The sequence below is a fragment of the Oncorhynchus gorbuscha genome, linkage group LG06, assembly GCF_021184085.1.
Source record: "Oncorhynchus gorbuscha isolate QuinsamMale2020 ecotype Even-year linkage group LG06, OgorEven_v1.0, whole genome shotgun sequence".
Classification (NCBI taxonomy): Eukaryota; Metazoa; Chordata; class Actinopteri; order Salmoniformes; family Salmonidae; genus Oncorhynchus; species Oncorhynchus gorbuscha.
In genome coordinates, this window is record NC_060178.1 from 53,428,064 (window position 1) to 53,500,152 (window position 72,089).

The following is a 72,089-nucleotide window of genomic DNA, read 5'->3' on the forward strand; positions in this document are numbered from 1 at the left end:
TTTTTTTGGATTAAAATGTATTTGATGGCTCCTCGCCGTTCAATCCCTATAGGTCCTGTTTATGTTTGGAACTGGACCCATTCCCTGGCTGTGGTCAGGCCTATCGCACACCAGAAACAAGGCTGCATTCAGGAGGGTACAACATTGTGGAACGTGCAAATAGATATGGGAGCATCTCAGTTCTTATTCATGGAATCAATATAGTACGTTTCACACTCTTGAACGCCACTCAGGTTTCGTGGTGTTTTCCACAAAGGCCAGTTATGTAAATGTTAGCCTTTTGATCTGGACAAGGTCTTACTACAGACCCACAGTAATGTACACACTGGAAATGGTCGGTCAATGTCAACCTTCAACTTCTGCAAATAAAGGGTTGAATTTGATTTTGTTTGAATTGTTTTTATTCTCAACGCATACTTCTTGTAAGGACATTCGTTTATAATGACAAATGCTCAGAGGCTTTCATTAGTCTGGTCAGTTTGAGTCTCTACAAAAGTCTGTACCTGATATCGCTATGATAAACAAGGCCTGTTTCTTAAATCAGAAACAAGTCAGCAAAATGTTCTGTAGTGTGGTGAAACCGTGGCGTGGTAAAAGTAGTCTATTTCAGAAGAGTATTCAAGTACGGGAATAGAGATACATCATCTCTCAGACCAGAATATTTAGAACACCTGAGAGGTTTTTTTTTAACAGTACAGTGTTAGCTCAGTAAGTATCACATTTAACCATTTAGAGGTTCATCTTTAAAGAGATCAATAACAGTCTTGTACACACAAAGGTGGTTTCTCAGACAAAGATTAAGGCAGGGATTCAAACCTATCATCAGGCGATCCGTGTTATAATGCGCTTGACGTTTAAAGGTAATTTCCAATTTAGCCAACATATGTAGCATTTACCATGAATGCTGTCTCCACAAATGCAGGAAAATGACCTTTAAGAGGTGTATAGCCTACAAAGCGCAATAGTACTGAACCCTGGCGTAAACCTAATCCTGAAATAAACTCAATGGGCCATCTCCATTGAAAGTGCTTCATAGTCCAGGACTAGGCTAAATCTGTTTCTGTGAAACTGGCCCACAGTTACCAAGAATGACGATGCATACAGAGTAATAGACAGCAGTAGACTTCAGATAAGAAAAACATAAAACCCCTTCTGTATCACAACAGTCTTGAGCAACCTCTGAATGAATACTCTAGGGTCCGGTTTCATGGACACATATTAAGCCTAGTTCATTAATACACAGGCGGAGAGACACTTGTGTTCATTAAAGCACACAGTAGCAAAACATTTAGCAATTGAACACAAAATATAGCAAAACACAAAATATAGAAATATAGCATTTCTTGTTGAACAAGCTCAGATAGTACTTTCCTGTTTAATTCAAGACTTTCATTATTTTTCTTACATTTTTTCTGAGTGTAGCAGAATTACCTGTGTTAGCTCCCATAGTGAATGCCTAGGCTTTAGCTCAATGGGCTGACACTGTCAGCTCAGGTCTAGCTGGTTTGTGTGCCAGTGGTCAGGTCTCCCAGAACTTTTTCTCTTTCTGCAGAAGAACATTCAAAGTCTCTGCATCATGCCTTGCACGTTTAGAGTTCCCCAGTCGGATCTCCAGCATGCGGAACCTCTTCTTCTCCTGGTTAAGATCCTCTTCTAAACGACCAGACTGGAGACGAAGACCTGAACATGACTCCTCCAATCTGGGAAGAAAGAGAGCAGAGAGAGAGGGTTAGAGAGTACAGCAGACACACATGGATGTGTACACACACATAAGTCCTCTGTAGTTCAGTTGGTAGAGCATCGCTAGTGGGTTTGTGGGTTTGATTCATGGGACCACCTAAATGTAAAATGTTTGCATGCATGACTAAGTCGCTTTGGATAAAAGTGTCTGCTAAATGACATATATTATATTATGTGCACACATAACACAACATACTGTACCATTACCATTGCATTAAGAAGGTAGTTTTTACTTGCGTATTTGTGTCTCATAGCTGAACCTCTGTCGCCTCAGCTCCTCCTTCAGATCTGTCACCAGGCTAAACAGACCCTCATTGACCCCTGGCCTCAGACCTGTGATGTCATCTCCAGGGTCACCCTTGCTGCAGCCAGCGCTGCTCACACACAGCTCCAGAGCAGAGTTACTGGACCCTGCCACCGAGGACCCCGCCACAGCCTTGCCAGACCCTAACCCAGAGTTCAGTGTGGTGCGATCAGTTTCTGTAGATTCAGCCAATGAGATCTCATAAGAGGCCCAGGGGGAGGGGCTTCCACCGGGCAAGCTCAGACTGCAGGAATTGATGGTAACGTTGTCATAGGTCGAGAGCCTGTTGGAATGGGAGGAGTTTTTGACAGAGATGGAGGTCTTTATATTGGGAAAGGAGGAGTCTATACTAGAACTGGAAGAGTCTATATGTAAAGGAGATGAGTCTTTTAGCACGCTTGTTTGGGAGTGTGAAGAGTATTTTATCGACAAAGAGGACCCAGTATAGGACTCTGGCAGAGAGTCTTTGTGTGTCTCTGTCAGGGAAAGCGAGGACTCTTTGAGTCGTTTGCCGGTCAAAGTGGTCCGTCGGTGACTGTGGAAGGGTGACAAGCCGTTCATCCGCCAGTTGCCCCCGGTGACAGTCGACATGTCACCCGCTGACCCTCCTATCTTCCCCCTCACCCCTATTGACCCCGACCCGCCCTTCAAGATGGACCTCCATGAAGACAGGCTTTTGGACTGTTTACTGGGACCGAGGGCTGCACCACTACCACCCGAGAGCGTTCTTTCATTCTTTCCTTCACTTTTTCTCTTCATCTTTCCTTCTGTTCTTCCGTCACTCTTTCCCTCAGAATACCCCTCTTTTCTTCCCTGGGTGGTTGATCCAGGGTGGTCAGTATTGAGAGAGGAGCCACTGGAGGTTGGGATGGGTTGAAGTGGTTCCTGACTTGGGGTGTTAGGGGTCTGTCCCAGGGAGGGATAGGGCTGGGTGGGGTTGGTGGGGCTCTGCTGTGAGAGCCACTCCACCATGCATTGGTGAATTGGGGGGGCCTGGGGATAGGGAGTTGGAGCAGGGGCAAATTGGTCCTCCCTGGGAGTCTCTGCCTCTCCCTCGTACAGACGAGAGTGTTCACTGATCAGTATGGTCATCAGGTGCTGCACCTGGGAACTGCCTGCAGGGTAGAAGAAAAGAAAATCGCTATTGATAGGATTTATACATAGCGTTTTTCCAGACTCTGAAAATGCTTTCTCCAGCCCAATGCTTCACATTATCAACAACAAAAAATGACAGGGTTGCCGATTAGCTGAGAAATAAATTACATATACTGGCTTTAACCTCTTAAGACTAGGCCTCAATACTGCCCCCTTTGGAGGAAGTGCGTGCCCATAGTAAACTGAAAATATTTTTTCCCAAAATTGCTAATATATGCATATAATAATTATTATTGAATAGAAAACACTCTAAAGTTTCTAAAACCGTTTAAACTATGTCTGTATGTAAAGCAGAACTCTCAGGGCAGCCTTTCTCCCAAACTCTCTCTTGTCAAGAGAAAAGTTGGGTCAACTTTGACGTCATCGCCCCCACCCTTCCCAGGCAACTACCGATCTGGGAACAGTATGTATGTGTTCAGCTCGATGCCTGCTTTCAAATGGCGCGTTCATTGTGAGAATCTCGCGAGCCCTCGTCGTTTGGCGGGCAAAAATGTTCGGGTCACTTTCAAATACATGCACTCTATTGCGCGCGGCCGATTTGGGGAACCTTCTTTTCCAAGAAACACCAATTGAAGGCGGTTTGTCTGTTCGCGCTGATCATTGTTTTACATGTTAAAAACATCATAAAGCTAGATTCTGCACTTAGTTTGACCAGTTCAGTCGACATATAATATGTAAATTTGAAGTTTTGATGCGCAAGAGTGCGGGACCAGAAGTCATTTTGGGTGCATTTCAGCTGAAGCTGTTAGCATATGCTAATACAGAGACACACAATGTGAAACCAAACTATGTATTGGGTAAGTATGACTCCTTCTACATCTTCTGATCGAAGAACATCAAAGGTAAGGGAATATTTATGTGGTTATTTTGGGTTTCTGTGGACTCCAAACGTAGAGGAGACATACTGCTAATATCTGAGCGCCGTCTCATTGTATAGCCAGTGAACGAATTCTGTAACGTTAAAAATAAATGTTATACAGCGGTTGCATTAAGAAGAAGTGTATCTTTGTAACTATATGTAGAACATGTATATTTAGTCATGTTTATTGCTTGTTATCTGACGTTATCTGTCGGAGCTATCATCATTTCTCCGGACTTTTGAGTAGCATTTTTTGAAATGTCGTCATTGTAAACAGAGATTTATGGATATAAATGGCATATTATTGAAAAAAAATGTATTGTGTAACATGTACTATTACTGTAATCTGATGAAGATTTTCAAAAGGTTAGTGAATGATTTATTTTTTAATCCTGCTTTTATAATTTTATATTTTCTGGGACAAAATGTCTGTCTCTCGTCTTTTGTTTCGGTGGTGGTCTAATATAAATATGTGCTATGTTTTCGCCGTAAAACATTTTAGAAATCTGACTTGCTGAGTAGATGAACAAGGTGTTTATCTTTCATTTGAGCTATTGGACTTGTTAATGTGTGGAGGTTAAATATTTCTAAGAATATTGTTTTGCATTTTGCGTTATGGTAATGAGCTTGAGCCGTAGTCACGATCCCGGATCCGGGATGGGTCGCCGCAAGAACTCTGGTTAAACAATTCCTCCTTTTCATTGACATTGTAAAAGAAAAGATAGAACTTAAATTTAGCTTCCTTTTATCATTTTACAAATCCCCACATGAAATGTTATGGTTAGTTTGCTCTGGTTAGGGATTATTGTCTTATTTCACTGTAGCGCCTCTATCCCTGCTCATTATACCTTATCCAACCCTTTCGTTCCACCTCCCACACATGCGATGACATCACCTGGTTTAAATTATGTTTCTAGAGACAATATCTCTCTCATCATCACGCAATGCCTAGGTTGACCTCCAATGTATCCACATCCTACCATACCTTTGTCTGTACATTATGCCTTGAATCTATTCTATCGCGCCCAGAAACCTGCTCATTTTACTCTCTGTTCTGGACATACTAGATGACCAGTTCTTATAGCCTTTAGCCGTACCCTTATCCTACTCCTCCTCTGTTCTTCTGGTGATGTAGAGGTTAATCCAGACCCTGCAATGCCTAGCTCCACTACTATTCCCCAGGTGCTCTCATTTGTTGACTTCTGTAACTGTAAAAGCCTTGGTTTCATGCATGTTAACATTAGAAGCTTCCTCCCTACGTTTGTTTTATTCACTGCTTTAGCACACTCTGCCAACCCGGATGTCCTAGCCATGTCTGAATCATGGCTTAGTAAGACTACCAAAAACCTTGAAATTTCCATCCCTAACTATAACATTTTCCGACAAGATAGAACTTCCAAAGGGGGCGGTGTTGCAATTTACTGCAGAGAAAGCCTGCAGAATTCTGTCTTACTATCCAGGTCTGTACCCAAACAATTCGAGCTTCTACTTTTAAAAATCCACCTTTCCAGAAACAAGTCTCTCACCGTTGCCGCTTGCTATAGACCACCCTCTGCCCCCAGCTGTGCTCTGGACACCATATGTGAATCATCTATCTTTGCCACCCATCTAGCTCGTGCTGCTAGGTGACCTAAACTGGGACATGCTCAATCTCACATAAATTATCAATGAACCTACCAGGTACAACCCCAAAGCTGTAAACACGGGCACCCTCATAGAAATCATCCTAACCAACTTGCCCTCCAAATTACAACTCTGCTGTTTTCAACCAAGATCTCTGCGATCACTGCCTCATTGCCTGCCTCTGAAATTTGCATCCTGCTGCACAAACTCAAAAAGGTTCTGGGACACTGTAAATCCATGGAGAATAAGAGCACCTCCTCCCAGCTGTCCACTGCACTGAGGCTAGGAAACACTGTCACCACCAATAAATCCACTATAATTGAGAATTTCAATAAGCATTTTTCTACAGCTGGCCATGCTTTCCACCTGGCTACCGCTACCCCGGTCAACAGCCCTGTACTCCCCACAGCAACTTGCCCAAGCCTCCCCATTTCTCCTTCACCCAAATCCAGATAGCTGATGTTCTGAAAGAGCTGCAAAATCTGGACCCCTACAAATCAGCCGGGCTAGGCAATCTGGACCCTCTCTATCTCAAATTATCTGCTGACATTGTTGTAACCCCTATTACTAGCCTGTTCAACCTCCTTTCGTATGTCTGAGATTTCCAAAGTTTGGAAAGCAGAAACCTCTTTAAAGGGGGAGACACTCTAGACCCAAACTGCTACAGAGCTATATCTATCCTACCCTGCCTTTCTAAGCTCTTCGAACGCCAAGTTAACAAACAGATTACCAACCATTTCGAATCCCACCGTACCTTCTCCACTATGCAATCTGGTTTCAGAGCTGGTCATGGGTGCACCTCAGCGACGATCAAGGTCCTAAACGATATCATAACCGCCATCAATTAGAGACAATACTGTTCAGCCGTATTCATCGACCTGGCCAAGGCTTTCGACTCAACACATTCTTATCAGCAGACTCAACAGCCTTGGTTTCTCAAATGATTGTCTTGCCTGGTTCACAAACTACTTCTCTGATAGAGTTCAGGCTGTCAAATCGGAGGGCCTGTTGTCTGGACCTCTGGCAGTCTCTATGGGGGTGCCACAGGGTTCAATTCTCGGGCAGACTCTTTTCTCTGTATACATCAATGATGTCCCTCTTGCTGCTGGTGATTCTCTGATCCACCTCTACGCAGACAACATCATTCTATATACTTCTGGACCTTCTTTGGACACTGTGTAACCTCCAGATGAGCTTCAATGCCATACAACTCTCCTTCCGTGGCCTCCAACTGCTCTTAAATGCAAGTAAAACTTTAACCGATCTCTGCCCGCACCTTCCTACCGATCCTCGACTTCGGCGATGTCATTTACAAAATAGCCTCCAACACTCTACTCAACAAACAAGTCTATCACAGTGCCACCTTTGGTTTTGTCACCAAAGCCCCATATACTACCCACCACTGTGACCTGTATGCTCTCGTTGGCTGGCACTCGCTTCATACTCGTCACCAAAACCACTGGCTCCAGGTCATCAACAAGTCTTTGCTAGGTAAAGCCCCGCCTTATCTTACTGGTCACCATAGCAGCACCCACCCATTGCACACGCTCCAGCAGGTATATCTCACTGGTCAACCCCAAAGCCAATTCCTTCTTTGGCCGCCTTTCCTTCCAGTTCTCTGCTGCCAATGACTGGAACGAACTGCAACAATCATTGAAGCTGGGGACACATACCTCCCTCACTAGCTTTAAGCACCAGCTGTCAGAGCAGCTCACAGATCACTGCACCTGTACATAGCCTATCTGTAAATAGCCCATCCATTGCTCCTTTGCACCCCAGTATCTCTACTTGCACAATCATCTTCTGCACATCTACTTTTCCAATTGCTATATTGGAATTACTTCGCCACCATGGCCTATTTATTGCCTTTACCTCCCTTATCTTACCTCATTTACACACAATTTATGTCGATTTTTTTCGACTGTATTATTGACTGTATGTTAGTTTATTCCATGTGTAACTTGGTCTTGTTGTATGTGTTAAACTGCTTTGCTTTATCTTGGCCAGGTCGCAGTTGTAAATGAGAACTTTTTCTCAACTACCTGGTTAAATAAAGGTGAAATCCCAAAAATCTAAAATTAAAATAGCGCGTGTGTCATTCGAGTGGAAAATTCATTGGTATCTACCCTCCATCATGGTTTGTGCATCCTCCATCTTGGGTCGGAGGATGTTGGATCCGAACACAGTGGCTAGGTTCTGAACACTCATCTTGTTCTGACTGGAGTGAGACTGGACCTCATCTAGGAATCTATAGTGCAAATACACACACACACACACACACACACACACACACACACACACACACACACACACACACACACACACACACACACACACACACACACACACACACACACACACACACACACACACACACACACACACACACACACACACACTGCGTTTGTGTGTGCGCTTGGCATCTGGGTGCCATTGCACTAGGTATCTTCGGGCAGCATCTAGAAGAGACAATGCAGTGTGAGAGTGGGTGTGGCAGCAGCAGCAAGACTGTGGTGCCTCTGCTGGTGCACCAGTGTGTGTGTTTTATACACCAGCACGGCCTTACAGAGGAGGGGCTGTTTAGAATTCCTGGACAGACCAATCATGTACAAGAGCTGCAGGATGCCTTCGACTGCGGGGAGAAACCACTCGAAACCACTCACAAACTCGAAACGAGCGAAAAACAACGCCCAACGAGCTTGACAAGCATTAAGTCGTTTGGCAGAACGGATGTACTCAAGGTTCTTATGGTCTGTCCAAACGACAAAAGGAACGGTCGCCCCCTCCAACCACTGTCGCCATTCGCCTAGGGCTAAGCGGATGGCGAGCAGTTCGCGGTTACCCACATCATAGTTGCGTTCAGATGGCGACAGGCGATGAGAAAAATAAGCGCAAGGATGAACCTTATCGTCAGACTGGAAGTGCTGGGATAGAATGGCTCCCACGCCTACCTCTGAAGCGTCAACCTCGACAATGAATTGTCTAGTGACGTCAGGAGTAACGAGGATAGGAGCGGACGTAAAACGTTCTTTTAGAAGATCAAAAGCTCCCTGGGCGGAACCGGACCACTTAAAACACGTCTTGACAGAAGTAAGAGCTGTGAGAGGGGCAGCAACTTGACCGACATTACGAATGAAACGCCGATAGAAATTAGCGAAACCTAGAAAGCGCTGCAACTCGACACGTGACCTTGGAACGGGCCAATCACTGACAGCTTGGACCTTAGCGGAATCCATCTGAATGCCTTCAGCGGAAATAACGGAACCGAGAAAAGTAACGGAGGAGACATGAAAAGAGCACTTCTCAGCCTTCACGTAGAGACAATTCTCTAAAAGGCGCTGTAGAACACGTCGAACGTGCTGAACATGAATCTCGAGTGACGGTGAAAAAATCAGGATATCGTCAAGATAGACAAAAACAAAGATGTTCAGCATGTCTCTCAGAACATCATTAACTAATGCCTGAAAAACAGCTGGTGCATTGGCGAGACCAAACGGCAGAACCCGGTACTCAAAATGCCCTAACGGAGTGTTAAACGCCGTTTTCCACTCGTCCCCCTCTCTGATGCGCACGAGATGGTAAGCGTTACGAAGGTCCAACTTAGTAAAGCACCTGGCTCCCTGCAGAATCTCAAAGGCTGATGACATAAGGGGAAGCGGATAACGATTCTTAACCGTTATGTCATTCAGCCCTCGATAATCCACGCAGGGCGCAGAGTACCGTCCTTCTTCTTAACAAAAAGAACCCCGCCCCGGCCGGAGAGGAAGAAGGCACTATGGTACTGGCGTCAAGAGACACAGATAAATAATCCTCGAGAGCCTTACGTTCGGGAGCCGACAGAGAGTATAGTCTACCCCGAGGAGCGGAGTGGTCCCCGGAAGGAGATCAATACTACAATCATACGACCGGTGAGGAGGAAGGGAGTTGGCTCGGGACCGACTGAAGAGCGTGCGCAGATCATGATATTCCTCCGGCACTCCTGTCAAATCGCCAGGTTCCTCCTGAGAAGTGGGGACAGAAGAAACGGGAGGGATGGCAGACATTAAACACTTCACATGACAAGAAACGTTCCAGGATAGGATAGAATTACTAGACCAATTAATAGAAGGATTATGACATACTAGCCAGGGATGACCCAAAACAACAGGTGTAAAAGGTGAACGAAAAATCAAAAAAGAAATAGTCTCACTGTGGTTACCAGATACTGTGAGGGTTAAAGGTAGTGTCTCAAATCTGATACTGGGAAGATGACTACCATCTAAGGCGAACATGGGCGTAGGCTTGTCTAACTCTCTGAAAGGAATGTCATGTTTCCGAGCCCATGCTTCGTCCATGAAACAACCCTCAGCCCCAGAGTCTATCAAGGCACTGCATGTAGCACCCGAACCGGTCCAGCGTAGATGGACCGACAAAGTAGTACAGGATCTAGATGGAGAGACCTGAGTAGTAGCGCTCACCAGTAGCCCTCCGCTTACTGATGAGCTCTGGCTTTTACTGGACATGAATTAACAAAATGTCCAGCAAGTCCGCAATAGAGGCACAGGCGGTTGGTGATCCTCCGTTCCCTCTCCTTAGTCGAGATGCGAATACCTCCCAGCTGCATGGGCTCAGTCTCTGAGCCAGAGGAGGGAGATGGTTGCGATGCGGAGCAGGGAAACACCGTTGACGCGAGCTCTCTACCACGAGCCTGGTGACGAAGATCTACCCGTCGTTCTATGCGGATGGCGAGAGCAATCAAAGAGTCCACACTTGAAGGAACCTCCCGGGAGAGAATCTCATCTTTAACCACTGCGTGGAGTCCCTCCAGAAAACGAGCGAGCAGCGCCGGCTCGTTCCACTCACTAGAGGCAGCAAGAGTGCGAAACTCAATAGAGTAATCCGTTATGGATCGATCACCTTGGCATAGGGAAGCCAGGGCCCTAGAAGCCTCCCTACCAAAAACTGAACGGTCAAAAACCCGAATCATCTCCTCTTTAAAGTTCTGGTAATTGTTAGAGCAATCAGCCCTTGCCTCCCAGATAGCTGTGCCCCACTCTCGAGCCCGGCCAGTAAGGAGTGAAATGACGTAAGCAACCCGAGCTCTCTCTCTAGAGTATGTGTTGGGTTGGAGAGAGAACACAATATCACACTGGGTGAGAAAGGAGCGGCACTCCGTGGGCTGCCCGGAGTAGCAAGGTGGGTTATTAACCCTAGGTTCCGGAGGCTCGGCAGGCCAGGAAGTAACAGGTGGCACGAGACGAAGACTCTGGAACTGTCCAGAGAGGTCGGAAACCTGAGCGGCCAGGTTCTCCACGGCATGGCGAGCAGCAGACAATTCCTGCTCGTGTCTGCCGAGCATGGCTCCTTGGATCTCGACGGCAGTGTTACGAGCGTCTGTAGTCGCTGGGTCCATTCTTTGGTCGGATCCTTCTGTTATGCAGGTGAATGAGGACCCAAAAGCGACTTGGCGAAAACAGAGTCTTTAATCCAGTAAAGTAAATATACAATCATAAAGCACAATTCCACTCGTAATGACGAGAACAGACTGGAGACTCGATCATGTACTGCAGGTTGCCTCGGGAAGGCACTTGACCGTAGCAGACTCAGACACCTGCTCACCACGCAGCATCTGAGGGAAACACGACACGACAGGGCGATACACAGACACAGCACGGTGAACAATAGACAAGGATCCGACAGGGCAGAAACGGAAAACAAGGGGAGAAATAGGGACTCTAATCAGGGAAAAAGATAGGGAACAGGTGTGGGAAGACTAAATGATTGATTAGGGGAATAGGAACAGCTGGGAGCAGGAACGGAACGATAGAGAGAAGAGAGAGAGGAAGGGAGAGAGAAAAAGGGGAACGAACCTAAAAAGACCAGCAGGGGGAAAACGAACAGAGGGAAAAGCAAAATGACAAGACAATATAAGACAAAACATGACAGTGTGTGGTGTTACATAATGTTGTGTTACCTGTCATTTGAGGTGAAAGTAAAGTACTTCTCCTACCTGTCAAACAGTGGTTTCTCCCCGCAGTCGAAGGCATCCTGCAGCTCTTGTACATGATTGGTCTGTCCAGGAATTCTAAACAGCCCCTCCTCTGTAAGGCCGTGCTGGTGTATAAAACACACACACTGGTGCACCAGCAGAGGCACCACAGTCTTGCTGCTGCTGCCACACCCACTCTCACACTGCATTGTCTCTTCTAGATGCTGCCCGAAGATACCTAGTGCAATGGCACCCAGATGCCAAGCGCACACACAAACGCAGTGTGTGTGTGTGTGTGTGTGTGTGTGTGTGTGTGTGTGTGTGTGTGTGTGTGTGTGTGTGTGTGTGTGTGTGTGTGTGTGTGTGTGTGTGTGTGTGTGTGTGTGTGTGTGTGTGTGTGTGTGTGTGTGTGTGTGTGTGTGTTTTGTGTGTGAGGGTATGTGAGCATGTACAGTGGCAAGACAAAGTATGTGAAAACTTTCGAAATACATGGATTTCTATATAAATTGGTCATCAAATTTGATCTGATCTTCGTCTAGGTCACAATAATAGACAAATACAGCCTGCTTAAACTAATAACACACAAACAATTAATTATTTTCATGTCTTTTTGAGCACACCGTGTAAACATTCACAGTGCAGGGTGGGAAAAGTATGTGAACCCTTGGATTTAATAACTGGTTGACCCTCCTATGGCAGCAATAACCTCAAACAAATGTTTTCTGTAGTTGCGGATCAGACCTGCACAACGGTCAGGAGGGATTTTGGAACATTCCTCTTTACAAAACTGTTTCAGTTCAGCAATCATCTTGGGATGTCTGCTGTGAACTGCTCTCTTGATGTCATACCACAGCATCTAAATCGGGTTGAGGTCAGGACTCTGACTGGGCAACTCAAGAAGGCGTTTTTTCTTTTGTTGTAGCCCTTCTGTTGTTGATTGTCTTCTGTGTTTTGGGTTGGTGTCCTGTTGCATCACCCAACTTCTTCTCCTAACATTCTCCTGTAAAATGTCTTGATAAACTTGGGAATTATTTTATCCGTCAATGATAGGAAGCTGTCCAGGCCCTGAGGCAGCAAAGCAGCCCCAAACCATGATGCTCCCTCCACCATACTTTACAGTTGGGATGAGGTTTTGATGTGCCTTTTTCTTTCTAAACATAGTGTTGTATGTTCCTTCTAAACAACTCAACTGTTGTCTGTCCACAGAATATTTTGCCACTAGCACTGTGAAACATCCAGGTGCACTTTTGCAAACTTCAGACGTGCAGCAATTTTTTTTTGAACAGCAGTGTCCTCCAATGAACACCATTCTTGTTTAGTGTTTTACGTGCCGTAGACTCGTCAACAGAGATGTTAGCATGTTCCAGAGATTTCTGTAAGTCTTTAGCTGACACTCTAGGATTCTTATTAAACTCTGAACTTGCAACTATCTTTGCAGGACGGCCACTCCTAGGTAGAGTAGCAACAGTGCTGAACTTTCTCCGTTTATAGACAATTTGTCTTACTGTGGACTGATGAACATCAAGGCTTATAGAGACTCTTTCCAGCTTTATGTAAGTCAACAATTCTTAATTTGAGGTATTCTGAGATCTCTTTTGTTTGAGGCATGGATAAACCTGTTGGTACTAGGGGGCAGTATTTTCATTTTTGAAAAAACAATGTTCCCGTTTCAAACGGGATGTTTTGTCAGGAAAAGATGCTAGAATATGCATATAATTGACAGCTTTCGATAGGAAACACTCTAGCGTTTCCAGAACTGTAAAGATATTGTCTGTGAGTATAACATACTGTTATGCAGGTGAATGAGGACCCAAAAGCGACTTGGCGAAAACAGAGTTTTTAATCCAGTAAAGTCACTTTACAAACAAAAGGCATAATACTACTCGTAATGACGAGAACAGACTGGAGACTTGATCAAGAACTGCAGGTTGCCTCGGGAAGGCACTTGAACGTAGCAGACTCAGACACCTGCTCACCACGCAGCATCTGAGGGAAACACGACACGACAGGGCAATACATAGACACAGCACGGTGAACAATAGACAAGGATCCGACAGGGCAGGAACGGAAAACAAGGAGAGAAATAGGGACTCTAATCAGGGAAAAGGATCGGGAACAGGTGTGGGAAGACTAAATGATTGATTAGGGGAATAGGAACAGCTGGGAGCAGGAACGGAACGATAGAGAGAAGAGAGAGCGAGAGAGTGAGAGAGGGAGGGGGAGAGAGAGGGATAGAAAGAGGGAAAGAACCTAATAAGACCAGCAGAGGGAAACGAACAGAAGGGGAAGCATAATGACAAGACAATCTAAGACAAAACATGACAGTACCCCCCCACTCACCGAGCGCCTCCTGGCGCACTCGAGGAGGAATCCTGGCGGCAACGGAGGAAATCATCAATAAGTGAACGGTCCAGCACGTCCCGAGACGGAACCCAACTCCTCTCCTCAGGACCGTAACCCTCCCAATCCACTAAGTATTGGTGACCCCGTCCCCGAGAACGCATGTCCATGATCTTACGTACCTTGTAAATAGGTGCGCTCTCGACAAGGACGGGAGGGGGGGAGGGAAGACGAACGGGGGTGCGAAGAAAGGGCTTGACACAGGAGACATGGAAGACAGGATGGACGCGACGAAGATGTCGCGGAAGAAGCAGTCGCACAGCGACAGGATTGACGACCTGGGAGACACGGAACGGACCAATGAACCGCGGAGTCAACTTACGAGAAGCTGTCGTAAGAGGAAGGTTGCGAGTGAAAAGCCACACTCTCTGGCCGCAACAATACCTTGGACTCTTAATCCTGCGTTTATTGGCGGCTCTCACAGTCTGTGCCCTGTAACGGCAAAGTGCAGACCTCACCCTCCTCCAGGTGCGCTCACAACGTTGGACAAACGCTTGAGCGGAGGGAACGCTGGACTCGGCAAGCTGGGATGAGAACAGAGGAGGCTGGTAACCCAGACTACTCTGAAACGGAGATAACCCGGTAGCAGACGAAGGAAGCGAGTTGTGAGCGTATTCTGCCCAGGGAGCTGTTCTGCCCAAGACGCAGGGTTTCTGAAAGAAAGGCTGCGTAGTATGCGACCAATCGTCTGATTGGCCCTCTCTGCTTGACCGTTAGACTGGGGATGAAACCCGGAAGAGAGACTGACGGACGCACCAATCAAACGACAGAACTCCCTCCAAAACTGTGACGTGAATTGCGGGCCTCTGTCTGAAACGGCGTCTAACGGGAGGCCATGAATTCTGAACACATTCTCGATGATGATTTGTGCCGTCTCCTTAGCGGAAGGAAGTTTAGCGAGGGGAATGAAATGTGCCGCCTTAGAGAACCTATCGACAACCGTAAGAATCACAGTCTTCCCCGCAGACAAAGGCAGACCGGTAATGAAGTCTAGGGCGATGTGAGACCATGGTCGAGAAGGAATGGGGAGCGGTCTGAGACGACCGGCAGGAGGAGAGTTACCCGACTTAGTCTGCGCGCAGTCCGAACAAGCAGCCACGAAACGGCGCGTGTCACGCTCCTGAGTCGGCCACCAAAAGCGCTGGCGAATAGACGCAAGAGTGCCTCGAACACCGGGATGACCAGCTAACTTGGCAGAGTGAGCCCACTGAAGAACAGCCAGACGAGTGGAAACAGGAACGAAAAGGAGGTTACTAGGACAAGCGCGCGGCGACGCAGTGTGCGTGAGTGCTTGCTTAACCTGTCTTTCAATTCCCCAGACTGTCAACCCGACAACACGCCCATAAGGAAGAATCCCCTCGGGATCAGTAGAAGCCACAGAAGAACTAAACAGACGGGATAAGGCATCAGGCTTGGTGTTTTTGCTACCCGGACGGTAAGAAATCACAAACTCGAAACGAGCGAAAAACAACGCCCAACGAGCTTGACGGGCATTAAGTCGTTTGGCAGAACGGATGTACTCAAGGTTCTTATGGTCTGTCCAAACGACAAAAGGAACGGTCGCCCCCTCCAACCACTGTCGCCATTCGCCTAGGGCTAAGCGGATGGAGAGCAGTTCACGGTTACCCACATCATAGTTGCGCTCAGATGGCGACAGGCGATGAGAAAAATAAGCGCAAGGATGAACCTTATCGTCAGACTGGAAGCGCTGGGATAGAATGGCTCCCACGCCTACCTCTGAAGCGTCAACCTCGACAATGAATTGTCTAGTGACGTCAGGAGTAACGAGGATAGGAGCGGACGTAAAACGTTCTTTTAGAAGATCAAAAGCTCCCTGGGCGGAACCGGACCACTTAAAACACGTCTTGACAGAAGTAAGAGCTGTGAGAGGGGCAGCAACTTGACCGAAATTACGAATGAAACGCCGATAGAAATTAGCGAAACCTAAAAAGCGCTGCAACTCGACACGTGACCTTGGAACGGGCCAATCACTGACAGCTTGGACCTTAGCGGAATCCATCTGAATGCCTTCAGCGGAAATAACGGAACCGAGAAAAGTAACGGAGGAGACATGAAAAGAGCACTTCTCAGCCTTTACGTAGAGACAATTCTCTAAAAGGCGCTGTAGAACACGTCGAACGTGCTGAACATGAATCTCGAGTGACGGTGAAAAAATCAGGATATCGTCAAGATAGACAAAAACAAAGATGTTCAGCATGTCTCTCAGAACATCATTAACTAATGCCTGAAAAACAGCTGGCGCATTGGCGAGACCAAACGGCAGAACCCGGTACTCAAAATGCCCTAACGGAGTGTTAAACGCCGTTTTCCACTCGTCCCCCTCTCTGATGCGCACGAGATGGTAAGCGTTACGAAGGTCCAACTTAGTAAAGCACCTGGCTCCCTGCAGAATCTCGAAGGCTGATGACATAAGGGGAAGCGGATAACGATTCTTAACCGTTATGTCATTCAGCCCTCGATAATCCACGCAGGGGCGCAGAGTACCCCTTCTTCTTAACAAAAAGAACCCCGCCCGGCCGGAGAGGAAGAAGGCACTATGGTACCGGCGTCAAGAGACACAGATAAATAATCCTCGAGAGCCTTACGTTCGGGAGCCGACAGAGAGTATAGTCTACCCCGAGGAGGAGTGGTCCCCGGAAGGAGATCAATACTACAATCATACGACCGGTGAGGAGGAAGGGAGTTGGCTCGGGACCGACTGAAGACCGTGCGCAGATCATGATATTCCTCCGGCACTCCTGTCAAATCGCCAGGTTCCTCCTGAGAAGTGGGGACAGAAGAAATGGGAGGGATGGCAGACATTAAACACTTCACATGACAAGAAACGTTCCAGGATAGGATAGAATTACTAGACCAATTAATAGAAGGATTATGACATACTAGCCAGGGATGACCCAAAACAACAGGTGTAAAAGGTGAACGAAAAATCAAAAAAGAAATAGTCTCACTGTGGTTACCAGATACTGTGAGAGTTAAAGGTAGTGTCTCAAATCTGATACTGGGAAGATGACTACCATCTAAGGCAAACATGGGCGTAGGCTTCTCTAACTGTCTGAAAGGAATGTCATGTTTCCGAGCCCATGCTTCGTCCATGAAACAACCCTCAGCCCCAGAGTCAATCAAGGCACTGCATGTAGCACCCGAACCGGTCCAGCGTAGATGGACCGACATAGTAGTACAGGATCTAGATGAAGAGACCTGAGTAGTAGCGCTCACCAGTAGCCCTCCGCTTACTGATGAGCTCTGGCCTTTTACTGGACATGAATTGACAAAATGTCCATCAAATCTGCAATAGAGGCACAGGCGGTTGGTGATCCTCCGTTCCCTCTCCTTGGTCGAGATGCGAATACCTCCCAGCTGCATGGGCTCAGTCTCAGAGCCAGAGGAGGGAGATGGTTGCGATGCGGAGCAGGGAAACACCGTTGACGCGAGCTCTCTTCCACGAGCTTGGTGACGAAGATCTACCCGTCGTTCTATGCGGATGGCGAGAGCAATCAAAGAGTCCACACTGGAAGGAACCTCCCGAGAGAGAATCTCATCTTTGACCACTGCGTGGAGTCCCTCCAGAAAACGAGCGAGCAACGCCGGCTCGTTCCAGTCACTAGAGGCAGCAAGAGTGCGAAACTCTATAGAGTAATCCGTTATGGATCGATCACCTTGGCATAGGGAAGCCAGGGCCCTAGAAGCCTCCCTACCAAAAACTGAACGGTCAAAAACCCGAATCATCTCCTCTTTAAAGTTCTGGTAATTGTTAGAACAATCAGCCCTTGCCTCCCAGATAGCTGTGCCCCACTCTCGAGCCCGGCCAGTAAGGAGTGAAATGACGTAAGCAACCCGAGCTCTCTCGCTAGAGTATGTGTTGGGTTGGAGAGAGAACACAATATCACACTGGGTGAGAAAGGAGCGGCACTCCGTGGGCTGCCCGGAGTAGCAAGGTGGGTTATTAACCCTAGGTTCCGGAGGCTCGGCAGGCCAGGAAGTAACAGGTGGCACGAGACGAAGACTCTGGAACTGTCCAGAGAGGTCGGAAACCTGAGCGGCCAGGTTCTCCACGGCATGGCGAGCAGCAGACAATTCCTGCTCGTGTCTGCCGAGCATGGCTCCTTGGATCTCGACGGCAGTGTTACGAGCATCTGTAGTCGCTGGGTCCATTCCTTGGTCGGATCCTTCTGTTATGCAGGTGAATGAGGACCCAAAAGCGACTTGGCGAAAACAGAGTTTTTAATCCAGTAAAGTCACTTTACAAACAAAAGGCATAATACTACTCGTAATGACGAGAACAGACTGGAGACTTGATCAAGAACTGCAGGTTGCCTCGGGAAGGCACTTGAACGTAGCAGACTCAGACACCTGCTCACCACGCAGCATCTGAGGGAAACACGACACGACAGGGCAATACATAGACACAGCACGGTGAACAATAGACAAGGATCCGACAGGGCAGGAACGGAAAACAAGGAGAGAAATAGGGACTCTAATCAGGGAAAAGGATCGGGAACAGGTGTGGGAAGACTAAATGATTGATTAGGGGAATAGGAACAGCTGGGAGCAGGAACGGAACGATAGAGAGAAGAGAGAGCGAGAGGGTGAGAGAGGGAGGGGGAGAGAGAGGGATAGAAAGAGGGAAAGAACCTAATAAGACCAGCAGAGGGAAACGAACAGAAGGGGAAGCATAATGACAAGACAATCTAAGACAAAACATGACACATACCTTAAGGGAAGATTTCGACAGTACCTGTATGGTTAGTGAGAAAGTCCATATTGCAAATGTATGGTCCCTTACTAGACGTCCGAAATCGTTTGTAAAATTCGCGGAGCGGCAGGGCCGGACCTACCAGGAAGTCATCAAATGAACTTTGTCGGACATTCGGTTTCCGTTTTACAAAAATAATAAGATTTAGGTCATTTTTCCGATGTCCCGGAAATTCCCACAAGAGGGCATAAGCAATCATATTGCTATTGGACAAAACATCACGATTCACGACGGGGCCTTATCTCGAAAACTGAAAATATTTAGAAGCCGAAACTCGGTGAGCGTAGGGGCGGCATAATGGGCAGTTGGCCCCGAACAAGATGGCGTCTAGGCCTCAACGGTTTTTGAGTTATGGCCATTTATCTGGGATTAAAGGTCCAAAATGAAAATAGAGAAATTATTTTTCCACTTCACGTCAAAGTCAAGGAGCCTCCGGTGTCAATAAAAAAAGAACCAGCCATTTATCTATCGTCATTTAAGAGAAATCGTACAACGACACCTTGGTGATGTTCACGGATAGGTGTTTTTTTTTTCAACGGTTACAGATCCAGTTGCAGGGTGTTCTTACGGATCTTTTTAAAGTGTGCTGCGGAGCTCTGCGAGATTTCTGTGATTTTCTATGATTTTCTGAAATAACACACACTCACTAAACCCTCTGTAAATAACTCAGTTCTTAACGTAAAGACTTAAAACTCAGGATTCTGTAAAGGCATACCCCAATCATGATATGGGTTTATTTATAGCTTCCTGTGCCAACCGGAAGTGCCTTTAATGGTGTCACAGTGGCAGTTTCCATGGGTTAAAAAGGTCAGATCTTTTCAAAACTTCATATGTGTGACTAGGTAACCCTCGTGAACTGTAAATCAGTCATTTCTCCCAACAGATGTCAAAGAAAATCTCTCACACGCACACACAGCAAGGATGGAGTGAAAAGTGCGGTTCTCAAAGACACAGAGAGCAGGCAATGGCATAAACACAATCTCTAGGCCGTACCGAGTTCAACGAGATATCCCGCTTGACCGTAGCTCGCTCGGTCTAAGCGCAGCGACTATTAGAAAATTAGGCCCAAAATGAAGCCTGCCCCACAATGTCATTTGCTTTTGGGTGACAGTGAGAGAACCGTTAGGGTGAGAAGCACAATTCGACCTCAGGTACGTTCCTAAGGTCCTTCCGATCCGTGCAAGCCTAACGTTGACCGTGTGGCATTAACCCTTAATAGCTAAAAGAAGGTGTTTACTTCAAAGAGTTTGCATTGACTTCTCTCCCCATAGGAATACATTGCCTTTACCCCTAAATTCAACCTGAAATCTATATGGGTTATGAATGCCGTATGAACCTGTCTTTGGTAACAGTCCATCAGGCCAGTATGAGGTCTACCTGTGTTGATTCTAAGCTTCCTGGACCAACCGGAAGTGGTTAAAATCACCCTAAAAGTTTTTTTCCATTACCTGCCTGCAGTTTGATAGACATAGTGCATTCAACCCTGTGTAAATCAGTCAATTCTTAACGTAAGGACTTAAATCTCAGGATTCTGTAAAAGCATAGCCCAGTGAGGATATGTCTTGACTTATAGCTTCCTGTGCCAACCGGAAGTGCCTTAATTCGTGTCTCAGGGGCTGTTTCGAGGGGTTAAAAAAGTCAGATCTGTCCAAAACTTCATATGTGTGATTAGGCAACCCCCATGAACTGTAAATCAGTCATTTTCCCCATAAAATGTCAAAGGAAAACTAAATCACACAGACACACAACTTGGAAGGAGGGACGTATTGGGGTTTGTAGAGACAGACAGTGCCTCCAATAGTTAGCTTTGTTCGAGCTAAAAAAGAACCGTCAGACCTAGAGTTCCGAAACTTTAGAAACCTGTTCTAGACCTCGGGTCGATAGTGCGTGGTGAGTTAGGTGGCTCTAGAAGGTTCTCGGATTAGTGTCAGTTTGTATCAGTTTGGTGTCAGAATGATATCTAATTGACTGATGGACGGTGACTTGACGGTGACTTGCTGGTGACTCTTGTCCATTTGCAATATGTTTAAACAGTGAGGTACCATCACCAAAAGTGACATTCTGAAATCAACCCTAACGAGCCATTGAGATGAACCAGAATCACTGCCCAGCCATCCCGAGTTCATCGGACCAGTCAATTTCACATTCCTGCAGGATTTTTATAGCATGACAAATTCGTGATGGTACCTGCCCATTGAACCATATTGCAAATGCACAGTGACTTTGCAAAAGTGAGAAAACATAAACAAATGGACATGATGAAATCAACACAACGAGTGATGGAAATGTACAACTATCACTGCTCGGCCATCCTGTGTTCATCAGACCAGTCAATTTCACATTCCTGCAGGATTTTTATAGCATGACAAATTCGTGATGGTACCTGCCCATTGAACCATATTGCAAATGCACAGTGACTTTGCAAAAGTGAGAAAACATAAACAAATGGACATGATGAAATCAACACAACGAGTGATGGAAATGTACAACTATCACTGCTCAGCCATCCTGTGTTCATCAGACCAGTCAATTTTGCATTTTTGAGCATGTCAAATTTCATATGGTAAATGCACATTGAAACATATTGCAAATGCACGTGCACTTACAATATGATTCTATAGTGAAAAAACATCACCTAATGTTCATGATGAAATCAACACAACGAGTGATGGAAATGTACAACTATCACTGCTCGGCCATCCTGTGTTCATCAGACCAGTCAATTTTGCATTTTTGAGCATGTCAAATTTCATATGGTAAATGCACATTGAAACATATTGCAAATGCACGTGCACTTACAATATGATTATATAGTGAAAAAACATCACCTAATGGACATGATGAAATCAACACAACGAGTGATGGAAATGTACAACTATCACTGCTCGGCCATCCTGTGTTCATCAGACCAGTCAATTTTGCATTTTTGAGCAAGGTCAAATTTCATATGGTAAATGCACATTGAAACATATTGTAAATGCACGTGCACTTACAATATGATTCTATAGTGAAAAAACATCACCTAACGGAGATGATGAAATCAACACAACGAGTGATGGAAATGTACAACTATCACTGCTCGGCCATCCTGTGTTCATCAGACCAGTCAATTTTGCATTTTTGAGCAAGGTCAAATTTCATATGGTAAATGCACATTGAAACATATTGCAAATGCACGTGCACTTACGATATGATTCTATAGTGAAAAAACATCACCTAACGGAGATGATGAAATCAACACAACGAGTGATGGAAATGTACAACTATCACTGCTCGGCCATCCTGTGTTCATCAGACCAGTCAATTTTGCATTTTTGAGCAAGGTCAAATTTCATATGGTAAATGCACATTGAAACATATTGCAAATGCACGTGCATTTGCAATATGATTCTATAGTGAAAAAACATCACAAAATGGACATGATGAAGTCAATATAACGAGCGATGGAAAGGAGCAACTATCACTGTCAGGCCATCCCGAGTTCATCTGGCCAGTCAATTTTGCATTTCTGCAGGATTTTTGAGCATGTCAAATTACATATAGTAATTGTCCATTGAACCATATTGCAGATGCACGTGCACTTGCAATATGATTATATAGTGAAAAAACATCACAAAATGGACATGATGAAGTCAAACACAACGAGTGATGGAAAGGAACAACTATCACTGCCCGGCCATCCCAAGTTCATCAGGCCAGTCAATTTTGCATTTCTGCAGGATTTTTGAGCATGTCAAATTTCTTATGGCATTTGGCCCACAAAAAAATTCCTTATGCACAATTTAAAAAAAATATTTTAAAAATATGATAATAAAATTGGACAAAAGTATATTCATACAGTTCTTACACATGTGTAATTGACAAAAAATCGAAAGAATTTCGAAAAACGGTCCAGAAAGCACTTTTTTAAGGGTGTGTGAAGTTTTTTACAAAATTTTGACACTTTTGACTTTTGACTTTTGACTTCCTATGAAATCATATTGAAATTGAACAAAACATATTCCCTATGCGCATGTAAAAAAAAAAATTATGATAATAAAATTGGACAATAGTATATTCATACAGTTCTTACACATGTGTAATTGACAAAAAAATCGAAAGAATTTCGAAAAACGGTCCAGAAAGCACTTTTTTAAGGGTGTGTGAAGTTTTTTACAATATTTTGACATTTTTTACTTTTGACTTTTGACTTCCTATGAAATCATATTGAAATTGGACAAAACATATTCCTTATGCGCATGTAAAAAAAAATTATGATAATAAAATTGGACAAAAGTATATTCATACAGTTCTTACACATGTGTAATTGACAAAAAAAATCGAAAGAATTTCGAAAAACGGTCCAGAAAGCACTTTTTTAAGGGTGTGTGAAGTTTTTTACAAAATTTTGACATTTTTGACTTTTGACTTTTGACTTCCTATGAAATCCTATTGAAATTGAACAAAACATATTCCTTATGCGCATGTAAAAAAAAAAAAAATATGATAATAAAATTGGACAAAAGTATATTCATACAGTTCTTACACATGTGTAATTGACAAAAGAATCGAAAGAATTTCGAAAAACGGTCCAGAAAGCACTTTTTTAAGGGGTGATAAGTTTTTGACAAAAAAATCATTTTTTTTTTATTTTACTTTTGGACGTTGACTTGGGTTACATTTCCAATATGAAAAACCCCGGTGGAGCGGATTCGCCCCCTGTTGAATTTTTAAAGTGTTACAACTGGCAATTGCCATATGGCATTTGCAATACACTTTGCATGAATCAACGCCGAATTGGGTGGTATTGGCCAATGTGTATATGGTTTGTCCGATGCCAATGACTTGCCATTCATTTTTGTCCAATACAGGGGGGTATTCCCTTACATAACTGATGTTGCAGGCGAAAGCCTGAGAAGAATCCAATCCGGAATTGCCCCAGTTTTCGAAAGTTCTGCTTTCCAATGACTCCCTATTTGGCTGTGAATGTACCATCAACTAGCTTACGCTTTCTACGTATTCCCCAAGGTGTCTACAGCATTGTGACGTAATTTTACGCATTTCTGTTGAAGGCGGCCACATTGCATAAGTGGTCACATGGTGGCTCCGAGAGAGATTCTCGAGTAAAATACAGAGGTAGCCATTAGTCCAATCGGTCCTAGAGAAAAATGAATTGTCCCGACGGATATATTATCGAATAGATAATAGAAAAACACCTTGAAGATGGATTCTAAACAATGTTTGCAATGTTTCTGTCGATATTATGGAGCTAATTTGGAATATATTTTGGCGTTGTGGTGACCACAATTTCCGGACGATTTCTCAGCCAAACGTGAAGAACAAACGGAGCTGTTTCGCCCACAAAAATAATCTTTTGAGAAAAAAACGAACTTTGGCTATCTACCTGGGAGTCTCGTGAGTGAAAACATCCGAAGTTCATCAAAGGTAAACGATTTAATTTGATTGCTTTTCTGATTTCCGTGACAAGGTTGCCTGCTGCTAGGAAGGCATAATGCTATGCTAGGCTATGATAAACTTACACAAATGCTTGTCTAGTGTTGGCTGTAAAGCATATTTTGAAAATCTGAGATGACAGGGTGATTAACAAAAGGCTAAGCTGTGTTCCAATATATTTCACTTGTGATTTTCATGAATAGGAAGATTTTCTAGGAAGATTTATGTCTGTTGCGTGTTAATTTGTGTCAGGCGATGATTACGCTCCCGGATCCGGGTTTGAGAGTCATCAGGAAATGTTTCTTGTGAATAGCAAACTCAGATTTTGTGAGTGTTTTTTATAGGGCAAGGCAGCTTTAAACAACATCTCCAATTTTGTCTCATTGATTGAACTCCAGATCAGCTGACTCCTGACTCCAATGAGCTTTTGGGTTCACATACTTTTTCCAACATATAATGTGAATGTTTAAATGATATATGCAATATAGTCACGGAAATACAATAATGTGTGTGTTACTAGTTTAAGCACACTATATTTGTATTTTGATGACTTATTTATGCAGAAATTCAGGTAATTCCAAAGGGTTTATATACTTTTTCTTGCTATTGTTTGTGTCTGTGTGTATGAGGGAGTGTGTGTATGAGAGAGTGTGTGTATGTCTGTGAGTGTGTGTGTGTGTGTGTGTGTGTGTGTGTGTGTGTGTGTGTGTGTGTGTGTGTGTGTGTGTGTGTGTGTGTGTGTGTGTGTGTGTGTGTGTGTGTGTGTGTGTGTGTGTGTGTGTGTGTGTGTGTGTGTGTGTGTGTGTGTGTGTGTGTGTGTGTGCTACCTCCTCCTAGCGGGGCCCATATGGCTCTTCGTATGGCTTTGACCCACTCCTCCATGTCTCTCTGAGAGTTAGCCATCAACTCGCTCAGACCTGAACGATCCTTCTTTCCACTGCCTCCTGTAAACAAACACACACATCAGTGGAGGCTCCTCAGGAGAAAAGGGAGGACCATCCAACTCAGTGAAATTCTGAAAAATAAAAATATTGAAATTCAAAATGTTATACTTTTTTTTAGATAAAATTATACTAAATATATTCACGTCACCAAAAAAGTTATTAAAACACACTGTTTTGCAATAAATGTCTACAGTAGCCTCAATAGCACCCTATAGGGTAGCACCGTGGAGTAGCCGGAGGATAGCTATTTTATGTCCTCTGGGTAATTGATTTCAATACATGGTTCTCACTCCCTTCCGTAGATTACACAATTACTTTGACAACTTCCAGAGAACGTCCTCCATGTTGTCCAACCAATCAAAGGATTAGAGAATAAATCTTGTACTGAAAGCATGAGCTACAGCTATCTAACACTGCAGTGCATAAAGTATGTAATTGACTCAAAGAGAGATAAAGAATAGTTGAACAGTTTTGGACATTTCAATTTCTTAAAAAGTTAAGGAGAAGCATCAGAGACAGAGAGAGAGATAGATATGTTTTGTATTTTCCCCCCCTTTTAGTTTACCTTAGAGATAAATGCAGCTAATTTAGTCTACTCAACAACCTGACTCAAAGGACAAGAATGCTATTTATGTTAGCTAGCTGGCTAAGGCAGTGCAACTCGTCCATGTCAAGGTAAGCTGTCGATTTTATTAATTTATTGCCACCGGGGCCCACCGGTGTAATTGCTAAACTGTTGCTGTACACTGTACTTAGTCATTGTACTCATGGATTGGATTGTGGGTTTACTAACGCGTTAGTTCTACACTGAACAACAATATAAACATGATGCAACAATTTCAAAGATTTTACTGAGTTACAATTCATAAAATAAAATCTGTCAAATAAAGAAATGAGGCCCTAATCTATGGATTTCACATGACTGGGAATACAGATATGCATCTGTCGGTCACAGATACCTTATACCAGTCAGTATCTGGTGTGACCAGCATTTGGCTAATGCATCGTAACACATCTCCTTCACATAGAGTTGATCAGGCTGTTGATTGTGGCCTGTAGAATGGTGTCCCACTCCTCTTCAATGACTGTGCAAAGTTTGTGGATATTGGCGGGAACTGTATCACGCTGTCGTACACGTCGATCCAGTGTATCCGAAACCTGCGCAATAGGTGACATGCACTGAGTATGCAGGCCATGGAAAAACTGGGACATTTTCAGTTTCCAGGACATGTGTACAGATCCTTGTGACATGGGGTCGTGTATTATCATGCTGAAACATGAGATGATGGTGGCGGATGAATTGCACGACAATGGGCCTCAGGATCTTGTCACGGTATCTGTGTGCATTCAAATTGCCATCAACAAAACACAATTGTGTTCGTTGTCCATAGCTTATGCCTGCCCATACCATAAACCCACAGCCGCAATTGGGCTCTCAACGTTGACATCAGCAAACCGCTTCCCCACACAATGCCATGTCATCTGCCCGGTACAGTTGAAACCAGAATTTATCCATGAAGAGCACACTTCTCCAGTGGCCATCAAGTCATTTACGACGCCAAACTGCAGTCAGGTCAAGACCCTGGTAAGGATGACGAGCATGCAGATGAGCTTCTCTGAGATGGTTTCTGACAGTTTGTGCAGAAATTCTTGTCCTGTCCAGGTGGCTGGCCTCAGACAATCCCACAGGTGAAGAAGCGAACACAGAAGAGGTCCTGTGGAGGTCCTGGGCTGGCGTGGTTAAACATGGTCTGCGGTTGTGAGGCCGGTTGGACATACTGCCAAATTCTCTAAAACAACGTTATGGTAGAGAAATGAACATTCATTTCTCTGACAACAGCTCTGGGGGACATTCCTTGCAGTCAGCATGCCAATTGCACACACCCTCCAAATTTGAGACCATTTGACAAAACTGCATCTGTGTAATGATCATGCTGTTTAATCAGCTTCTTGATGTGCCACACCTGACAGATGGATGGATAATCTTGGCAAAGGAGAAATGCTCATTAACAGGGATGTAAACAAATTTGTGCACAAAATTTTAAAGAAATAAAATTTTGAGGCTTAAGGAAATGGGATATTAGGGATATTTAATTTAAGCTCATGAAACATGGGACCAACTCTTTATATGTTGCATTTATATTTTTGATCAGTGTTTGTTGACTATAACGTTAATATATTGACAACGATGTGGGCTTTGTTGCGGTTAGCTGTTATGGTATGAAGGTTTGGCGTGGAGAAGCTTTTGCTCCTGGTCACAGAGAGCGATTGTGTTGTACACTGAAGTCCACAAGATGTGAGAAGGAATTATACAATGAACAAAGTAATGAATCTGTATGTGGCTGCTATGAACATGATCTGTGAGTGATCAGGGGTGTATTCATTCCGCCAATTCTGTTGCAAAAATGTTTCTTAAACTGATGCAAACAGAATGAAATGGAGAAGGAAATACATTAATTTGTCCAATAGAAACTCTTGTTTTAGTTGAAAAATTTAACGTTTTGCAACTGTTTGGACTAATGATTACACCCCAGATCAGATAGATGCAGGCAAGAGTGTGCAAGGCGGTATTTAATGTGTCACTGTCTGTCGCCTTTATTACTACAATTTGTCTCTCTACCTGTGCCTTATAAACTTTAATTTGTACGTTATAAACTTTAATTTGTAGCTAGGTTGTAGCAACCTCATGATGGGTATAAGGCAAATTCCCTTATTGTCACGCCATGGTCTTAGTATTCTGTGTTCTCTTTATTATTTTGGTTAGGCCAGGGTGTGACATGGGTTATTTATGTGGTTTGTTTTGTCTAGGGGTTTTGTAGTTTATGGGATTGTGTTTAGTTAAGTATTCTAGGTAAGTCTATGGTTGCCTGGAGTGGTTCTCAATCAGAGGCAGGTGGTTATCGTTGTCTCTGATTGGGAACCATATTTAGGCAGCCATATTCTTTAGGTCTCTTGTGGGTGATTGTTTACACGTTTCTTGTTTTTGTAGTTTGTTCATGTAATAGTTTTTCGTGTTAAAAAAAACATGAACTTCAACCACGCTGCATTTTGGTCCGCCTCTCTTTCACCAGAAAACTGTAACAGAATCACCCAACACAACAGGACCAAGCAGCGTGGAGACAGGCAGCGGCAGCAGGAGCAGCGCAAGGAGGAATGGACATGGGATGATGTGTTGGACGGCAAGGGTTGCTACACTTGGGAGGAGATCGCCTCCCATGGGAACAGGTGGAGGCACTTAAGAGCAGATGCAGCCGGAGAGAGGAGCCGGCGATATGAGGGAACACGGTTGGCAAGGAAGCCCCAAAAATGTCTTGGGGGGTGGCACACAGGGAGTATGGCGAAGCAAGGTAGGAGACCTGTGCCAACTTCCTGTGCTTACCTGGGGGCTAGAGAAACCGGACAGGCACCGTGTTATGCTGTGGAGAGCACGGTGCGGTCTCCAGTGCGTCTCCTTGGGCCGGCTTACATGGCACCAGCCTTGTGCACGGTGTCGCCGGTTCACCTGCATAGCCCAGTGCGGGCTATTCCACCTCGCCGCACTGGCAGGGCGACCGGGAGCATTCAAACAGGTAAGGTTGGGCAGGCTCGGTGCTCAAGAGCTCCAGTGCGCCTGCACGGTCCAGTATCACCACCACGCACCAGCCCTCCGGTGGCAGCTCCCCGCACCAGGCTTCCTGTGAGTGTCCTCGGCCCAGTGCCAGCACCAGGCCTACAGTGCGCTATGCCTGTCCGTCGCTGCCGGGAGTCTCCCGCCTGTCCGTCGCTGAGTAAATAGACTTGAGTCGATTTACAGTGGCGTCCATAATTTGAACCTTCAGAAATGAGAACAGGTATGCAACTATCTAATGACGATTTTAGCATTACATTAATGTACTGTAAAATACGTATGACTGCATAGTATTGCATAAACATTTGTAACTCTAAGCCATCCATTTACTGCACTGCATTGAATGAATGAGGTTGGTTATCATGCTATACTACCTTTTTTTGTACAATGTTTACAGTTCCTATGCTGAACACAGACTGTGTTTGAATTCTGTACAGAGTGGAAAGGCAAAGACATCATGGAGGATGAGGACGCTTGTTTACAGATGTACAAGAGACTGCAATTATAAATAAGGTTTTGGCCAACAATGCAATTAGGATTTGAGAGATTAGAGAGCATATCTTGAATAATGACACCATACTTAACATCAATGCTGTAAGCCTGTCTACCATACAACGCATCCGCCAACGGCACCGAGTGACGATGAAACAAATTTACAAGGTGCCATTTGAGAAACTCTGACAGAGTCAAGAATATGCGACATGACTTTCTAGAGGTATGTATGCAACACTACTTCCAGTACTTCAGACATAACATATTTACTCATCTGTATATTATTTTGTCTGTTAGAGTATTGGAGCTGGATGCCCATGTAATTCGCCATGAATTTATTCATGTGGATGAGGTTGGCTTCAACTTCACCAAAACCAGGCACCGCGGAAGAAATGTAATAGGACAAATCAAATCAAATTGTATTTGTCACATACACATGGTTAGCATATGTTAATGCGAGTGTAGCGTAATGCTTGTGCTTCTAGTTCCGACAATGCAGTAATAACCAACAAGTATTCTAGCTAACAATTCCAAAACTACTACCTTATAGACACAAGTGTAAGGGGATAAAGAATATGTACATAAAGATATATACATTTAATAAATTTAAGTCATTTAGCAGACGCTCTTATCCAGAGCGACTTACAAATTGGTGCATTCACCTTATGACATCCAGTGGAACAGCCACTTTACAATAGTGCATCTACATATTTTAAGGGGGGTGAGAAGGATTACTTTATCCTATCCTAGGTATTCCTTAAAGAGGTGGGGTTTCAGGTGTCTCCGGAAGGTGGTGATTGACTCCGCTGTCCTGGCGTCGTGAGGGAGTTTGTTCCACCATTGGGGAGCCAGAGCAGCGAACAGTTTTGACTGGGCTGAGCGGGAACTGTACTTCCTCAATGGTAGGGAGGCGAGCAGGCCAGAGGTGGATGAACGCAGTGCCCTTATTTGGGTGTAGGGCCTGATCAGAGCCTGGAGGTACTGAGGTGCCGTTCCCCTCACAGCTCCATAGGCAAGCACCATGGTCTTGTAGCGGATGCGAGCTTCAACTGGAAGCCAGTGGAGAGAGCGGAGGAGCGGGGTGACGTGAGAGAACTTGGGAAGGTTGAACACCAGACGGGCTGCGGCGTTCTGGATGAGTTGTAGGGGTTTAATGGCACAGGCAGGGAGCCCAGCCAACAGCGAGTTGCAGTAATCCAGACGGGAGATGACAAGTGCCTGGATTAGGACCTGTGCCGCTTCCTGTGTGAGGCAGGGTCGTACTCTGCGGATGTTGTAGAGCATGAACCTACAGGAACGGGCCACCGCCTTGATGTTAGTTGAGAACGACAGGGTGTTGTCCAGGATCACGCCAAGGTTCTTAGCGCTCTGGGAGGAGGACACAATGGAGTTGTCAACCGTGATGGCGAGATCATGGAACGGGCAGTCCTTCCCCGGGAGGAAGAGCAGCTCCGTCTTGCCGAAGTTCAGCTTGAGGTGGTGATCCGTCATCCACACTGATATGCCTGCCAGACATGCAGAGATGCGATTCGCCACCTGGTCATCAGAAGGGGAAAGGAGAAGATTAATTGTGTGTCGTCTGCATAGCAATGATAGGAGAGACCATGTGAGGTTATGACAGAGCCAAGTGACTTGGTGTATAGCGAGAATAGGAGAGGGCCTAGAACAGAGCCCTGGGGGACACCAGTGGTGAGAGCGCATGGTGAGGAGACAGATTCTCGCCACGCCACCTGGTAGGAGCGACCTGTCAGGTAGGACGCAATCCAAGCGTGGGCCACGCCGGAGATGCCCAACTCGGAGAGGGTGGAGAGGAGTATCTGATGGTTCACAGTATCGAAGGCAGCCGATAGGTCTAGAAGGATGAGAGCAGAGGAGAGAGAGTTAGCTTTAGCGGTGCGGAGCGCCTCCGTGATACAGAGAAGAGCAGTCTCAGTTGAATGACTAGTCTTGAAACCTGACTGATTTGGATCAAGAAGGTCATTCTGAGAGAGATAGCGGGAGAGCTGACCAAGGACGGCACGTTCAAGAGTTTTGGAGAGAAAAGAAAGAAGGGATACTGGTCTGTAGTTGTTGACATCGGAGGGATCGAGTGTAGGTTTTTTCAGAAGGGGTGCAACTCTCGCTCTCTTGAAGACGGAAGGGACGTAGCCAGCGGTCAGGGATAAGTTGATGAGCGAGGTGAGGTAAGGGAGAAGGTCTCCGGAAATGGTCTGGAGAAGAGAGGAGGGGATAGGGTCAAGCGGGCAGGTTGTTGGGCGGCCGGCCGTCACAAGACGCGAGATTTCATCTGGAGAGAGAGGGGAGAAAGAGGTCAGAGCACAGGGTAGGGCACTGTGAGCAGAACCAGCGGTGTCGTTTGACTTAGCAAACGAGGATCGGATGTCGTCGACCTTCTTTTCAAAATGGTTGACGAAGTCATCTGCAGAGAGGGAGGAGGGGGGAGGGGGAGGAGGATTCAGGAGGGAGGAGAAGGTGGCAAAGAGCTTCCTAGGGTTAGAGGCAGATGCTTGGAATTTAGAGTGGTAGAAAGTGGCTTTAGCAGCAGAGACAGAGGAGGAAAATGTAGAGAGGAGGGAGTGAAAGGATGCCAGGTCCGCAGGGAGGCGAGTTTTCCTCCATTTCCGCTCGGCTGCCCGGAGCCCTGTTCTGTGAGCTCGCAAAGAGTCGTCAAGCCACGGAGCGGGAGGGGAGGACCGAGCCGGCCTGGAAGATAGGGGACATAGAGAGTCAAAGGATGCAGAAAGGGAAGAGAGGAGGGTTGAGGAGGCAGAATCAGGAGATAGGTTGGAGAAGGTTTGAGCAGAGGGAAGAGATGATAGAATGGAAGAGGAGAGAGTAGCGGGGGAGAGAGAGCGAAGGTTGGGACGGCGCGATACCATCCGAGTAGGGGCAGTGTGGGAAGTGTTGGATGAGAGCGAGAGGGAAAAGGATACAAGGTAGTGGTCGGAGACTTGGAGGGGAGTTGCAATGAGGTTAGTGGAAAAACAGCATCTAGTAAAGATGAGGTCGAGCGTATTGCCTGCCTTGTGAGTAGGGGGGGAAGGTGAGAGGGTGAGGTCAAAAGAGGAGAGGAGTGGAACGAAGGAGGCAGAGAGGAATGAGTCAAAGGTAGACGTGGGGATATATGAATGAGTGATGGTACAGAGCGGCATAGGCAAGATGCAGTAGATGGTATTGAGTGCAGTATGTACATATGAGATGAGTATGTAAACAAAGTGGCTAGTGATACATGTATTACATAAAGATGCAGTAGATGATATAGAGTACAGTATATACATATACATACGAGATTAATAATGTAGGGTATGTAAACGTTATATTAGGTAGCATTGTTTAAAGTGTCTAGTGAGATATTTTACATAATTTCCCATCAATTCCCATTATTAAAGTGGCTGGAGTTGAGTCAGTGTGTTGGCAGCAGCCACTCAATGTTAGTGGTGGCTGTTTAACAGTCTGATGGCCTTAAGATAGAAGCTGTTTTTCAGTCTCTCGGTCCCAGCTTTGATGCACCTGTACTGACCTCGCCTTCTGGATGATAGAGGGGTGAACAGGCAGTGGCTCGGGTGGTTGTTGTCCTTGATGATCTTTATGGCCTTTCTGTGACATTGGGTGGTGTAGGTGTCCTGGAGGTCAGGTAGTTTGCCCCTGGTGATGCGTTGTGCAGACCTCACTACCCTCTGGAGAGCCTTATGGTTGTGGGCGGAACAGTTGCTCTCGATTGTGCATCTGTATAAGTTTGTGAGTGCTTTTGGTGACAAGCCAAATTTCTTCAGCCTCCTGAGGTTGAAGAGGCGCTGCTGCGCCTTCTTCACGATGCCATCTGTGTGGGTGGACCAATTCAGTTGGTCTGTGTTGTGTACGCCGAGGAACTTAAAACTTACTACCCTCTCCACTACTGTTCCATCAATGTGGATAGGGGGGTGTTCCCTCTGCTGTTTCCTGAAGTCCACAATCATCTCCTTACTTTTGTTGACGTTGAGTGTGAGGTTATTTTCCTGACACCACACTCCGAGGGACCTCACCTCCTTCCTGTAGGCCGTCTCGTCGTTGTTGGTAGTCAAGCCTACCACTGTTGTGTCGTCCGCAAACTTGATGATTGAGTTGGAGGCGTGCGTGGGCACGCAGTCGTGGGTGAACAGGAAGTACAGGAGAGGGATCAGAATGCACCCTTGTGGTGCACAGGGCGGGGTCGAGACCCAGGGTCCCGAGCTTGATGACGAGCTTGGAGGGCACTATGGTGTTAAATGCCGAGCTGTAGTCGCTGAACAGCATTCTCACATAGGTATTCCTCTTGTCCAGATGGGTTAGGGCAGTGTGGTTGAGATTGCATCCTCTGTGGACCTATTTGGGCAGTAAGCAAATTGGAGTGGGTCTAGGGTGTCAGGTAGGATGGAGGTGATATGGTCCTTGACTAGTCTCTCAAAGCACTTCATGAGGACGGATGTGAGTGCTACGGGGCGGTAGTCGTTTAGCTCAGTTACCTTAGCTTTCTTGGGAACAGGAAAAATGGTGGCCCTCTTGACGCATGTGGGAACAACAGACTGGGATAGGGATTGATTGAATATGTCCGTAAACACACCAGCCAGCTGGTCTGGGCATGCTCTGAGGGCGCGGCTGGGGATGCCTTCTGGGCCTGCAGCCTTGCGAGGGTTGACACGTTTAAATGTTTTCCTCACGTCGGTTGCAGTGAAGGAGAGTCCGCATGTTTTAGTTGCGGGCTGTGTCAGTGGCACTGTATTGTCCTCAAAGCGGGCAAAAGTTATTTAGTCTGCCTGGGAGCAAGACATCCTGGTCCGTGACTGGGCTGGTTTTCTTTTTGTAATCTGTGATTGACTGTAGACCCTGCCACATACCTCTTGTGTCTGAGCCGTTGAATTGAGATTCTACTTTGTCTCTATACTGACGCTTAGCTTGTTTGATTGCCTTGCGGAGGGAATAGTTACACTGTTTGTATTCGGTCATGTTTCCGGTCACCTTGCCCTGATTAAAAGCAGTGGTTCGGGCTTTCAGTTTCACGCGACTGCTGCCATCAATCCACGGTTTCTGGTTTGGGAATGTTTTAATCGTTGCAATGGGAACTACATCTTCAATGCACGTTCTAATGATCTCGCTCACCGACTCAGCGTATTCGTCAATGTTGTCTGACAATACGAAACATATCCCAGTCCACGTGATGGAAGCAGTCTTGGAGTGTGGAATCAGATTGGTCGGACCAGCGTTGAACAGACCTCAGTGCGGGAGCTTCTTGTTTTAGTTTCTGTCTGTAGGCAGGGATCAACAAAATGGAGTCGTGATAAGCTTTTCCGAAAGGAGGGCGGGGCAGGGCCTTATATGCGTCGCGGAAGTTGGAATAGCAATGATCCAAGGTTTTTCCAGCCCTGGATACGCAATCAATATGCTAATAAAATTTAGGGAGTCTTGTTTTCAGATTAGCCTTGTTAAAATCCCCAGCTACAATGAATGCAGCCTCCGGATAAATGGTTTCCAGTTTGCAAAGAGTCAAATAAAGTTCTTTCAGAGCCATCGATGTGTCTGCTTGGGGGGGAATATATACGGCTGTGATTCTAATCGAAGAGAAGTCCCTTGGTCGATAATGCGATCGACGTTTGATTGTGAGGAATTCTAAATCAGGTGAACAGAAGGACTTGAGTACCCGTATGTTGTTATGATCAAACAAAGTCACGTTAACCATGAAGCATATGCCCCCGCCCCTCTTCTTACCAGAAAGATGTTTGCGCGATGCGTGAAGAAACCAGTTGGCTGCACCGACTCCGATAGCGTCTCTCCAGTGAGCCATGTTTCCGTGAAGCAAAGAACGTTACAGTCTCTGATGTCCCTCTGGAATGCTACCCTTGCTCGGATTTCATCAACCTTGTTGTCAAGAGACTGGACATTGGCGAGAAGAATGCTAGTGAGTGGTGCACGATGTGCCCGTCTCCGGAGACTGACCAGAAGACCGCTCCGTTTCCCCCTTTTACGAAGTCGTTTTTTTGGGTCACCGGCTGGGATCCATTCCGTTGTCCTGGGTGAAATGCAGAACACGGGATCCGCTTCGCGAAAGTTATATTCTTGGTCGTACTGATGGTGAGTTGACGCTGCTCTTATGTTCAGTAGTTCTTCTCGACTGTATGTAATGAAACCTAAGATGACCTGGGGTACCAATGTAAGAAATAACACGTAAAAAAAAAAAAAAAATGCATAGTTTCCTAGAACACGAAGCGAGGCGGCCATGTCTGTCGGCGCCGGAAGTAAGCCGACAGCGTGGGGGTAATAAAACTGTGTGCTGCCATCACTCAAAACGGGGTCCTCCATCACAATGCCACACTGGGTCCGTACAACACCGGCCATATGCTCACTATTCTGGATGCAATTTACACAATGCTTGTCCCTGATCCAGATCAGGAGCCTGCTCGATTTGTGGTTCTATGGGCCAATATTAGTTTTCACCGGGCTGTTCTGGTCCAAAACTGGTTTGCCATCCATCCACAATTTTGTATAGTTTTGTACCTACCCCTATATTCACCTTTTCTAAATCCCATAGAGGAAATCTTCTCAGCCTGGCACTGGAAAGTGTATGATCGCCAACCCTATGCCCGCATGCCGCTTCTCCAGGCAATGGAGGACGCATGTGGGGACATAGAGGTTGCCTCTGTCCAAGGTTAGATACGCCATGCTAGGAGATACTTCCCTCGATGTTTGGCAAGAGAACGTATTCTAAAGAATATACTTTTGGTTTACATGTGTTTATGGTTTTGTTGTATGCTACTGTATACAACAGTAATGTTTGGCCTAATAAATATTTTCTGTTTCTACATTGCATTGGTGTTTACAGTGTACTTGTTACCCCTCTCAGCAGATTACTTTCACTGTAGAAAGTATTGAAATGTAGATATAAGCCTATGAAAGACCAAAGAGCTTTAGATTTAGAACAACAGTGTTTACATGGTATATCCAAAAATGTACTATTATGAAAGCAGTTTTGCCATTTGATGCAAATGCTTCATTCTGACATGTGTTTATGTCATTTTGAATGCAGTGTTACATTTTGAAGGAGATGTGATGCATTTTGTGTGCAGTTTTGGAAATTGTGTGTAGAGATTTGAAAAAAAGGAGACAGTTTTGAAAACGTGTATAAGCAGTTGGAAAAAACTGTAGTATAGTCATAGTTGCATACCTGTTCTCATTTCTGAAGGTTTGAATTATGGACGCCACTGTAAATCAACTCAAGTTGGGCTGGACTCTCAGTGATCAGTTAAGCTATTTGTGTTTGCACATGTGAGGAGTGTGTGTGACCTGGTGAATAAGTGTAGCATTTTGATTGGTTGTGTTTGAAAAGGAAAGCAAGTCACTTCCTGTTAGATTTGTGTTATATGTAGAGAATTGTGCGTAGTGTTTTATGCAATTGACAATTGAGTCAAAGGCTGAGAAATAGCTTATGAAATATCTTATGGTTTTGGATATTTGGTGTGTAGTTTTGCACTTTGAGAGGTTTCAAAAATCTTGTGACATGAAAAGATTTTGTGTGTAAGCAGTTGGAAAAAACTGTAATGTAATGGCCCAAGGTGACACTGGACACCTCTCTCTATCATGAAGCAGTCACAAGCGCGGTCGTCTAGCAACCAGTGGGTGTTGACGTTATTGACATTCATGTGGTTTATATAGGCTGTCAGTGGCTGTTCATGAATGCCGGTCAACAGGATTAGCACTTTCCCTTCTCTGAACAGAGGGACAGACACACACTTTCTCTTTCAGATGTATCACCTGAGTCAGAGGAACAGACAGACAGAGGGAGGGAGGGAGGGTCAGCTAGGGCATACATACATCATAGCCAAATATCTGTGTAAATACAGTAGCAGAAGGTGGAAAGAGCCCAGATTAAAGTGATTGATTTGGATATTATGTCATGTATTAATTGTGGTGATACTGCATTATTGAATGTTCTGTCAGAGACACATGCAACCCCCAGCAGTAAGTAGTGACAGGGTGTGGTTGTGTGTGTGTCTGAACAAATACAAGCAGTTTAGAGTTCCGTTGCTTCTTTTCTGGTTGCCCCGCTGCTTCACACAGTAATTTACAACTGAGATAGCCACACATTGCATGATCGTCGCTGAACATATACATAACCCTCAATAATCTGTTCACCACCAAGGTTTTTACACCTGAACACTGCACAGACACAGCACACAGTGGCAGGCAGGCAGAAAGACAAACCGACACGCACGCACAAGGTGCTCTTACCCACAGTGTAGACCATCTGGGGTTTGTGGAGCTTGCAACAGTCTTGCCCCATACTAGCTCTGGAGAAGCAGGGCCAGACAGGCAGGCGACAGTGTAACAACGTGGCAACTGAGCAAGGAATGAGGGCGAGGGTAGACAAAAAGAGAGGGCACACGCAGCCGGGTGACAGTCACAGAGCAGCGGGAGCAGAGCAAGTGGAGAGGTTGGACGGGGAGAGAGGACAAAGGGAGAGGGGCTACAGCTGTGCCATGTCAGTTATCAGCTGTCTGGCTTTGCAGGGGGTAGAGTCCACAGTCCACAAGCAGCCAGGTGTGTGTGCCAAGCAGGGCTGGTCCTGTGTGCCAGCAGGGCATGACAGGACAGAGTTAGCAGCCCAGTGTAGCACAGTACACAAGCCCACAAAGTCCTTATGTGTCTGCTTACAAGTCATGTTTCAAATCTCCTTACAAGTCCCCTTACAAGTCATACAAAAAGTATTCTTATTTAATTCAATTCATGCATTCATTGATTCATTTTTTTCCTTATTTTCTTCCAAATGGCCCCTCCTCCCCCCTTCCATCTCATTCCTCTCTCTTTCTCTTTATTTCACTGTTCCTTTCTCACAGACAAAATAGCTTGCACAAATAGCTAATCTTTATCAAACAACAACCACAGAGTGTGTGTGTGTGTGTGTATTTCCACAATACCACCATGCCTACGCTGCCATGTTTAGAACCAAATGAAATAGATCCCTTGTTGGAATGTCTGACATCTTGTTTATGTTATGCAAGTTATGTTTTATTCAAAATATTGAGTGTATTATGCACTGCACAATATTAGTCAAGACCGATAACTTTCTAGTCTATGAACTGCTTTTGCTACCCAGAGTTCCCTGAGAAACTCTATCATTTCATAATTTAGGCTTTACACGGGTCTTTTTCAGCATAGGGCACACATAGCAATATATTTTGAAACGGCAAACAAAAATGAGTGCTTCTTGATGGATAAGTTCAAGTAATACCTCATCAGAGGGAAGGGTTAGATACCACTATGGTGACTTACCTGGAACAATCTCAAACAGGTGGCAACCAGATTCATCCTGATTGGCCGACAGCTTGCTGACCTGACTGCCCTGGAGAAGGATGCATCCCTGAGAGAGACAAAGACAGAGAATAGGCAGAGAGACAGAGGACAGGAAGGAGATAACAAAATATGAATGGTAGAGCATTGTCTGGTAAAACAAAATAGAAACATTACTTATGTCTCTGTTTGAAATAGTTTAAAGCAGAGGGAGACGTGCTGTGCATGACAAACATTACAGAATCTTTCCCAAACATTACAGACTCCATTACCAGCTTAAGTCTTAGCAGGAGTCCAACTAAAGGAGTATTGAAGGCAGAGAGATGGATGACTCAGGAAAACATCTCTACTTCCATTTATCCCTTCCATCTCTTCTGCATTAATACCATGCCCTCCAGTATTGGCAGGTCTGGGGTCAGATACTAAAGTCTCTGACTTATAACCCAATCTAGCCAGAGGCCAACCAGTTACCACATTAGCAGTCAAACAGCCAGCAACTATACAGCCTGCAGAGCTGGAATGGAGGAGCCAGTTACCACTTTAAAAGTTAGCCTACATAACTCACCAGTGTGGCCGGGTAACTAGGCATACAGAAGCCAGACTGGAGGAGGCAGAGATACAGAGAGGGATAACAGATCGACTGGCCCGAGGAGACACTTACATGTAGATAGAAGAGTCAGTGTCCTGTTTCTGATATTAGAGAACATATTATTAACTCTTTTAGAGAGAATAATAGAGTCCTAATATATGTAGAATGACCTGAAAATGTGCATTAAACTAGTGTATTATACGTTTAGGTTTAGTCTCATCCGGGTCCTTATAGAAGTACAGTGCTTCAGTCCTTAGAACGAACCACCGTAGCTGCCAGTTTCTCATGACGCTCCTCTCTCTTCAGCCAGCCAGCCATCAGCGCCAACTCCTGGCCTAGAGGAGGACTGCAGTGGCCCAGCACCATGCTCTAAGAGAGAGGGAGAGGGAGAGAGAGAGAGACACACACATATAACCTATATCCAGCCACAAATAACCACGGATAACAATCATTTTCAAGGAAAATATTATTTAAATAGCAGCTATCTGGAAAATCATGGCTACTAAAAAAGGACAAGTGCATGTATCAAGTTCAATTGGTAGTACACCATACAGTCTATGCCCAGTCTCAGTCTTCAGATTTATTTCCTCCATATCCATGTCCATCCAGTCATGCATGAGTTATGTCACTCTGTCGGTAGGTCTGTCTGTCAGTTGGCCTGGAGCTGTCTACTACAGTACAGCAGTTATTAGTACCAGAGGACTTCCCTTACCGAAAAAAAAACAGGCTTCTGGCAAACAGTTTCATATCTTTGGCCAATTTGTGGCAAACACGGCGAGTGGAGTTTAGACCAAAAAGCTCTATTTTTTGTTTTTGTCTCATCAGACCACATGACCTTCTCCCATTCCTCCTCTGGATCATCCAGATTGTCATTGGCAAACTTCAGACAGGCCTGGACATGCGCTGGCTTGAGCAGAGGGACCTTGCGTGCGCTGCAGGTTTTTAATCCATGACGGCGTAGTGTGTTACTAATGGTTTTCTTTGAGACTGTGGTCCCAGCTCTCTTCAGGTCATTGACCAGGTCCTGCCGTGTAGTTCTGGGCTGATCCCTCACCTTCCTCATGATCATTGATGCCCCACGAGGTGAGATCTTACATGGAGCCTCAGACCGAAGGTGATTGACCGTCATCTTGAACTTCTTCCATTTTCTAATAATTGCACCAACAGTTGTTGCCTTCTCACCAAGCTGCTTGCCTTATTGTCCTGTAGCCGTGTCTCCTGACCCCTCCTGTCTCAGCCTCCAGTATTTATGCTGCAGTAGTTTGTGTCGGTGGGCTAGGGTCAGTTTGTTATATCTGGAGTACTTCTCCTGTCCTATTCGGTGTCCTGTGTGAATTTAAGTGTGCTCTCTCTAATTCTCTCTTTCTCTCTTTCTTTCTCTCTCTCGGAGGACCTGAGCCCTAGGACCATGCCTCAGGACTACCTGACATGATGACTCCTTGCTGTCCCCAGTCCACCTGGCTGTGCTGCTACTCCAGTTTCAACTGTTCTGCCTTATTATTATTGGACCATGCTGGTAATTTATGAACATTTGAACATCTTGGCCATGTTCTGTTATAATCTCCACCCGGCATAGCCAGAAGAGGACTGGCCACCCCACATAGCCTGGTTCCTCTCTAGGTTTCATCCTAGGTTTTGGCTTTTCTAGGGAGTTTTTCCTAGCCACTGTGCTTCTCCACCTGCATTGCTTGCTGTTTGGGGTTTTAGACTGGGTTTCTGTACAGCACTTTGCGATATCAGCTGATGTACAAAGGACTATATAAATAAATTATATTTGATTTAGCCCATCCCAGCTTTGTGCAGGTCTACAATTTTATCCCTGATGTCCTTACACAGCTCTCTGGTCTTGGCCATTGTGGAGAGGTTGGAGTCTGTTTGAGTGTGTGGACAGGTGTCATTTGTACAGGTAACGAGTTCAAATGGGTGCAGTTAATACAGGTAATGAATGGAGAACAGGAGGGCTTCTTAAAGAAAAACTAACAGGTCTGTGAGAACTGGAATTCTTACTGGTTGGTAGGTGATCAAATACTTATGTCATGCAATAAAATGCAAATGAATTACTTAAAAATCATACAATGTGATTTTCTGGATTTTTGTTTTAGATTCCGTCTCTCACAGTTTAATTGTACCTATGATAAAAATGACAGACCTCTATGTTTTGTAATTAGGGAATACCTACAAAATCGTCAGTGCATCAAATACTTGTTCTCCCCACTGTATAAAGACAGAGCTCGATCTTTTCACGGCCCCCTTAACACAACATTCATTAGAGAGGTCCAGTTATGTGGAGATAGCCCCACTCTCTGCCATTACCGACAACGGTCCTATAGAACTTTTCATACCAGGCCACGGTGACAACTATCTGGCCTTCTACAACACCTTGGTGCATTTGCATCTAAAAGTGACCAAAAGATAAGGTACTGTTGAAGGAAATTATAGATGTAATGATAAATAATGTATACATTTCAATTAGAACCATTTATTCTGATACTATTATGATATGAAATGTATGGGCTCTTGGTTAAGCTGTTACTGAAAATGTAAGGAAAACCAATTAATTGTCTGTACCTTGCGGGAAGTTTAAGGGAGAGGGATGATAAGAATGGTCCTTGATATACCATTTGTGGAGGAGAAGATATCTTTTAGACAGATTGGAATGTCTGGTTTATGAGGGGAGTAGAAGACATCTCTGGACCTGAAAACACTGGGCTATTGTGGGAATCGGAGAGAGTGTGGGAAACTGATGATGTCATTTTCAGTTTATAACCTGTGGAAATATGTGTATGTGGTTAGTACTCACTTGAATTAAACGCTGTTTACCTGGCTTTTAAGACTGGTCTCGCTCTACTTCATGAATAATTAATGAACTACACCTCATTAATGAACTAGAGCGAGTGCGAATTTGATTTGGCTATAAAACATATAGGAATTTAGAAATTCCACTAACAGGTACTAATATTGCAGGCGATGCCAAAGTGAGTCTCATTAATTACCCAGTGGCCACCATCTTCTCCCAAGTGGATGTGACTTTGGGTGAACGCCTAATCAGTCAAAGCAGTGCCACATACCCTTATAGGGCCATCATGGAGTGTTTACTTAATTACTCCGATGACACTCTCAAGAAACAATTCAGCGCTGGGCTGTTTAGCAAGGATACTGCAGGCGTCTCTATGGAATCGACAGACCCTTCCACCGGTGCAAACAAAGTACTGGAGGCACGCGCTCGCTACTGTGCCGAATCGCGAGAGGTTCATCTGCTAGGGCCTATACTGTCAGGTTTTGTCATTTATTATCTTGTCTTGTCCCTGTGCTTCCCATTCTATTCGTTTCCCTCTGCTGGTCTTATTAGGTTCTTTCCCTCTTTCTATCCCTCTCTCTCCCCCTCCCTCTCTCACTCTCTCGCTCTCTCTTCTCTCTATCGTTCCGTTCCTGCTCCCAGCTGTTCCTATTCCCCTAATCAATCATTTAGTCTTCCCACACCTGTTCCCGATCCTTTCCCCTGATTAGAGTCCCTATTTCTTCCTTTGTGTTCCGTTCCTGTCCTGTCGGTTCCTTGTCTAGAATTCACCGTGCTGTGTTTGTGTATCGCCCTGTCGTGTCGTGTTTTCCTCAGATGCTGCGTGGTGAGCAGGTGTCTGAGTCTGTCTGGTTCAAGTGCCTTCCCGAGGCAACCTGCTGTTCACCTGCTGTTCAAGATCGAGTCTCCAGTTTGTCCTCGTCATTTCGAGTGAAAGTTGTGTTTTTTGTTTGTATTTACTTTACTGGATTAAAGACTCTGTTTTCGCCAAGTCGCTTTTGGGTCCTCTTTCACCTGCATGACAGAAGGAACCGACCAAGGAATGGACCCAGCGACTTCAGACGCTCGTTACACTGCCGTCGAGATCCAAGGAGCCATGCTCGGCAGACACGAGCAGGAATTGTCTGCTGCTCGCCATGCCGTGGAGAACCTGGCCGCTCAGGTTTCCGACCTCTCTGGACAGTTCCAGAGTCTACGTCTCGTGCCACCTGTTACTTCCTGGCCTGCCGAGCCTCCAGAACCTAGGGTTAATAACCCACCTTGCTACTCCGGGCAGCCCACTGAGTGCCGCTCCTTTCTCACGCAGTGTGAGATTGTGTTCTCTCTCCAACCCAACACATACTCTAGAGAGAGAGCTCGGGTTGCTTACGTCATTTCACTCCTTACTGGCCGGGCTCGAGAATGGGGCACAGCTATCTGGGAGGCAAGGGCTGATTGCTCTAACAAGTTCCAGAACTTTAAAGAGGAGATGATTCGGGTTTTTGACCGTTCAGTTTTTGGTAGGGAGGCTTCTAGGGCCCTGGCTTCCTTATGCCAAGGTGAACGGTCCATAACGGATTATTCTATTGAGTTTCGCACTCTTGCTGCCTCTAGTGAGTGGAACGAGCCGGCGCTGCTCGCTCGTTTTCTGGAGGGACTCCACGCAGTGGTTAAGGATGAGATTCTCTCCCGGGAGGTTCCTTCAGATGTGGACTCTTTGATTGCTCTCGCCATCCGCATAGAACGACGGGTAGATCTTCGTCACCGGGCTCGTGGAAGAGAGCTCGCATCAACGGTGTTTCCCTGCTCCGCATCGCAACCATCTCCCTCCTCTGGCTCAGAGTCTGAGCCCATGCAGCTGGGAGGGATTCGCATCTCGACTAAGGAGAGGGAACGGAGGATCACCAACCGCCTGTGCCTCTATTGCGGAGTTGCTGGACATTTTGTTAATTCATGTCCAGTAAAAGCCAGAGCTCATCTGTAAGCGGAGGGCTACAGGTGAGCGCAACTACTCAAGTCTCTCCATCAAAATCCTGTACTACTTTGTCGGTCCATCTACGCTGGACCGGTTCGGGTGCTACATGTAGTGCCTTGATAGACTCTGGGGCTGAGGGTTGTTTCATGGACGAAGCATGGGTTCGGAAACATGACATTCCTTTCAGAGAGTTAGAGAAGCCTACGCCCATGTTCGCCTTAGATGGTAGTCATCTTCCCAGTATCAGATTTGAGACACTACCTTTAACCCTCACAGTATCTGGTAACCACAGTGAGACTATTTCTTTTTTGATTTTTTGTTCACCGTTTACACCTGTTGTTTTGGGTCATCCCTGGCTAGTATGTCATAATCCTTCTATTAATTGGTCTAGTAATTCTATCCTATCCTGGAACGTTTCTTGTCATGTGAAGTGTTTAATGTCTGCCATCCCTCCCGTTTCTTCTGTCCCTACTTCTCAGGAGGAACCTGGCGATTTGACAGGAGTGCCGGAGGAATATCATGATCTGCGCACAGTCTTCAGTCGGTCCCGAGCCAACTCCCTTCCTCCTCACCGGTCGTATGATTGTAGTATTGATCTCCTTCCGGGGACCACTCCTCCTCGGGGTAGACTATACTCTCTGTCGGCTCCCGAACGTAAGGCTCTCGAGGATTATTTGTCTGTGTCTCTTGACGCCGGTACCATAGTGCCTTCTTCCTCTCCGGCCGGGGCGGGGTTCTTTTTGTTAAGAAGAAGGACGGTACTCTGCGCCCCTGCGTGGATTATCGAGGGCTGAATGACATAACGGTTAAGAATCGTTATCCGCTTCCCCTTATGTCATCAGCCTTCGAGATTCTGCAGGGAGCCAGGTGCTTTACTAAGTTGGACCTTCGTAACGCTTACCATCTCGTGCGCATCAGAGAGGGGGACGAGTGGAAAACGGCGTTTAACACTCCGTTAGGGCATTTTGAGTACCGGGTTCTGCCGTTTGGTCTCGCCAATGCGCCAGCTGTTTTTCAGGCATTAGTTAATGATGTTCTGAGAGACATGCTGAACATCTTTGTTTTTGTCTATCTTGACGATATCCTGATTTTTTCTCCGTCACTCGAGATTCATGTTCAGCACGTTCGACGTGTTCTACAGCGCCTTTTAGAGAATTGTCTCTACGTAAAGTCTGAGAAGTGCTCTTTTCATGTCTCCTCCGTTACTTTTCTCGGTTCCGTTATTTCCGCTGAAGGCATTCAGATGGATTCCGCTAAGGTCCAAGCTGTCAGTGATTGGCCCGTTCCAAGGTCACGTGTCGAGTTGCAGCGCTTTTTAGGTTTCGCTAATTTCTATCGGCGTTTCATTCGTAATTTCGGTCAAGTTGCTGCCCCTCTCACAGCTCTTACTTCTGTCAAGACGTGTTTTAAGTGGTCCGGTTCCGCCCAGGGAGCTTTTGATCTTCTAAAAGAACGTTTTACGTCCGCTCCTATCCTCGTTACTCCTGACGTCACTAGACAATTCATTGTCGAGGTTGACGCTTCAGAGGTAGGCGTGGGAGCCATTCTATCCCAGCGCTTCCAGTCTGACGATAAGGTTCATCCTTGCGCTTATTTTTCTCATCGCCTGTCGCCATCTGAGCGCAACTATGATGTGGGTAACCGTGAACTGCTCGCCATCCGCTTAGCCCTAGGCGAATGGCGACAGTGGTTGGAGGGGGCGACCGTTCCTTTTGTCGTTTGGACAGACCATAAGAACCTTGAGTACATCCGTTCTGCCAAACGACTTAATGCCCGTCAAGCTCGTTGGGCGTTGTTTTTCGCTCGTTTCGAGTTTGTGATTTCTTACCGTCCGGGTAGCAAGAACACCAAGCCTGATGCCTTATCCCGTCTGTTTAGTTCTTCTGTGGCTTCTACTGATCCCGAGGGGATTCTTCCTTATGGGCGTGTTGTCGGGTTAACAGTCTGGGGAATTGAAAGACAGGTTAAGCAAGCACTCACGCACACTGCGTCGCCGCGCGCTTGTCCTAGTAACCTCCTTTTCGTTCCTGTTTCCACTCGTCTGGCTGTTCTTCAGTGGGCTCACTCTGCCAAGTTAGCTGGTCATCCCGGTGTTCGAGGCACTCTTGCGTCTATTCGCCAGCGCTTTTGGTGGCCGACTCAGGAGCGTGACACGCGCCGTTTCGTGGCTGCTTGTTCGGACTGCGCGCAGACTAAGTCGGGTAACTCTCCTCCTGCCGGTCGTCTCAGACCGCTCCCCATTCCTTCTCGACCATGGTCTCACATCGCCCTAGACTTCATTACCGGTCTGCCTTTGTCTGCGGGGAAGACTGTGATTCTTACGGTTGTCGATAGGTTCTCTAAGGCGGCACATTTCATTCCCCTCGCTAAACTTCCTTCCGCTAAGGAGACGGCACAAATCATTATCGAGAATGTATTCAGAATTCATGGCCTCCCGTTAGACGCCGTTTCAGACAGAGGCCCGCAATTCACGTCACAGTTTTGGAGGGAGTTCTGTCGTTTGATTGGTGCGTCCGTCAGTCTCTCTTCCGGGTTTCATCCCCAGTCTAACGGTCAAGCAGAGAGGGCCAATCAGACGATTGGTCGCATACTACGCAGCCTTTCTTTCAGAAACCCTGCGTCTTGGGCAGAACAGCTCCCCTGGGCAGAATACGCTCACAATTCGCTTCCTTCGTCTGCTACCGGGTTATCTCCGTTTCAGAGTAGTCTGGGTTACCAGCCTCCTCTGTTCTCATCCCAGCTTGCCGAGTCCAGCGTTCCCTCCGCTCAAGCGTTTGTCCAACGTTGTGAGCGCACCTGGAGGAGGGTGAGGTCTGCACTTTGCCGTTACAGGGCACAGACTGTGAGAGCCGCCAATAAACGCAGGATTAAGAGTCCAAGGTATTGTTGCGGCCAGAGAGTGTGGCTTTCCACTCGCAACCTTCCTCTTACGACAGCTTCTCGTAAGTTGACTCCGCGGTTCATTGGTCCGTTCCGTGTCTCCCAGGTCGTCAATCCTGTCGCTGTGCGACTGCTTCTTCCGCGACATCTTCGTCGCGTCCATCCTGTCTTCCATGTCTCCTGTGTCAAGCCCTTTCTTCGCACCCCCGTTCGTCTTCCCTCCCCCTCCCGTCCTTGTCGAGAGCGCACCTATTTACAAGGTACATAAGATCATGGACATGCGTTCTCGGGGACGGGGTCACCAATACTTAGTGGATTGGGAGGGTTACGGTCCTGAGGAGAGGAGTTGGGTTCCGTCTCGGGACGTGCTGGACCGTTCACTCATTGATGATTTCCTCCGTTGCCGCCAGGATTCCTCCTCGAGTGCGCCAGGAGGCGCTCGGTGAGTGGGGGGTACTGTCAGGTTTTGTCATTTATTATCTTGTCTTGTCCCTGTGCTTCCCATTCTATTCGTTTCCCTCTGCTGGTCTTATTAGGTTCTTTCCCTCTTTCTATCCCTCTCTCTCCCCCTCCCTCTCTCACTCTCTCGCTCTCTCTTCTCTCTATCGTTCCGTTCCTGCTCCCAGCTGTTCCTATTCCCCTAATCAATCATTTAGTCTTCCCACACCTGTTCCCGATCCTTTCCCTGATTAGAGTCCCTATTTCTTCCTTTGTGTTCCGTTCCTGTCCTGTCGGTTCCTTGTCTAGAATTCACCGTGCTGTGTTTGTGTATCGCCCTGTCGTGTCGTGTTTTCCTCAGATGCTGCGTGGTGAGCAGGTGTCTGAGTCTGTCTGGTTCAAGTGCCTTCCCGAGGCAACCTGCTGTTCACCTGCTGTTCAAGATCGAGTCTCCAGTTTGTCCTCGTCATTTCGAGTGAAAGTTGTGTTTTTTGTTTGTATTTACTTTACTGGATTAAAGACTCTGTTTTCGCCAAGTCGCTTTTGGGTCCTCTTTCACCTGCATGACATATACACTCTGAAAATGTTCTTTCAAGAAAGTTTACTCTAAAATTCGGTTGATTTTAAGACTAAAATTAACCAGGGCCAAGGATGAGTTTTGCCTGATGTCTGCACAGAACGGACTTTAGTTTAAAATTGTTGGGGGCAACGCTTTTTATTAAAAAAGTGTCTATCTCCGGCAGTTCGTCTGGGTCACCCACAGGCTTTGATGAAAGGAAATGCCCCTTACCCTCTCCAAATAATTACCATGAAAACATGTAGCATACCTGTGGGCAGTAGAATCTGTAGTCAAGAACCTATTTCTAGGCCCTTTATGGTTATAGGTTTTGTGGATCACGCCTCTAATACGGGCAGCTTAGATAAAAACCCATTTAATTTTCAACACTTCAATGAAGAGAATGTAGCTCTCTGTCAGGACAGACGTCAGGTAACTGCTAATGATTTTGCAGAGGTTTACACATTACGCTTTCAATTTATCACCTGATGACACCTCAGGAAATCTGTCGGTGTCCCAAGGTAACCTCAGGCTGGAAATGCGTTTCCGTACACCTTTTGTCACCCCCTGACCGTAGATTGCTTTGTATGTTTCTATTTTTAGTTTGGTCAGGGTGTGATATGGGTGGGTATTCTATGTTGTAGGTCTAGGTTTTCTTTTTCTGTGTTTGGCCTGGTATAGTTCTCAATCAGAGGCAGCTGTCTATCATCTCTGATTGAGAGCCATGCTTAGGTAGCCTGTTTTCCCATTTTGAGTGGTGGGTGATTATTTTCTGGTTAGTGTTTGTTGCACCTGTCAGAACTGTTCATTTATCGTTTTGTTTCGTTTGTGTATTTATTCTTCATTAAAAGTATTATTGTACCACGCTGCACTAAGGTCCTCCTCTCCTTCCCCCAACGAAAATTGTTACACCTTCTGTACCGTCTGTACCGTTAGCATGATTGTTTATGCATGCTCTGATTCAATTTCGGAAGTGAATGCCCGAAGACAGGTCTTAGTGGATTATTATTAAGCATCGTTGAGCAAAGACATGAATACCCAAGAGTTGCAAGGGCTCATGAGCCGATTGATTGGAAAAAAATTTGTGGAGTTTTTGCATGTGATTAATTACCTATTGAGAAATGGCCGGTGCGGCCTGCCATGTTTATTGTTAATACCCATCCTAAACACATGCCGGGTGAACATTGGCTAGCTGTGACATTAGAAAGAGGAAGGAAAATTTAAACTTCTTCTGATTCCTACAGCTTTCCCCCCAGTTTTTCACATTTCCCTAAATCTATAAAACGGACCAAAGATATGTTACAGCATTAAACAAGTACAAGAACCTTTCCACTACATGCGGTCACAACTGTGTATTCCACCTATGCCAAAGAGCCCCGGGAGTTTCTTTTGAAGATGTTATGTCTCTTTATAATGATGATTTAAGAAGTAATGATAATGTTGTTGCTTGTTTTGTTAGAAAATATCAAAAGTGTTCAAATATATCCTTTAAGACCGTGTAATCAAGGTGTATGCTCACGTCAAATGTTTCAAGAATGCCACAAATGTTAAATTGCCAAATTTTTCAAATAAAATGTATTGAATTTAATCATAGTCATTCAAAAGTCTAACCACCCTGAGAGATCGGGATTAGGAAAAGGGGGGTAAATGTGTTATCATCATTCATTTCATAGGGGGGCGGGGTTGTTGGGGCATCTTTAGGGGTGTTGTATCTTGTTGAAGGTTTTTGTTTTAAAGCTTGAATCTGTTGACGAAGCTTATAGTTGGGTACACCTGAGAGGGGAATGTTGAGGATTGCCAGGGCCTTAAGAAACTGATGCCACCCGGGAGGTCTTCTGTCATCAGCAACCTTGGGGGCAGCTGTGGTACTTTTAAGCAAGTCAAGCATATGTGAACCCCTGACAACAGCGCCCTGAAGGATAAACTCTCCTTTGTCATTCCAAGTAGTGGTACCCTTTGAGTCTTTTATCTTTTACCTTGTTCAAAATGTATCAAACATTTTTCCTGCTTTTTCCTGCTGTGTCGGAACATGTGTCAACATGTCCTGCATAACTTTATCTTCAACAGGCATTTGATCTTCAGCCGGTAAGCTTGCAGGTACAGGCATTACAGGGGCTTGGCTCTCGCTAGCCTCGTCATCTTTTAAAGGGTCCGGTAGGGAAAGCGTTAAATGGTTGGTCTCTCTCTCCCCTTGATTTACCAAGGCCAAATACCTTTGCAATAGGTTTGTGTATTTTTGGACCTTATCATAGGGGTTCAATCCTTTTTGGTTCAAAATATCCTTCATGGCCGTATCCAAATAATTTTTTGCTGTTTGTCTGATATTTTCAGGACCCTGCATTTGTTTTTTAAGTCTATTCAACTCTTGTTATGGCACCAAATACATTTTATTGGCCATCACCCTCTGTGTTCAACCCCCACATAAGGCTGGTTATGCTTATAAAGGCAGAATAAAACCCCCAGACTGTTGTATGCTATGTCTTTTCTTTTGAAGACTGACCCTTTTATTAGCAAAGAGTTTGATCACGGTCTTTTTGTCTCTTACATTTTTTCAATTGGGTCAGGGTGAGTGGAATGCGTCCTTTGAGAAGATTCGAAGCAATCCCACATAGGGATAATATGAGATCTGAAGATCAGTGACCCAAAATGGCCTTCCGTTCTTTAGCTGTAGCCCCAACTAGGCTTCTCAAGAGGGGCAGGTTTCTTTTTAAACGCAGAAACATAGCTGTTACTTTTTAGGAATGTTCGCAGCCGGCCACTCCCATGGGTACAGACCGGTTTGTAGCCTCAGGTTTTCTGGAGTATTTGCTTTTAAATCCACGATTAAATAAGAAAATAGCGCTTTGGTAGCATCCTTCCCGGGTACATCTGCTGAGCTAATTCGTTAATTAATTTGTAGTTTGTCTCTCTCTAGGATTTTTGAACAAAACCAAGTAATTGGCGTCCAAACTGATGGTGCGGCTATTTTTACCTTCGTGAAACACGTTCTGCACCAAGTAAAGCACGGACAGGCTTCTATGATGAGTATATTGGGTAATTTCGTGCTATTTCGGGATGTTCGCTACCTGCAAATAGCATATCGTCCAATACCAGCAGATTGTTTTTATAAGGGGGGAGAAGTTCATCATCAGACAGGGAATCAGGTATTCCTTCAACAAACTTGATTCTTATTTTCTTCAACAATTCATCATACAGAGGTTGATAACAAGAATAACATCACACAATATTATCAGGCTTTTGAGATAACACATGTTCAGAATTCTCTAAAATATGCTTTACAAAACAAGTTTTACCACTATTGGATGGGCCTGCGATTAAGGCTGAAAATGGTAGTTGCAACCGGAGGTCAAAACCCTCTACAGCGGTCATTATATCTTAAGCTTTAAGACACACTGTGGCTTGTAGCATAAGTCAGTAGCCAAAGTGCAATGTGGTCCCGTCAGGCAAAAGCAGTCTCTTGTCATAGATTACCCGGAATCTTTTAGTAAGTGAGGCATTCTTTAGATGGAAGCCCTTTTTATCCCTAACAATCTTTTTGTAGGAGCTCAAAATCTCCAAGTCACTATTCCGGTTGTTTATGAACCCCTTGACCTAGAGTGTGATTGATTCCAAGTTTACACGCAGGGCATTTTCATAGTTTTGAGTCATGCCTTTGGCTTTCAACACCACGTGATTGTCTTTAGTCCTAAAAGCATAGCTTTTGGGACCACAGGAGGACCATTCTGTGAAATGGTCACCATCTTCGAGTTCACTCGTTAAACCACCCAGATAGTTGCTAAGTGCGGGGTTCCAATCACCCTGTTTGCTTGCATAGACCACAGAGTCTGTGTCGTGGTAAAGAACCCTCTGAAGCTGCTCCATGATGGTGTACAGTTCAAGTCGGCCATAGGCCGTGGTAAATGCTGCAAGAAACACATTTACATTACCCGGGGGTAGAACCCACTTCTTGTTACTCCTCCATTGCACCAGGGCAATGTCTTGACTCAAGAATGAAAAAGGTGAAATTTCATATTGGTCCAAAAAAAATCCCCAAATTCTTCGGGGTCTTCAATGATTGACGTTAGCATTTTGCATCTCTGCGAAAGTTTGCCCCAAAGCGAGTTAAAGTACAATTTTGACATATTTATTTTGGTTTTGTTGACCTCTATCCTGTCAGGGTCAAGAAATATGCCTTCTCTGACATGATAGTCTTGAATGTCTTTCGTCTCTTGATCTGTGACAGATGCAGGATAGCCTGAAGCCATTTGCTTGCATCTCAAGAAGGTCTTGATGTACTCTTTAAAAGAGTGTCTGATTTCCTGGAAAAGTTCCACACTTCAAAGATATTGGCCACACGATACCCTATCTCTAGAGCCTTAGAGAATTCACCTGTGACCCATACACCTGTCAGGGCTCTTTCTTGATCTGAGTGATCACAAGTGTTTTCTTAGTTGTTGTTTTCACTGCAGGTGTGACAAAGGGGAAAGACAAGTTTTCCTTGAGGTCCCTTGTAATGCAACATTGGTATAAACAAACCCCTAGGAGGGTAGACAGTTGCTTTGATCAAACCAAAATAGTTTTGAGGTAAGTCAAAGTCACGGTGAATAATTTCCGGATGCCCCATAGGATAGCATGAGGAACTCATTGCTTGAGGATAAAGGAATGTAAAATCTACATATCCTATTGTCTCATTGGGTTGCGCTACATACCGCAATGTCAAAGCATTGGTACGGCCTCCATACAAGGCCTATCGTGGTTCCAGGGGTTCTGGTGACAGAGATGCTTGTTCTAGGTCCCAAGAGATCTTCTGTTGAATCTGACAATTAATCTTTATGGTTGTACAGTCATCTCAAATAAAACTGTGAAGGACCTCGGCGTTACTCAAGACTGTTTCAAGGACAGCTTTTTTCCATCTACGTAGCATTGCAAAAATCAGAAACTCTGTCCAAAAATGATTCTGAAAAATTAATCCATGCTTTTATTACTTCTAGGTTAGAATACTGCAATGTTCTACTTTCCGGATACCCGGATAAAGCACTAAATAAACTTCAGTTAGAGCTAAATACAGGCTGCTAGAATCCTGACTAGAACCAAAAAATTTGATCATATTACTCCAGTGCTAGTCTCCCTACACTGGCTTCCTGTTAAGCCAAGGGCTGATTTAAAGGTTTTACTGCTAACCTACCTAGCATTACATGGGCTTGCTCCTACCTATCTTTCTGATTTGGTCCTGCCATAGATACCTACACGTACGCTACGGTCACAAGACGCAGGCCTCCTAATTGTCCCTCGAATTTCTAAGCAAACAGCTGGAGGCAGGGCTTTCTCCTATAGAGCTCAATTTTTATGGAATGGTCTGCCTACCCATGTGAGAGACGCAAACTCGGTCTCAACATTTAAGTCTTTACTGAAGACTCATCTCTTCAGTGGGTCATATGATTGAGTGTAGTCTGGCCCAGGAGTGTGCAACGAACCTCCCTTGCTGTCTCTGCCTGGCCGGTTCCCCTCTTGCCACTGGGATTATCTGCCTCTAACCCTATTACAGGGGCTGAGTCACTGGCTTACTGGTGCTCTTTCATGCCGTCCCTAGGAGGGGTGCGTCACTTGAGTGGGTTGAGTCACTGATTTGATTTTCCTGTCTGGGTTGGTGCCCCCCCCTTGGGTTGTGCCCTGGCGGAGTTCTTTGTGGGATATACTCAGCCTTGTCTCAGGATGGTAAGTTGGTGATTGAAGATATCCCTCTAGTGGTGTGGGAGCTGTGCTTTGGCAAAGTGGGTGGGGTTATATCCTTCCTGTTTGGCCCTGTCCGGGAGTATCATCGGATGGGGACACCGTGTCTCCTGACCCCTCCTGTCTCAGCCTCCAGTATTTATGCTGCAGCAGTTTATGTGTCAGGGGGGCTAAGATCAGTTTGTTATATCTGGAGTACTTCTCCTGTCTTATCCGGTGTCCTGTGTGAATTTAAGTATGCTCTCTTTCTCTCTTTCTTTCTCTCTCTCGGAGGACCTGAGCCCAGGGCCATGCCTCTGGACTACCTGGCATGATGACTCCTTGCTGTCCCCAGTCCACCTGGCCGTGCTGCTGCTCTAGTTTCAACTGTTCTGCCTGTGATTATTATTATTTGACCATGCTGGTCATTTATGAACATTTGAACATCTTGGCCATGTTCTGTTATAAACTTGTCACCCCTCATAGCCTGGTTCCTCTCTAGGTTTCTTCCTAGGTTTTAGCCTTTCTAGGGAGTTTTTCCTAGCCACCGTGCTTCTACACCTACATTGCTTGCTGTTTGGGTTTTTAGGCTGAGTTTCTGTATAGCACTTTGAGATATCAGCTGGCTATGAGTGGGGATCAGACTTTTTGAGGGCGGTCCATTCATGCTCCCACAACACCTCCACTTTTAACCCGTAAGTAACCTGTAAAGAATACAATTTGTCTTGAAACTCTTGGTACATTTCCCCAAAAGTATTTTGGGTTAGGACACACATGGCCTGGGGCACAAAGCAAGATTTACAACTGTGGAAGAAACAACCGTTGTACACATACACGATCTCAACCCCGTCAATCTGTGTGTATCCATCTACATGGTAAGTGCTAAATGCCTTCTCCCCCCGATTTAAAGCATGTTGAATAAAAATGTCTTGATCCTGGGCGTCAGTAGTTGTCAGGCGAGGGGATAGCTATAGATGCTGTAGGTAGAAAGTGTGTACGATAGGTTTTCATGCATGCAATAGTTGTTCAACTCCAGGGGTCAATGCCTGCATCTTCGATTACCTCTTCTCTGAATCTGAGGCATCCTTCACGAAGTATAACCACATCATTGTCACAGTATGATTCCATCTCTTTATGGAAATCAAAGGTGCTTTGTCTTACTGCCTCGTACCACGTCATGAATCTCTCACGCACTTTGGGAGACATTTGATCACACCCGTACATTTCGGGGCTGGGATAAGATCCAATATAATGTAGATTCTCCTCAGATGTGAAGAAGTGGGGGAACCAGCCTTTCACGGAGTTTTCAAAACCCAAGGCCTCTGGCATTTGAGCCAATCTCATGGGTAAGAAGCTTAAACTGTCAATGTATCTCTGGTTGAAGGCAGGGTCTACAAACACAAGATCTTACTACCTTGAGCTATGACACTGGGTGCAACGCCTTGCTGTATCATGGGGTTCAGAAAAAGGTAGGAGTCATAGGCTCTTGCATTGTACGCTATAAACGTGAAGTTTCTGTACTGGGGTTTTCTGTGTTTTAGAAAGAGCAGTGCACAATTGCGTCCCTCTGCCGACCACTTTTCACCCTTGAAATGTCATAGTAGATACAAAAATAGGCAAATTAACGATTGCTGATTTGTCTCAAAATCATAGAACACATAATTCTATGAATGTTCATCTTCAGCCAAGGGATGAAAATAACACTCATGTGGCACTTCTTGAACCACTTCTTGTAATTGCAATGGCATTAATGTCACAACCGCTTACAGAATTACAGGCCTTGGGTGCCATGTTTCAATTTTGTGTTTTTCGTAACAGTCGGCCGAACGACATGTGCGGTGGCAATCCTCACAGGGTGTCAAGTTTAAGGGTTGCATAGGACAATTGTCATCCAGACAGACTAAACAGTTATAATGGGACGAGTGCCCCCCCATTCGGGTGTAGCCGGTATGGCACGATGGACAGACATATGGTGTGCCTAAAATGGCATAGTAATGTTCTTTTTGCACATAGAAGTACAGAATCTGAGGATGAGGTTGGGGGTTGTTTTGGAATTTCAAGAGAGCTGCACTAGCTCTACTGTGGTACAAAACCACAATCTTGATATTCAGAAAGTTTTCAAATTTGACTGTCAGAGAAAGCCACAGCATCCTGTATACCTAGACCCACGGCCGTTTGGAGCTCTCTAGCCTTTTGTAACGCCGCTAGATCAGTACATCTAGAGTTGAGTAAATGGGATAGGCCTATTTCAAAGCATAGCTTATTACCAGGATTGTGAACGTTTATGAGGTAGGCCCTTTTATTGCTGATGATTTCTGATTGCATTAGGCTATCTATCTTCCTTCTCTGACCACCACCACCATGGGGTTGATGTATTATTTGTACTACAAGCTCGAGGGTCCTATCGGCTATGACGGATACATTTGACTGAACAAGTCGTTCTAGCAGTGAGATAAATTGTTCAAGATCTGCTTCGTCATTGGGTAAAATAAGAGATACTGTGTTATGCAGGCTATCTCCACAAATTTACAACTGTAAGACATCACGAGGTTCGCCATAATCTCTTGCCCTGTCTAACAATTCGTTCAGGGTATCCAATAGCATTGCATAAAACACAGCACAGCCAAGATTCTGATTCACCCATGTGAAATTGAAAAACTGTCGAATCTCTGTAATGTTGAATTTATTTCGGTAGACAACCTGGACACTTCTATCAATACCATCTCCCTCCTGATTTATTAGACAATTTTCCAATTCCTCAAAAACATTGTATTGCGTTTCAGACTCTTCTGACCTCTGGCGTTAATGGCTGGTTTTATGGAGGGTCCAATGTAGAACATTTTAGGCTCTCATTCATCTGGGTAATTATCGATATGAGGGCTTCGGGAATCTGTGATAACAGGTTTTCATGGGTCGGTATTATGTCTGTTACCCCCGCCTCGTTCATATGTTTAATTATAGCTTGGAGTTCTTGCGGTATCTGTGATAAGAGGCTTTCAACTGTCTCAATTATGTCTGTTGGCTCAGCCATTTGGATAATTAATGATGTGTGTTCTTGGGTTATTCTGGAAGGATCCATGTTACATATATGATTTTAGTGCCTGTATTTGTGTTTTTTAATCGGATTGCTGTTTAACATACGTGGAATTGTTCTATGCCAGAAGGATAGATCCTGACGGTATTGTCGCTCGAGTAAAACCCCCATTAGTTTGTGTAGAGCCCTGGAAAAGGCTGTTAGAGCCCTTGAAAAGTCTGTGAAAAACCTAGCTTGTTCTATTTCAGATCCGGGTGTTTCCACCAAAGAATTGGCTGAATCAAGAAGGTTGGGCGCATCCCATAAAAGCCGGTCGTCTGCCTCTGAAATGTCATTTAAAAGGTGAAATCCTCCAGTTTGGTTGTTTCATTGGGAATGTTTGGTGAGCCGGAATCCTCTGCGTGCTCTAGATGTGTGAGGTCTTCTGTGCCGTTGTACGCCGGGGAGGAGTCTGAAAGAAATGAATACATAGAAAATAGGTTATTAAACATAAAAATATGTTAGATTAAAAAAATGTTAAATACATTTCGGGTATAATACTATATATTAACAATACATAATTAAAATACCTCTGCTTTTTTGATGAGGGCTGTTCTGACGAATCGCGGAAACTGTGGGGTCTTGACTTTTTTCATCAAGCATTCCCGATTCTGCCGGGCCTGTCTCGTGGAGTCTGAAAAAACATTACTTGTCCTTGTTTTAACATATTCAAGCCTAGAAATGTATAAATAATAAAATATGTATAACTAATAATATATATATATATATATATATATATATATATATATATATATATATATATATATATATATATATATACTATACAATGGCTTCTTACCATGTCCATGGAGTGCCGTCTCGTGAAGCCGCAAGTTCTCTGCCCAGTAGTACTTTTCGGAAGTGGATGATTCTGAGAAATGTACTTGAGCCCGAGTTGTGCATTGCTTGTTTGGGTCTAGAATATTGAGCGAGCTGGTGGAGGCTCCCGGGGGAGTTGACGGGACGTTTAAATCCTCTGTTCTCCATGTGTTTGAATTTTTTTCCGTACAGAACGGGAGAATAGCATCTGTGTCATTTGATGTGTCATGTGCTCCGCCGAAGTCGTTCAGGGTCCATAAAGGAGCCCGTTATCCTTCTTGGCTGTACTGTATGTCTGCTGTAAACACAAAAATCGTTTTTAGTATAGGGTGCACACTTTTTGTTTTTTTAATGTATAAAAATAAGTATTTGGTCACCTACAAACAAGCAAGATTTCTGGCTCTCACAGACCTGTAACTTCTTCTTTAAGAGGCTCCTCTGTCCACCACTCGTTACCTGTATTAATGGCACCTGTTTGAACTTGTTATCAGTATAAAAGACACCGGTCCACAACCTCAAACAGTCACGCACCAAACTCCACTATGGCCAAGACCAAAGAGCTGTCAAAGGACACCAGAAACAAAATTGTAGACCTGAACCAGGCTGGGAAGACTGAATCTGCGATAGGTAAGCAGCTTGGTTTGAAGAAGTCAACTGTGGGAGCAATTATTAGGAAATGGAAGACATACAAGACCACTGATAATCTCCCTCGATCTGGGGCTCCACGCAAGATCTCACTCCGTGGGGTCAAAATGATCACAAGAACGTTGAAGAAAAATCCCAGAACCACAGGACCCAGTGAATGACCTGCAGAGAGCTGGGACCAAGGTAACAAAGCCTACCATTAGTAATACACTACGCCGCCATGGACTCAAATCCTGCAGTGCCAGACGTGTCACCTGGCTTAAACCAGTACATGTCCAGGCCCGTCTGAAGTTTGCTAGAGAGCATTTGGATGATCCAGAAGAAGATTGGGAGAATGTCATATGGTCAGATGAAACCAAAATATAACTTTTTGGTAAAAACTCAACTCGTCGTGTTTGGAGGACAAAGAATGCTGAGTTGCATCCAAAGAACACCATACCTACTGTGAAGCATGGGGGTGGAAACATCATGCTTTGAGGCTGTTTTTCTGCAAAGGGACCAGGACGGCTGATCCGTGTAAAGGACAGAATGAATGGGGCCATGTATCGTGAGATTTTGAGTGAAAATCTCCTTCCATCAGCAAGGGCATTGAAGATGAAACGTGGCTGGGTCTTTCAGCATGACAATGATCCCAAACACACCGCCCGGGCAACGAAGGAGTTGCTTCGTAAGAAGCATTTCAAGGTCCTGGAGTGGCCTAGCCAGTCTACAGATCTCAACCCCATAGAAAATCTTTGGAGGGAGTTGAAAGTTTGTGTTGCCCAGCAACAGCCCCAAAACATCACTGCTCTAGAGGAGATCTGCATGGAGGAGTGGGCCAAAATACCAGCAACAGTGTGTGAAAACCTTGTGAAGACTTACAGAAAACATTTGACCTCTGTCATTGCCAACAAAGGGTATATAACAAAGTATTGAGATAAACTTTTGTCATTGACCAAATACTTATTTTCCACCATAATTTGCAAATAAATTCATAAAAAATCCAACAATGTGATTTTCTGGATTTTTTTTCTCATTTTGTCTGTCATAGTTGAAGTGTACCTATGATGAAATTTACAGGCCTCTCTCATCTTTTTAAGTAGGAGAACTTGCACAATTGGTGGCTGACTAAATAATTTTTTGCCCAACTGTGTGTATATATATATATATATTTTTTTTTTTTTTACTTATAAGAATACATGCATTGCCCCCCTTTTAAAACACCTATAACGCCTGTTTAATATTAGAACAATGTCCAATTGTAATATTCAAACAATTCCCAGAAAAAAATACCTAATGCCTCCAAATCTAAAAATATCTTATTTTCACTAACTCACCTTCAGAAAGCTCCATTAGGATGTATTTACGGATGATCTTTTAACTGTTTGGACTGATAACTCTTCTGGGCTGTTGGCCTGGTGTTTGGAGTTGCCCTAAAGCCGTGCGAACAGCGTGGCTAGAATACGGTCTGTTTCACTAGACTCCTTCCGCGGTCGTGTCCCTAACAAGAGATAGTATGGAATGAGTTTACAGAGCAGGGGTGACATTTTTTTCGGACGCCATCCTTTATGTAAAAAATGGGCCTGGACTACCCCCGAGATTGTTTAGAGAACAAAACAGTAATTTAAAACAACAGGAGGGGATGTCTAGACCTATTCTATGCTGGCTGTATTGCCTTTTGAATTCTTACAACCTCGGGGATTTAACACCTTCTGTTTTTTTAGGGGAATCCTGTGTGCATATGTCCCCGGTATACCTTTGTTTTAAACCCTGGCGGCTGTCTCGACATATTGTATTCTGTCTGGGGTGACTTCTTAGCCTCCACATCCTCTGGGGTGAGATAAATTCGTATTTGAAAGGCATGTGTGTTAATGAATCGAAAGTGCCCATTTTAAGAGACGCACACGCAATTCTAAACAGCACCACGCACCTTTTTGCTTTCAAACGACCCATGCAGACACACACCCCCACTCCCCCTTTTGTGTTTGAAACACATGCCCGCACACGCATACACCCACACACCCGTCTTTTCCGAAAGCCTTTTTCTCCGGGACATGCTTGGTGATAGGACATATTCCTATCGTTAAAAGGTGAGATACTGTTTTAAATTCCTTTATTTAATTCTAAATCTTTAGTACAAACCTTTTTAAACATGTTAGAATTAATTCATCAATTTTCCTACCCAATATTTAAACATGCACAAATGTTTTATGTATAAACATTGTTGGCTTACAGTTGTACATCATTATCACACACACAGTACTAAACTTTAATAACCTTTAATGTTTATAACATACCGTTGTAGGAAAGACTGTATTCGTATAAAATAAGACATTGTTTTGAAACGCACATGCCCATTTTTTCCCAGAAAAACCTTTATCTGCAACAGACCGAGACGAGTGAGTAAATGAGAGATTCCTATTTGTTAAAGAGTGAGATACAATTTTAAAACCATTTATTTAATTCTAAATATTTAGTACATACAGTTTAAAACATGTTATAATTAATCCATTTAAAGCTAAACACTGGCATAAAAAAGTTTACATCCTTGCTTGCCTTGGAAAATACATATGAACTGACAGACTTTGTCGCATTTGCACGATCAAATTGTTCACATGCTAAAATTGTTACTTTGGAGTCAGGGCTATATGCCATTGAAGCGATTCTTAGCGGTTCTTCCATTGCATATCTGGGCAGAGTTGTACCACTCAGGGCCTGTTCAATTTGACAGAGAGCTAGCCTTATCTTAAGCTATTCTCTCATCCACAGCGCATGAGAAAAACTCCCGGGTTTTGCATGATGAAAGGGTTTGCTGTCTGTGAATATCTTTACCGTAGATTCCTCAGGTTGGAATATGTAAGACATATGTCCCTCACTCGTACCCAAAACTCCTTGAAAACCTTCTGGGGTCTCACACAAATCTTCCCAGAGGCTTTTGTCATTGGGTTCATGACAAGAGATGCATAGCACCCCGAGAATTGCCCTAGGAGACAACATTTTCTGTTTAATGTTGAGGGTTTTATTTTTAAAATCTTGTTTAGTGTTCTGGGGCAGCATGTCTTGTTCTGGGCTTTATTTATAATGCGTCTGCCAACCCTAATACCCCAGGACATTCCTGTTTCATAGACAACAGCCCTAAGGTCAATAAAACAGGGGGTGGGGGGGCCATACTCTTTGAAATGTTCAAACACATCCCCCCCATTTCAAAGAGGTCCCTAGACATCAATCATCATGACAACTTCAAAGGAATTGATGCAATATATGCATAAATTAACACACCCTCTAACACGTGAGAACAGTAACAGGATGCCCAAATATGGGCATGCACATGTCATCCGGACATACGGTCATAAATCAAACGTTTGACGTGTGCCGTCTACTTTATTCTCTCTATGATCAATCAAATCACCAGGTAGCCTATTGTTCTGGCAAAGATGAGTCAGTTGTAGATTTCTAAACTGTATATTTATGGATGATAAACAGTAGTCCTACTCTGTTTTTGCCAGGTCACTAATCTTTCTGGTCACTAATCTAGGGGTGCATTCGTAATTTCACTCTGGCTATCGAGCCGAATGCAGAGCAATCTTCTCTGAGTGTGCCAGAGCGCAGAATAACTGAGGAATTTAGGAATGCTCAACACACGCCGGTATCAATAAATGTCAGGAAAAAAGCAGAATTAAATTGTTGCCAGCAGCACAGTTACAGTCACCAACCCTCTGGATAACATGAAATCAGCCTAACCAGCTCTGGTAGGGTGAGTAAAATTTGTCTGAGTGAGGTGTGCTCTCATTTGTATATGGAAGTAGCTAGCAAGCTAGCCAATGTTAGCCACTTAGCTTGGGTGCTTTACCGCCATTATGAGGTCAGAACGCTCGGATCAACTACTCGGCCAGAGCATCCAGTCTGTGCTTCGAACACTCCGAGAGCAAAACGCTCTGAACGTACTAACGGACAATCTGACAACACTCGCCCAGAGCGCACTCTGGCACAATAGATTGAATTTACGAACACACCCTAAATATATGCACCCGCATTTGTGCACCAATGCTGGTGACTGGTCAATGGTTAACAATCAAGGTGCGCAACTTTTTTGGTTCTGACGCATAGATTAAAATGTATCAACACTCAGAACACCAGTAAACCATTGGCAAATGGGGTAGAGCCCTATCTGTGCACAAGCCTGCTAAACAACATGTTTTCAATGTCTTAGCAAATAAAAAATAAATACAATATAAGGGTCATTCTTGGGCTTTGGTAATATATTTGTTTAAACCTTCAAGAAAACATATTTCCCACCTCAGGCATTAAAGCCTTTTTATTATTGTCCATTTTTGTCTTATATGGACACCATTTATCTTCAACCCGTCACAGACAATATGGAAGCTGTATGAATAGGATTATAAAAGATATTTGTTATAAAATCAACATTTACCTAATGCTCATGTGTCCCCCAAACCAATTCAATTATTATAAATATAAAATGTACCGTATGTAACATCTCAAAAATGTGCTATATTAACTCTGAAATAGCGGGCTCATCATTTAAATTTTTAAAAAATGCTTTCAATTCAGAATTTTTACATAAATCTAATCTTCTTGGGATTGTCCTTAACATTTCAGACTGAGCCCAGAAAACATTACATTCATATTTATTCATCTTTGCCATTTTACTTAACAAATATTGTCAAGTTATGGGGTTGAGACGAGGGTGACAGGGTTGAATACTGTAACGGGGTTGAAGAGGCATCGGTTTCCATATAAACTAGTTTAGTTTACTATCATAATCCTTCCAAAATTTACCCCAAAACATTGCATTTCATTGTATGCAACCATGTAATAAGGACATTAGATATATTTAGAGTAGTCTGGGTTTTATTAACCAAACTGCAGTAAATATCGAAACAAATAAAAACACAGGCATTAGGGAAATGAATAACATTCAACAGGTTTCATCAGAAAAGTTAAACATGTCATCATACTTTATGAACATTTTCCAAGGGCATTTAGAATGCGAGAACAGCTGTAACTACAGTACTAATGTCAGCATGACCATCCTTCTTCTCAGGAGCACCATATTCATTCATTCATGGTTTTCTTCATGAGAGTCTGGCCCACACATTTATCTCAACCTCTAAGTGGCGGGATGTCACACATTTTTGGGGTGGAATCATCTCAAGGACTTCATCAAACTGATACCAGTGGATGTCGTCTCGAGAAGGCCATATAAATCTGTTCGGTTCTACACAATGCATACTATACGTTTCGCATGTACACTCATTTCAGTGCGAATTGTGAAGATTAAACAACCAACGGGACATTAAAAACTGTAACATCTTATGCTTTACGGAGTTGTGGCTGATCGATGACAATATCAACAGATAGCTGGCTGGTTATACAATGTACCGGCAGGATAGAACAGCAGCATCTGGTAAGACAAGGGGCGGCGGTTTATGTATTTTTGTAAACAACAGCTGGTGAATGCTAGAGAGTTCTCATCTCTTATTCTTTGTAGCTGTTTTACATACCACCCCAGTCAGAGGCTGGCACTAAGATAGCATTGAATGAGCTGTATTCTGCCATAAGCAAACAAGAAAATTGCTCACCCAGAGGCGGCGCTCCGAGTTGCCGGGGACTTTAATGTAGGGAAACATAAATCAGTTTTACCAAATTTCTATCAGCATGTTAAATGTGCTTCCAGAGGGAAAATAACTCTGGATCACCTATACTCCAGACACAGAGATGCATTCAAAGCTCTCCCTCGCCCTCCATTTGGCAAATCTGACCATAATTCCATCTTCCTGATTCCTGCTTATGAGCAAAAATTAAAGCAAGGAAGCACCAGTAACTAGATCAATAAAAAGTGGCCAGATGAAGCAGATGCTAAGCTACAGGACTGTTTTGCTAGCACAGACTGGAATATGTTCTGGGAGTCCTCCAATGGCATTGAGGAGTACACCACATCTGTCATTTGCTTCATCAATAAGTGCATTGATGACCTCGTCCCCACAGTAACCGTACGTACATACCCCAACCAGAAGCCATGGATGACAGGCAGCATCTGCACTGAGCTAAATGCTAATGCTAGGACTCTAACACGGAAGCTTATAAGAAATCCCGCTATGCCCTCCGACGAATCATCAAACAGGCAAAGCAGGCTTAAGATCGAGTTGTACTACACTGGCTCTGACGCTCGTCGGATGTGACAGGGCCTGCAAACCATTGCAGACTACAAAGGGAAGCACAGCTGCCCAGTGATACATGCCTACCAGACGAGCCAAACAACTTCTATGCTCGCGTCGAGGCCTGAAACAGGCATGAGAGCACCAGCTGTACCGGAATACTGTATGATCGAGCTCTCCACAGCCGATGTGAGTAAGACCTTCAGACAGGTCAACATTCACAAGGCCGCAGGGCCAGACGGATTACCAGGAAGTGTACTGCTAGCATGCAATGGCTAACTAGCAAGTATCTTCACTGATATTTTCAACCACTCTCTGTCCAAGTCTGTAATACCAACATGTTTTATTTTATTATTTTTTTATTTTTTTTATTTCACCTTTATTTAACCAGGTAGGCTAGTTGAGAACAAGTTCTCATTTGCAACTGCGACCTGGCCAAGATAAAGCATAGCAGTGTGAACAGACAACACAGAGTTACACATGGAATAAACAATTAACAAGTCAATAACACAGTAGAAAAAAAGGGCAGTCTATATACAATGTGTGCAAAGGGCATGAGGAGGTAGGCGAATAATACAATTTTGCAGATTAACACTGGAGTGATAAATGATCAGATGGTCATGTACAGGTAGAGATATTGGTGTGCAAAAGAGCAGAAAAATAAATAAATAAAAACAGTATAAAAACAGTATGGGAATGAGGTAGGTGAAAATGGGTGGGCTATTTTCCTATAGACTATGTACAGCTGCAGCGATCGGTTAGCTGCTCGGATAGCTGATGTTTGAAGTTGGTGAGGGAGATAAAAGTCTCCAACTTCAGCGATTTTTGCAATTCGTTCCAGTCACAGGCAGCAGAGTACTGGAACGAAAGGCGGCCAAATGATGTGTTGGCTTTAGGGATGATCAGTGAGATACACCTGCTGGAGCGCGTGCTACGGATGGGTGTTGCCATCGTGACCAGTGAACTGAGATAAGGCGGAGCTTTACCTAGCATGGACTTGTAGATGACCTGGAGCCAGTGGGTCTGGCGACGAATATGTATTGAGGGCCAGCCGACTAGAGCATACAAGTCGCAGTGGTGGGTGGTATAAGGTGCTTTAGTGACAAAACGGATGGCACTGTGATAGACTGCATCCAGTTTGCTGAGTAGAGTGTTGGAAGCCATTTTGTAGATGACATCGCCGAAGTCGAGGATCGGTAGGATAGTCAGTTTTACTAGGGTAAGCTTGGCAGTGTGAGTGAAGGAGGCTTTGTTGCGGAATAGAAAGCCGACTCTTGATTTGATTTTCGATTGGAGATGTTTGATGTGGGTCTGGAAGGAGAGTTTGCAGTCTAGCCAGACACCTAGGTACTTATAGATGTCCACATATTCAAGGTCGGAACCATCCAGGGTGGTGATGCTAGTCGGGCATGCGGGTGCAGGCAGCGATCGGTTGAAATGCATGCATTTGGTTTTACTCGCGTTTAAGAGCAGTTGGAGGCCACGGAAGGAGTGCTGTATGGCATTGAAGCTCGTTTGGAGGTTAGATAGCACAGTGTCCAATGACGGGCCGAAAGTATATAGAATGGTGTCGTCTGCGTAGAGGTGGATCAGGGAATCGCCCGCAGCAAGAGCAACATCATTGATATATACAGAGAAAATAGTCGGCCCTAGAATTGAACCCTGTGGCACCCCCATAGAGACTGCCAGAGGACCGGACAGCATGCCCTCCGATTTGACACACTGAACTCTGTCTGCAAAGTAATTGGTGAACCAGGCAAGGCAGTCATCCGAAAAACCGAGGCTGTTGAGTCTGCCGATAAGAATATGGTGATTGACAGAGTCGAAAGCCTTGGCGAGGTCGATGAAGACGGCTGCACAGTACTGTCCTTTATCGATGGCGGTTATGATATCGTTTAGTACCTTGAGTGTGGCTGAGGTGCACCCGTGACCGGCTCGGAAACCAGATTGCACAGCGGAGAAGGTACGGTGGGATTCGAGATGGTCAGTGACCTGTTTGTTGACTTGGCTTTCGAAGACCTTAGATAGGCAGGGCAGGATGGATATAGTTCTGTAACAGTTTGGGTCCAGGGTGTCTCCCCCTTTGAAGAGGGGGATGACTGCGGCAGCTTTCCAATCCTTGGGGATCTCAGACGATATGAAAGAGAGGTTGAACAGGCTGGTAATAGGGGTTGCGACAATGGCGGCAGATAGTTTCAGAAATAGCGGGTCCAGATTGTCAAGCCCAGCTGATTTGTACGGGTCCAGGTTTTGCAGCTCTTTCAGAACATCTGCTATCTGGATTTGGGTAAAGGAGAAACTGGAGAGGCTTGGGTGAGGAGCTACGGGGGGGGGGGGGGGGAGCTGTTGGCCGAGGTTGAAGTAGCCAGGCGGAAGGCATGGCCAGCCGTTGAGAAGTGCTTATTGAAGTTTTCGATAATCATGGATTTATCGGTGGAGACCGTGTTTCCTAGTCTCAGTACAGTGGGCAGCTGGGAGGAGGTGCTCTTGTTCTCCATGGACTTCACAGTGTCCCAGAACTTTTTGGAGTTGGAGCTACAGGATGCAAACTTCTGCCTGAAGAAGCTGGCCTTAGCTTTCCTGACTGACTGCGTGTATTGGTTCCTGACTTCCCTGAACAGTTGCATATCACGGGGGGCTATTCAATGTTATTGCAGTCCACCACAGGATGTTTTTGTGCTGGTCGAGGGCAGTCAGGTCTGGAGTGAACCAAGGGCTGTATCTGTTCTTGGTTCTGCATTTTTTGAACGGAGCATGCTTATCTAAAATGGTGAGGAAGTTACTTTTAAAGAATGACCATGCATCCTCAACTGACGGGATGAGGTCAATGTCCTTCCAGGATACCCGGGCCAGGTCGATTAGAAAGGCCTGCTCACAGAAGTGTTTTAGGGAGCATTTGACAGTGATGAGGGGTGGTCGTTTGACTGCGGCTCCGTGGCGGATACAGGCGATGAGGCAGTGATCGCTGAGATCCTGGTTGAAGACAGCAGAGGTATATTTGGAGGGCCAGTTGGTCAGGATGACGTCTATGAGGGTGCCCTTGTTTACAGAGTTAGGGTTGTACCTGGTGGGTTCCTTGATGATTTGAGTGAGATTGAGGGCATCTATCTTAGATTGTAGGACTGCCGGGGTGTTAAGCATATCCCAGTTTAGGTCACCTAACAGAACGAACTCTGAAGCTAGATGGGGGGCGATCAATTCACAAATGGTGTCCAGGGGGGTCGGTAGCAGGCGGCAACAGTGAGAGACTTGTTTCTGGAGAGAGTAATTTTCAAAATTAGTAGTTCAAACTGTTTGGGTATGGACCTGGAAAGTATGACATTACTTTGCAGGCTATCTCTGCAGTAGACTGCGACTCCGCCCCCTTTGGCAGTTCTATCTTGACGGAAGATGTTATAGTTGGGTATGGAAATCTCTGAATTTTTGGTGGCCTTCCTGAGCCAGGATTCAGACACGGCAAGGACATCAGGATTAGCACAGTGTGCTAAAGCAGTGAGTAAAACAAACTTAGGGAGGAGGCTTCTGATGTTGACATGCATAAAACCAAGACTTTTTCGATCACAGAAGTCAACAAATGAGGGTACCTGGGGACATGCGGGGCCTGGGTTTACCTCCACATCACCCGCGGAACAGAGAAGGAGTAGTATGAGGGTGCGGCTAAAGGCTATCAAAACTGGTCACCTAGAGCGTTGGGGGCAGAGGATAAGAGGAGCAGGTTTCTGGGCATGGTAGAATATATTCAGGGCATAATGCGCAGACAGGGGTATGGTGGGGTGCAGGTACAGCGGAGGTAAGCCCAGGCACTGGGTGATGATGAGAGAGGTTGTATCTCTGGACATGCTGGTTGTAATGGGTGATGTCACCGCATGTGTGGGGGGTGGGACAAGGGAGGTAACAGGGGTATGCAGAGTGGATCTAGGGGCTCCATTGTGAACTAAAACAATGATAACTAACCTGAAAAACAGTATACAAGGCATATTGACATTTGAGAGAGACATACAGCGAGGCATACAGTAATCACAGGTGTTGAATTGAGAAAGCTAGCTAAAAACAGTGGGCGAGGCTAATCAGCTAGCACAACAAACAGCAGGTAAAATGGCGTTGACTAGGCAACTGGGCCGACAGATAAACAAACAAGCAGAATGGAGTACCGTGATTAATGGGCAGTCCAGCGTGCGTCAGCTATGTAGCCAAGAGATCAGTGTCCAGGGGGCAGCGGTGGGTGGGGCAGGGGGGCTGGGCTGGCGAGTGTTATCCAGGTTTTTTTTTATACTAACAATGACTAAATAGCTTGTAGCTAGTTAGCAGGTTAGCGTCTGGAGGTTCTTGAGTGTGTCATAAAAATAAAATAAAAATTAAAAGTAACAGCGATTCCGTACCACAGTGGGTGAGGCAGGTTTCCGGAAGGTATAAACAAAATAAAAATCAAAAAGAGATAGAAAGTAAATGGGTTCAGAGTGTTTGGGATGCGGTGATTCAGATGGTTAGCAGGCCTGTGCTAACAAGCTAACAGTTCGTAGGCCCGGGCTAGACAAGCTAGCCGTTAGCAGGCCGAATTAGCAAGCAGGGAGATAGCGAGGGCTAGAGAGTTAACCTTTGGGGGGACGTCGCGATGGGGTGAGTCTGTTTATTCCTCTTCATGCGGTGACATCGACAGACCGGTCGTGGGCCCGGGTAATTGTAGCCCAGGAGTATGCTACAGGTGCTCTAGTACGCTAGGTGAGCTGGAGACACAGCGTTTCAGAAAGCTCGCGGGCCTTGGCCGGCAGATGGATCTTTGGCGATGTCGCAACGAAAAAGCCTGTTGAAACCACCTCGGACGATTATGTCGGCAGACCAGTCGTGATGGATCGGTGGGGCTCCGTGTCGGCAGTAAAGGGTCCAGGCCAATTGGCAAAAGAGGTATTGTTGGGCCTCTTCGGCTAGTCGGGAGATGGGCTTAGCTCGAGGCTAGCTCAAGGCTAATTGGTGCTTGTTTTGGGACAGAGACATTAGCCAGGAGTAGCCACTCGGATTGCAGCTAGCTAGTTGCGATGATCTGGTGTAAAAGTTCAGAGCTTGCGGTAGGAATCCGGAGAAAAAGCAGTCTGATATGCTCTGGGTTGATGTCGCGCTGGTGTCCTAGTTAGCTTTGAAGACCGCTAGCAATGGCTAACTGAGTACTAGCTAGTAGCTAGTTAGCTGGCTAGCTTCTGATGGGAGTTCCGGTTCTAAAGTAAAGTATAGAAAAAGCAGATCCGTACCACATTGGGTGATGCGGGTTGCAGGAGAGTATATTCAGCTCTAGTTGGAAAGTGAGATTAAAATATGTACGAAATATATACAGAAAAAAAACGAAGAAAACTATATTTACACTAGACAGGACGGGACAAGACTAAACACACGTCCGACTGCTACGCCATCTTGGAGAAGCAGACCATCATGGTCCCTGTGCCCAAGAACACTAAGATAACCTGCCTAAATGACTACCGACCCGTAGCACTCGCATCGGTAGCCATGAAGTGCTTTAAAAGGCTGGTAATGGCTCACATTAACACATTATCCCAGAATCCCTAGAACCACTCCAGTTTGCTTACCGCCCCAACAGATCCACAGATGATGCATTCTCCATTGCACTCCACACTGCCCTTTCACACCTGGACAAAAATAACACTTATGTGAGAATGCTATTCATTGACTACAGCTCAGAGTTCAACACCATAGTGCCCTAAAAAATCTTAAATAAGCTAAGGGCCCTGGGACTAAACACCTCCCTCTGTAACTGGATCCTGGACTTCCTGACGGGCCGCCCGCAGGTGGTAAGGGTAGGTAACAACACATCTGCCACACTGACCCTCAAAACAGGGGCCCCTTAGGGGTGTGTGCTCAGTCCCTTCCTGTACTCCCTGTTCACTCATGACTGCACGGCCAGGCACGACTCCAACACCATCATTAAATTAGCTGATGACACAACAGTGGTAGGCCTGATCACCGACAACAACGAGACAGCCTATAGGGAGGAGGTTAGAGACCTGGCCATGTGGTGCCAGGACAACAACCTCTCCCTCAACGTGATCAAGACAAAGGAGATGATTGTGGACTACAGGAAAAAGAGGACTGAGCACACCCCCATTCTCATTGACGGGGCTGCACTGGATCGGGTTGAGAGCTTCAAGTTCCTTGGTGTCCACATCACCAACAAACTAACATGGTCCAAGCACACCAAAACCTGTTCCCCCCTACTGAAAAGATTTGGCATGGGTCCTCAGATCCTCAAAAGGTTCTACAGCTGCACCATCAAGAGCACTGGTTGTATCACTGCCTGATATGGCAACTGCTCGGCCTCCAACCGCAAGACACTACAGAGGGTAGTACAAACGGCCCAGTACATCACTGGGGCCAAGCTTCCTGCCATCCAGGACCTCTACACCAGGCAGTGTCAAAGATTGTCAAAGACTCCAGCCACCCTAGTCATAGACTGTTCTCCCTGCTACCACACGGCAAGCGGTACCATAGTGCCAAGTCTAGGTCCAAGAGGCTTCTAAACAGCTTCTACACCAGCTTCTACCCCTATCCCAGACTAATCGCATTGCCCCCCCCCCCTCCCTCCTTGCCACCCTCTGTTGTCATCTATGCATAGTCACTTACATTAACTCTACCTACATGTCCATGCTACCTCAACTAGCCTATGCCCCCGCACATTGACTCTATACCCCCCCTGTGTTGTTATTTTCTTTACTGCTGTTCTTTAATTACTTGTTACTTTTATCTCTTATTCTTATCTGTATTTTGCACTGTCGGTTAGGGGCTCGTAAGTAAGCATTTCAATGTAAGGTCTACACCTGCTGTATTCGGCGAATGTGACTAATCAAATTTGATTTGATTTGATTTCATCCGTGCCGAGGATGATGCCTGGATACAGTGCCTTGCAAAAGTATTCACTCCCCTCTTGGCGTTTTCCCTATGTTATTGCATTACAATCTGTAATTAAAATTGATTTTCATTTGGATTTCATGTAACGGACCAACACAAAACAGTCCAAATTGGTGAAGTGAACTGAAAAATAAAAAACGGAAAAGTGGTGCGTGCATATGTATTCTGGTTCAACCAATTACCTTCAGAAGTCACATTATAAGTAAAATAAAGTCCACCTGTGTGCAATCTAAGAGTCACATGATCTGTCACATGATCTCAGTATATATACACCTGTTCTGGAAGGCCCCAGAGTCTGCAACACCACTAAGCAAGGGGCACCACCAAGCAAGCGGTACTATGAAGACCAAGGAGCTCTCCAAACAGGTCAGGGACAAAGTTGTGGATTAGTACAGAACAGGGTTGGGTTAAAAAAAATATCTGAAACTTTGAGCCTCCCACGGAGCACAATTAAATCCATTATTAAAAAATGGAAAGTTTAGGGCACTTACAACAAAACCTGCCAAGAGAGAGCCGCCCAACTAAACTCACTGATCAGGCAAGGAGGGAATTAATCAGAGGCAACAAAGAGACCAAAGATAACCCTTAAGGAGCTGCAAAGCTCGACAGCAGAGATGATAGAATCTGTCCATAGGATCACTTTAAGCCATACATTCCACAGAGCAGGGCTTTACAGAAGTGGGGCCAGAAAAGAATAAGCAAACATGTTTGGTGTTCGCCAAAAGGCATGTGGGAGACTCCCCAAACATATGGAAGAAGGTAGTCTGGTCAGATGAGACTAAAATTGTGCTTTTTGGCCATCAAGGAAAATGCTATGTTTGGGGCGAACTCAACACCTCTCATCACCCCGAGAACACTATCCCCACAGTAAAGCATGGCGGTGGCAGCATCATGTCGTGAGGATATTTTTCATCGGCAGGGACAGGGAAATTGGTCAGAATTGAAGGAATGATGGATGGCGCTAAATACAGGGAAATTCTTGAG

General features: G+C 45.1%; 1 protein-coding gene across 3 annotated transcripts; it reads right to left on the reverse strand.

Moving 5' to 3' along the window:
* Nucleotides 1-382: 382 nt before the first annotated feature.
* On the reverse strand, nucleotides 383-37,761 carry LOC124038078 (rho GTPase-activating protein 22-like). 3 transcript variants are annotated; one of them, XM_046353512.1, is made up of 4 exons: nucleotides 37,538-37,760; nucleotides 25,084-25,200; nucleotides 1,974-3,159; nucleotides 383-1,700 (listed from the first exon to the last, which is right to left on the reverse strand). In XM_046353512.1, exons 1-4 carry the CDS (start codon nucleotides 37,587-37,589, stop codon nucleotides 1,520-1,522), a joined length of 1,536 nt encoding a protein of 511 aa, XP_046209468.1. In that variant the 5' UTR covers nucleotides 37,590-37,760; the 3' UTR covers nucleotides 383-1,519. The 3 variants fall into 3 exon arrangements, with proteins under 3 accessions (XP_046209468.1, XP_046209469.1, XP_046209470.1); XM_046353513.1 differs by lacking the exon at nucleotides 37,538-37,760 and adding an exon at nucleotides 7,808-7,929 and having other exon boundaries at nucleotides 384-1,700; XM_046353514.1 differs by having other exon boundaries at nucleotides 1,523-1,700; nucleotides 1,978-3,159; nucleotides 37,538-37,761.
* Nucleotides 37,762-72,089: the final 34,328 nt, after the last annotated feature.

Excerpts from the sequence above, each read along its gene's own strand:
- LOC124038078 (XM_046353512.1), bottom strand. The coding sequence starts at position 37,589 with ATGGGGCAAGACTGTTGCAAGCTCCACAAACCCCAGATGGTCTACACT. Across the intron at positions 3,160-25,083 it reads ATGGGCCCCGCTAGGAGGAG|GCAGTTCCCAGGTGCAGCAC; the intron begins GTAGCACACACA and ends TCTACCCTGCAG. Across the intron at positions 1,701-1,973 it reads TATGAGACACAAATACGCAA|ATTGGAGGAGTCATGTTCAG; the intron begins GTAAAAACTACC and ends CTTTCTTCCCAG.